The sequence below is a fragment of the Uloborus diversus genome, chromosome 2, assembly GCF_026930045.1.
Source record: "Uloborus diversus isolate 005 chromosome 2, Udiv.v.3.1, whole genome shotgun sequence".
Lineage (NCBI taxonomy): Eukaryota > Metazoa > Arthropoda > Arachnida > Araneae > Uloboridae > Uloborus > Uloborus diversus.
Window position 1 is genome coordinate 17997676 of NC_072732.1, and position 72089 is coordinate 18069764.

Genomic DNA, 72089 nt, shown 5'->3' on the forward strand with positions numbered 1-72089 from the left:
AAACTTTTCCATTTGGAGCAAACAATTGTACATCATTTTTTAAGAAATTGTTCCGAAGGAGCTATTTTGGAGAGATCAGCTTTGATACTTCCTATTCCTATTCAGAGTCACAACTGACTACAACTGTATTTATGTCGAGGACTGCATACTAAGTGCCTTGCCTCCTTTATTTTTATATACCGATAGATGGCAGCACCATCACCGGATCGAACAGTTAATGAGAATTTAGAACTAGTCCAGGAGCTGATAGGAGCCTAACCTAGTACTAGCACCCCCAGAGGTATCATTTCACTTGGAGGACATTGAGACCACGAGCATATTTAACGTCGCCCAGTCCCCTTTATTGACGATGGTGGGTCTTCGACCATCGAGGTTCGAACACAGGACCCTCCGGCCCCGAATCCGACACTCTACCGATCGAGCTACCACGGCCCATCTTTGATACTTATTATCATATTTTATACTTTATCATTTTTAAGGTGAATAATCGACCAAGTACAATATAGAAGCATTCACGAAGAAAACGAATATATTTTAAGAATTGGTACATTATCTCGCGTTTTCTTGTTTAATCTTGGGTGTTTTATGAGCCCAATCTTGGATTTTGTGAAAAATCCCATAAGCAACCCTAGCTTCTGATTAAAAATAGCAGGGAAGGTGAATATCACAACTAGTTTTTTTTTTATAATCTTTTGCACGACAGATAAAACTAGTTTACGTCGTATTTGTATCTCTACTGACGAAGAAAATGTAAGGAAACTGGATTAAATTTGAATGATATTTTACTTTAAAAGCAAAACTAATTGATTCATTAAGGGACCTTCCGTCCCAATATCATAAATTAAAGCCGAAAAAAATTAATCTATTGTCACTTTGAAAGGAAAACTATTCCATTCATTAAGGGACTTTCCGTCCCAATATCATAAATTAAAGCCGAAAAAAATAATCTATCGTCACTTTGAAAGAAAAACTATTTAATTCTTGGGACTTGCCGTCCCAATATCATAAATAAAAGCCGAAAAAAAAATACAGTCGGACCTCCATATATCGAAGTAGCAAATTGCCGGAAAAAAATTCGATGTATAGAAATTTCGATGTATGGAAACAATCTGTTTCTATCACAAAAATCTCCGAAAACATTAAAATTAAAGCTAATTTTCTTGTATGAAACCCAATTTCTAATTTATACGAGCATCGGATTAAATGAAAGTTAAGAATTAAAAAATTAACAGAAATTACACTTTTTCGCCTTCATACATCTTTATTTTTCGGCAATTCAACTTGATCCGCAACATTAGGGTATTTTCGTTTTAACAATGTAATCGAGAGAAAAGTAAAAAACCAATCTACTTAACTTGAATGATTTTTACTGAAGCTAAAAAGACTAAAAATGATAATCAACAAAAGGGATTACTTGAAACTGATTTTACAGTGTTACTGGTTACAACTAAGATTTGAAATGAACTGGACGGAATTAAAGAATTCCAGAATGGAACAACAACCTATCTTCACACCCCTCAACCCCAGATTCCTTGTGAATTTCATAGCAACCTTTAGTGAACATAATTTTCTCCCCTAACCTTCATTTTTCATGAGACAAACAGTCTAAAGTGGGAAAAAAATCTACGAACGTCTCGAGAAAAATTTCGATATATAGAGATTTTTTCGATATATAGAAACAAATTTTCTATGTAATAAACATGGAAATGTGCTTGGATTTCGATATATAGAAAATTTCGATATGTGGAAGTTCGATATATGGAGGTCCGACTGTATATCGTAACTTTGAAAGAAAAAATAATTAATTCATTAAGTGACCTTCCGTCCCAATATCATAAATTAAGGCCGAAAAAAAAATAATATATCATCATCTCAGAGCAAAGGTAAGACATCAAACCCTTAAATTGACAGTAAGATATCTTACTGTTGCTGCGAGGCGACGATACATGATAGTATATTAAAACGATGTATCGATATTACTGCATTTAGGGACAGTTAGATTTTCTAATAAATCTTTTGGCTGCTCTACAGCAAAAATTACCGCATGAAATTGAACGAAATTTGGTACACATATGTGCTCCTATGTGAACTTGTGCCCATTGGTTTTTGGCGCGAATCCTCCAAGGGGGGTGGAGCAATGGGACGTTTGTTGAGTTATGCGTGCTTGATATTCCCCAGGAAGTAACTGACGGAATCAAACAAAATTTGTCCATATGTTGCCCCTAACAGCAGGTACAGGTGCTGATTCAATTTTGGTGTCAATAGCTCAAACGGGGGTTGAGTTATTAGAACGTTTTTCGTCGTCAACTGTGACTGCTGTATCTCAAGAAATAATGAACGGAATCAAACAAAAATTTATCAACAAGTAGCCCTTAGAGGGTATAAAAGCTGATTATATTTTGGTGTCACCAGCTGAAAAGATGGTGATTTGAAGATCAAGAAGGTCCTTAAGTCAAGTTTACGAAAATCTAGCAAAATTATCACGCTATGACTGCCTGAAATTCCAGATAAAAGTAATTTTCAGGCAAATCATAAATCTAATCCCAAAATTGAAATACTGTAAACCAGAAATACTGGAAACCATGCTATGGGTACATCGCGCTTTTCTGAAAACCGTGTAGCTTGACACGTAAGGTCATTACTAGCTGACTGTGAGGTCCTGCTGATGTTTGGCAGATGACCTGTAAACTATGCTTCAGCGAAACAGTTTTCCACTAAGTCAGAGTCCCCCTTTTTGAAAGGTTGCACCCATAGACTAATAATAAGAGTAGACCGAGCTTTCCCAGACTTGCTGATGAAAAAATTGGTTCATGGATACATCATGTGACTGGTGGAAGGCTTGGCGAAAACTTTGGCTGCATGGTTGCTAGATGGCAACATTATCTATAGTTTGGCACTCGACATGTATTTTAAGACGAAATGAATTTTCATTATAATTTTTTTTCCCAGGTGCAGAGATTGAACTGTTATTCTTTTAGTTAAGCATTATTTTGGCATTAGTTTTTGATCACAGTTTTCAGTAACTTTTATTTCATTTAGAACTGCTACGCCAGCGTTGGTGTGAACGTAATGGCATAAACGTTTTGCGTTAACTCAAAAATGTATTAATCGGTATCTTAAATTGAAGTTATCTTACCGTTTGCCGATTCTTTTTGGGCGCTTGCATCTTAAATTGCTCATAGAGTTATTGAAATTGACTAAAGAAAATGCACAATACGATCTAAACGAAAAACTCACTATATTAACAAAATATTTACAACTTAGAATAACAAAATTACAAATCGGACTCCATAAAAGATCATTCTTCCGTTTTCCATCAATTCTATTTATTTTATTTCTCGCGGGCGTTGATCGTCTGCTACGATCAACGCCCGCTGTTGCTAGGATATCCACCAGTCACATGGTTTGGTTTATGAGCAGCAAAAGGGTTGCCATAGCTCGATCTACTCTTATTATTAGTCTATGGTTGCACCAGTTTGGCTTTTTACCCTTCTCTTGGCAAGGTCCACCGCACAAATCGACAATTATTTTTGCGTGACCAGTAATGGCGGATATCATGTACTTGCATTTGAAGTTTATTTCCTTTCACAAAGGAGGTACATCCGATTGTTAATCTGACAGGTGATGTTTCGAGGGGTGGAACCTTGGGTGAGTTTGGATAGAACCATAATCCAAAGCTGAATTTTTAGGATCCATATATTTCTAAAAATTTTCCCCCAAAACCATCATTTGGACAACCCCCGTTCCGATAATCATACCCTCCCTCCTCAGCCCCTTGCACTGAATAAGCATTTATATCAGTTTTAGGTCATTATAATTTCAAGGATAAAAAAGGAGGGGGACATTTGGGACATCGATAATATTCAGTATTAATTAAAAGAAACTTGTAAAGTACTGAATTTTCAGTCTTTCCCTGAAAACAAAAATCGTTGCTATTCGCAGCAGAGATTACTTCGCTATTTATAGATAAGTTCAGACTGCTTGCTGACGTCATTGCCCCCGTCGACATCGCAGCTACTGAACCTTTTGTAAACATGTCTTCATCCCTTTTGCGAAAGTTGAGTCACCGAACGTTGAGTTATAAAATGGTATTGAGTTCAAAAGATGTATTTTAATTCTAAAGACTTTCTATAAGCTTGGTTCCACTAAAAAGTGTGAAATAAAATAAGTATATGATTTTTTGAATGGCTTCTACATTTGAACGAAGCCATTGCCTGTTTGGTGATATTTTGGTAGTTGAAATTGTAACCCTAACTCCAGTCGATTATTAACCCTAAACTCCAGTAGGTAGCGTTCATTGTTGACCATTTTTTCGTTTCTTCAGTCCCCTCAAATGACACAATTTTACCAGTAAAACAGTTAAGTTACCGGATCGAGTTCAGCCTTGTCACAATAACGCCTTTCCCTGCTTGTTAAACATTACCAAAAGATGTTATCAAATTATCATGCCGTGGCGCATGTTTCATTGTTGAAACACGCGCGTTACTCGATCATCAGCTATTATACACCCCAAATTCAAAATAATAGAATATCAGAACTGTTTGAACAAAACTTGTCCCTGAGTCGAGAAAAATGAACGCATGCAAATTAAAAAGACTGTAACTTGTTATTCATGAATGGGTAGAGCAATTTAAACAACTTTTCATGTATTATTTTAACAATTTATGGATCATTAACACATAGGAAAAATAGATAGAATTTTCATATGGGTCAAAAAATTAGAATAATTTATTCATTCAATGTGAATTATAAAAGGTAGCGAAAATATTTGCATATTCGTTACCCTATAGTTTGTCACAAGTATGGAGCTTGGGGCACGGATAGTTTTACGCTCTTTTAAAGTTTTTTTATTGCTCAAAATGGGTCTTCGATGTGACAAATAGTAAAAAAACAAAGTTACATATCGTATCATTTCTTAAAGTTAAAAAAAAAAAAAACTGCCCAACTCAATTCAAATGAAAGTTTTACAATCTATGGTATGTAAGATTTTAAAGGAACATAGAAGGATTGACTATTTAAAAAGTAACCGAAGTGAACGAGGTAGAAAAATTGTAACACCTGGCAGAGATGAACCCAAATTAAAGTAAATTGTCCAAAATAATCGTTGAAAGTGCTTCTTACGTCCATAAGTGTTGGACAGAATGTATAGTTATCTTATCCACGCCAACTACACTAAAACGGTTGTACTGCAGTTTAAATTGCGGATCTGCGAAGTAGAGACTAAAGATAAACATGAAGCAGAAACGTGCACAACTCTCCTGAAGCAAAGAGAAGCTCTAACAGGGGCAACAAGGTTGGAAAAGTATTATATTCAGTGATAAATCTTTTTTTGAAATATCTGAACAAAAAAAAAGGAATTAGGGTTTGACGTTTAAAAAGAAAAGCGTCTGAAAAATCTTGTGTAAGACGTTCTCTCCACTTTGACACATCCTTCTTGGTTTGTGGGTGCATGAGGGCTGCTGGAATTGGGAAATTATACATATCTTAAAATAAAACAATTCACGACTTTTGCTGTTTGTCAATAATATTGCATAATACTTCATCTTAGGCACAGTAGTTTCACATTTAGTGACACATTTTATCTTTCAGCAAGATTATACTCCGTGTCACATCTCTAAAACGACTCATAGATTTTAAACAGAAAGAGGAATTTCACTATTAAACTGGTTAAGCAACCCTACCAATCTCAATACGATCAAGAATTTGTGGTACAGTAAAACTTGTAAAGTTGACCACCTTTGTAAGTTGACCACCTTTGTAAGTTGACCACCTTTGTAAGTTGACCACCTGTCTATGTTGACCGCTTTTGTCAGGAACGGAATTAGTCCTATCTTGTATAATGAAGGAAAACCTCTGTAACTTGACCACCTTTCTATCTTGACCACCTGTCTATCTTGACCACTAATGTACCCCAAATTTGGTTTGGAGCATTGTAAAAAACCCTTTGTAAGTTGACTACTTGGTTTATTTTTTAAAACTTAATTTAGCAAATTATTTTATTTTATTATTATTTTTTATAGCTTTCCAAGAATATTCTTGATACCAGACCAGCATTTTACCAACTAAATAAAACAGCTGCATAACTAAACTTCCTTGCAAGTTTAACCACATTGGAAAACTATTAAGAACCCCTTTATTCTCCAAACTTGTTTTTCTTTTGTTGTTCTATTTGAGATTACCTTTTGTACTCTCTGTTCAATAAAAACATGTGTCAGTAGAAAAGTACAAAGTATTTTTTTTTTTTTTTTGAGTTGCAATATTTTGTGGCAACACTGTAATTGTGCTAGAGTAAAAGTTACTTGCAGGGGATTAAGAAATAGGATATTTTCATTTTCAACTGCCTTTTAGAACTATGAGAGTCCAGCTTGTTGCTCTTTGCGTTATAGTTTTACATAAAATGGCTTCAAAAAGAAAGTTAGTTGAACTTGAGATTGATAAAAAGTATGAGATATTAAAATTTATTGAAAAGAGAGAAATCCAGAGAAAATTAGCTGACACATGGAATTTCCAAAACAAGTGTCTAATAAGTGCGCCAATCTTCAATAAGGAGTTATTTTGTTGAAAAGAAGATCATTATGGTTATAAATGTATTAAATGTATATGAAAAAAAAAATAAGCGAAAATTTGTTACTTTTGATTAGCTATAAACTTTTAGGAACTATTAATATCAAATATTTTTTTTATAAACAATGATTTTTTTTTTTTTTTGATCAATTTACTGAAATTTTAAATTTATATGACACATTATACGTCATTCTGAGAAAATAACCTCCAAAAATATTTTAATAACATTTTAAATTATTGTTTCAAAGTAATGTTAAACAATGAAAGTGAGTTTAACGGAAAGAATAAGTGTCAATTAGTCAAAAAATGAATACATGGTGCAAAAAATGACAAAAAAAAAAAAAAAAAACAAAATCACTACCCCCTTTATAAGTTGACCACCTGTCTTAGTTGACCACCAAAGTACTGCACCGCAAGTGGTCAACTTACACAGATTTTACTGTACCGTCAAATCTAAAGAAAGCCTTTCAAGACCTGGTGCCCGCCAACAAAGTTGAGCTCGATGCCGTATTTAAGAGGGTATGGAAACAGTGTCAGAAACGATTAATGTAAACAGAGGGTAGAATCCGTGTAAGAAAGGGTTAAAGCATTGAATCCAGCAAAAAATGACGCATTTTAATATTTATATTTTTTGTTTTTTTGTTTTTTTTTTTTTTTTTTGAAAGTGTTTTCCCTCCTTTAATTTGAATATTCTAATTTTTTGACTCAATGTAAATCTTCATCACTATAAACTTTTGGATTATTCTGTCTGGGATTATTTTTAATTGAGTATATTTGAAATGAAATGCACACTTTAAAGTCTAAGAAAGGTAGCACGCTCATTTAAATACCTAATTTGCTCTTATATTTGATTAGAATAAACTTTTTTCCAAAAAGTGGGAAGTATTGCATTATTTTGAATTTGAGTAGTACATATGAGGATTAAAAATTTGAGTGAAGAAATAGGTGATCTACATCTTTGATCGAATAAGCTTTAACTACACTGGTTACATTTCTTCTTCTCCCAATTTTTAATTTAAATTTTATTGACTGCTTTACAATTAACTTAAATATAAAGATATTAAGATTAACTGCAATTCCGAGTGTTCAATTAAGAAATTATATGTTTCTTTTACTTCATACATTTTAGTGCAAACCAAGCTTAATAGTCTTTAGAATAAAAAAAAAAAAAAAACATTTTTATTAAAGCTTTTTCGTTTTGAAATTTATTTCAGCTGAAACGTTTTGAAATTTAAAAATGTGTACATTAAGGTGGTTCAAAAAAACTTTTTTTTTAAACCAGAGTCCAAGGCACCCCCTATTGTTTTTAGACTAATAGTATCATGCTGTAAAAGTTTTAGCTTCTTACTCAAATTTTGAGAGGGTGCTCCTCAATTTAACATAGAAAATGTCACAAACTTAGAAACAGTTCATTTCCCCACCTGTTTTATTTATTTATTTATTTATTTATTATTATTTATTTTTTTTGCAAATAATTATTTTATTGCAATATATATGCATATTACCAATGTAAATTTTGCTATGCAGCAGTTTTTTCAGTTCAATGTATTTTTTGAACCCCCCTCTCCATACTTATGAAGTTTGGGGGAGGCGGTTGATCACCCTCTTTCAGTTGAAATAAGAAGCTAAAATTATTCCAGCATATTACTATCAACAAGTCTAAAAATATTGAGGGGTGTCCTGTTATGTAGGAGAAACTTTTTTATTTTACATGTATTTTTGAACCACCCTACTATACCTGTTACATATCCTCATTAAAGAAAAAGAAATGGTATTGACTTTCGTTTTAATATGTGTATTCTTTCGTTTTGTTTTAATATCTTTGTGCATTGCGCACAAAGAGAGAACTTGCGTAATCTACGTAATACATATATAGAGATTTTATGACAAATCTCAAAACAAGGTTCAAGACAAAGTTCTTTTCGCATTCTTTTAACTGAATTCGAGTTTTCTTTCCCCCCCCCCCCCGTTTTGAGTAAAAGATAACTGACTGCGTGCGAAATTTTTCTGATAGAAAGAGAAGCTATGTGGCTTGCTAAATGACGAACTATCATTCTAAGCTTTTCAGAAAATGCATTAATGATACAGTCTGACCGCCATATATCGAAGTAGCAAATTTCCGGAAAAAATTTCGATATACAGAAATTTCGATACATAGAAACGATCTTATTTTATCGTACAAATCTCCTAAATCACTAAAATTAAAGCTAATTTTCGTGTATAAAACCCAATTTCTAATTTATACGAGCAACGGATTAAATGAAAGTTGAAAAATAAAAAATTAACAGAAATTACATTTTTGCGCCGTCATACATCTTCATTTTTCTGCAATTAACTTGATTCGTAACATTAGGGGGGTTTTGTTTTGACAATGTAATCGAGAGAAAAGTAAAAAATCAATCTACTTCACTTGATTGATTTTTACTGAAACTAAAAAACTAGGAATGATAATCAACAGACAAAAGGGATAACTTTAAACTAATTTTACAGTGTTACTGGTTACAACTTAGATTTGAAATAAACTTGAGGGAATTTAAGAACTCCAGAACGGAGCAACGACCTATCTACACAGCCATCAACCCCAGATTCCTTATGAGTTTCGTAGCAACCTTTAGTGAACATAATTTTCTCCCCTAATTTTCATTTTTCATGAGACAAACAGTCTGAAGTGGGGAAAAAATCTACGATTGTCTCGAAAAAAATTTCGATATATAGAGATTTTTTCGATATCTAGAAACAATTTTTCTATGTAATAAACATAGAAATTCGCTGAAATTTCGACATATAGAAAATTTCGATATGTGGAAGTTCGATATATGGAGGTTCGACTGTATTTAAAGTAGTAAAGTGGGGAATAACGGGATGAGATTTTAAGTAGCGGAAAAAGCTTCATGTACATAGAAATCGTTGGATGAGCAAATTTTGCTACATTTAGTTTACCAGTGGAAGAAGGAATCTAACTTCAGCTGACGATGAAAATCGTTGCAGCTCGAATTCAAATCTGATGGTTAACTGAAATTCGAGACAGAGTGATTTTGGGACACATGTATTCGAAATAAACTTGAAAAAGACCTGGAATTTATACTACGGAAAAAAGATGCAGTGGAATTGGAAGCATGCTCCAATGTCTCTCAAGTCTCAGTGTACAAAACGACTGTAGATATAAGAAGGAATGTTTCCATCTTACAACTTCTGCTGTTGATGAATAACACTTTAGGGCTATACACAAATGATCTCACGCATTGAGGGGGGTGGAGGTTTGCAAAATTGTGAGTTTTTGACAAAGGGGAGGAAGGGTAAGAAGAACTGTGACATCACGCATTTTTTATAAGTGAAAAATAGCGGTCGGGTGACAAAGGGGGAGGGGGGGGGGGTGAAATTTGACAGCTTGTAACAAAGAGGAAACGGAGGTAAAAGGGTTTGAAAAAAGTGTGACATCATTTATATAAATGGGCCGTGGTAGCCCGATCGGTAAAGTGTCGGATTCGGGGCCGGAGGGTCCTGAGTTCGAACCTCGATGGTCGAAGACCCACCGTCGTCATTAAAGGGGACTGGGCGAAGTTAAATATGCTCGTGGTCTCAATGTCCTCCAAGTGAAACGATACCTCTGGGGGTGCTAGCATCAGGTAGCTATTAGCGCCTGGACTAGTTCTAAATTCTCATTAACTGTTCGATCCGGTGATGGTGCTGCCATCTATCGGTATATAAAATAATGGAGGCAAGGCACTTAGTGTGCAGTCCTCGCCATAAATACAGTTGTAGTCAGTTGTGACTCTGAATAGGAATAGGAATTTATATAGATAGCCTCTAAGACTTAAATCCAAAACTGGCGGTTTAACTGGAAATCGCGATTTTGAGGAAAATGTATTCGAGATAAGCGTGTATGACATGTTAAATTTATTCTACGAAAAAAATAAATAAACCATAAAGGGACACTGAAAACTTTCAACATGGAGAGGTTTTTGAGTTCGTCAGTTGACAGAAAAACAGGTTCAACTGTAGCACCCGACTTATTACAAAAGTAAGGAATCTTTCACTAGCGAACTCATCTTCACTTCATGGGAAGATGCAGATCCTCAAAGAATCCCAAACTTTCTTTCGTTCCACTTTCATCTTCAGCAGGGAGGGGGGGGGGGGGGCGACAACGTTACACCGTTGTCCTTGGGCATCCCCCCCCCCCCCCCATCCACACCGGATCCGGGCCAATGGGATCTCTCGCCTTCCTTCCCGAAACAGCCATGGAAACCCTATCCCGTGCGTACCTCGGAAGAAAGAAGAACGACAGAAAAGATCTTCCTCCTCCCCGAACTTATTCTCTCTGGGATCTTTGGCTGTGCCGGGTGTCGCTCTTCGTAGTGCCTGAGAAGAGGTTCGCAGTTCCGTCTCTCTCTTTTCCGAAAGTTCCGACTGTCCGAAGATGGAGGCCATCAAGAAGAAGATGCAGGGGATGAAGTTGGAGAAGGACAATGCCGTCGACAGGGCAGAGACCGCCGAGAATCAGTCTCGGGACGCAAACCTGCGTGCCGACAAGGTGAGATTCCATTCTTCCCCCGTCGAAGGCCTAAAAATAAGCACCAGAATGGAGGAAACGGCTAAAAGTTCGTTTGAGGTCGGCTTTTGTGAAACTAAAGTGGAGAGTGATCAAATGTTAGCCCACATCCCCAGCAAATTATCAAAATGTGGAATTTTCTATTGTATGTTTCCTGTGTAGAAATGTATGTGAATTCTGTCAATTTTGATCAAGAAGTCTATGCTAAAAAAAATCAACAGAAGTTTTTAAAAAAAATTAAAATCGTTGAAGTTGCCCTCAGAAACTAAAGTGAAAAGTAATCAAATGTTAGTCCGTGTCCAGCAAAGTATCAAAACCATGATTTTTTTTATTGTATGTTTCTTGTGTAGGAATGAATAAATTTTGCCCATTTTGCTCAAAAATTCTATGCTAAAAAAAGGGGAGGGGGACATATTTGTCAAAATAACTAAAGAAATTAATTTCAGAAATAATCTAAAATATGGCCTCCATGTTGAAATTTAGATGACTTCTATCCATTCGGCGAAAACTATATGCAGAAATGCACTAAAAAAAGGAACGATGTAAAACGGAATCAGGTGCTATTCTATTGTTTGCAAAACTTTCAAAATAAACAAATAAATAAAAGTACAAATTTATAAATATTTAATTCATAAACTCTGAATAAAACTAAATGTATTCTGTTCATTTGACTTGAACCATGGACTTGGTTTCCCATGTCGAAATCTCCATTATCCGGGGATTACTGATGACGTTAGAATTGACTAAATGCAGATCTTTTTAATGAATGTCACTGATATGCGTTCATATTTACAAAATATCAGCAACTCGTCTCAATGCAAAAGAAAAACGATTTTAATCTACCTGTTTAGCATTTACAGCCCATAAATCAGATATCAATGATGACCCTTCTATTTTTGGTCACCATTTTAGCCAACGGTCAATCACATTATTTTTTAACGCAAAATTTGATTTGCATGACACTGACAGCGATAATATTTACAAAATATCAAAATAATTTCAACTTTCTTTTTCACTGACTCTAAAATACCAAACTCACATCAAATGGATGAATTTATGATGGGTCAATCAATTTTGTGCTGGAGAGATACTTTGATTTTCCAGATTGATACTTGAAAGGAATACAGAGAACAGGAAAACTTCACATTGACTTTCAAACACTGAATGAATTTCATTCCTTCAATTCAATTATGCTAGACTTATTGTTCTAGCATAAATATGACTCTTATGATTAATTTTTCATTTTGATTGATATGTTTTAGCATTTCGTCTATTCTGGTGTTTTTTTTTTTTTTTTCTTAAATTTTCTCAGTTGAAGAACTGGCCCATGTCGCGTACTTTGTTTCATAACGTTGCAAAATGATTGCTAACGTTGCGACAACCATTTTAAAACGTCTGTGAAACGTTTAACTGCCTCGTGTGCTACCTGGGTTGAGAACGACAATAAAACACAATGGGAATACGACAGCTGCGTCCTTCATGTTTACAAAGAAATGAACTAAAAAGTCATAGCACATGTTTTGAATTTTTATACATTGTTTAAGTTTCTAGAAAATGATGAACGAATTTCGTGTGAAATACTTAGTACCACGTCAGAATTTTCTGAAACTATGTACGGTCCAGTCAATACCACCTATAGGGAGGAGGTGGTTTTGGTCTATTTCGACTGGCAGCTTTTGATACAGAGCTTTCTTTTTTCCCAAAAGGTAGTTCAAGCACTTCAAAAATTGTAAATTAAAGTAACTGTAAGAAGTGCCTGATTACAGCAAGGACAAATAGGGCAGCTGCCTCTTGCCCCGTCTTGAAAGGGCCCTTAAAAACTCCCCAAACTTAAGTAGAAACTAATTTGCTATGCCCAATAATAGTTTACTGAAACATAATTACATGCCACATTTGGAGAGATGGGAACCTTTGGAGAGGAGGCCCCCGAAAGTAGTTTTGGGCTCCAACTATGGCTTTAGTCGGGTCCTGAATGTTAAATTAGCTCCGTATATGATTCAACTCAACTCAAAAATTCGAACAGCGCATAAGACAATTGGTTGTGCATATAGATACACCAGTTTTAGCATGATTGGACAAGTAATGTGATTAATGAATCAGGCTTTTCTCCGAATTTGTAGGCCTTTGCGCAATTTTTATAGGGCCCCAAAATCTACACTCAAACTTTTTTTACAAAAATTTGTCGAACCAATAAATACGAATTCGCATTTTTTTATTTATTAATTTTTTTGAAAAGATAAGCATTTGGTCTGAAATTAGCAGTTAACTAAAGCAATCCTTTACTTTGGTCTCAGCCTTAACTAAACCACTGTCAATCTTATTAACTCAACTCAAAAACTGTTTGACCCTATCGCCCCTTATTTGACCCTATCGTCAAGGTGTCAAACAAGACCAGCCACTAGCAGCTGGGGGGCGGGTTGCTTATTCCCCCAAGGTTAATGGTGTCCTCCCCCCCCCCCCCAATACCAAGAAGATCCCACAGAACGAGACCGTCTCTCAAAAGAAAGAAAAATTCCTTTAAAATCACCTCCCTAAATATTTTAATGTCATACTCTGCGCCATGACCCCCTGGTGGGCATTTCTGACTAGCGGGTTACATTGTCATTGGTTAGCAAACTACGATTGAAACAAGCATTTTCTAAATATCTTAGAGGTTATCCCTTAACAGCATTTAATACCTTTAATATACAAACTTCTCAATTTAGACTGAAAGTCCATTTCGTCTTTCTTGACCCATTGTTTGACGCAGAAAAGTCGTAACCAATTTTCAGTTTGTTGAATGATCGTTCAACCTCGCCAACTAAGATAAGATTGGAAAGTTGGAATATACAATCTTGTAGCAGTGCCTAAATCAGGGAGCAACTTTTCTAATTTCAAAGAATCTAGTGAATTTAAATATTTTCAAATGTTTCTTTGCCCAGTGTTTGATTTATGAATAAATTCCAGAAAAATATTTTCCTCGCTCTGTTCTTGCATATCTCACATTCGGGATTTATTGCAAGCGAATTATATTTCTTATTTAAATCAGTATCACTTCCTGGTCTTTCCATGAAAAGCCAAATGTATCTGAAAGTTATTTTGTTGTTCGATAACATTTATTAAATCATTCGAAAACACTAGTCTAATAGTTTAAAAAACATTGGTGCTAGATCATTCATCATCAAGAACTGAAAATTTATTAGTCATCTTCCAATTCATTAACAAATCCTTTCAATTTTTTTTTCATCCGCTTTTTACCCCTGTTTAGAAATAATGGTCAACATGTGTGTGTGTGTGTGTGTGTGTGTGTGTGTGTGTGTGTGTGTGTGTGTGTGTGTGTGGCCAGTAACTCTCTCCCCGTTCTCTTCTTCCTTCATCAAGCAACATATTAATGTATACGGTTCAATAGAAAAGAAAAATTTCTCACGTACTGTTTTTAGAATCTTGAAAAATTGTCGGTAATGTTGTTATTAATCGCATTGATAAAATCTGGAGGAAATTTCAAATTTTTTTGTACTTTTTTCTTAGACCTTGCTTTGTTGGCCCCCTAATCTTTCACAGTCACGTGTGCAATGCAGAGAGGCCTGCCGCCCCCCCTCTCCCAATAACAATGTTAATTATTGTCCAGGTAGTTACTTGACATCAGAAGTCTAAAGTTCCATTGTTCGCCTCGACTGTGTTTTAGTCGGGTGAACCTGTCTTCGTTTTTAATGCACTGATGATGGCACTTGTATTTTAGAGTGCCGAAACAGCTGTTTGCTGGATTTTTAACCTTTTTTCATTCTCAAGTTGTACTTTATATACGTTGTCATATTTTATTCACATAGTTGTTGAATGTTTGAGGCTCTGAAAAATGGGAGTCGTGACGTTTGATGTCCTTTGCTATACTCAGGTTTACCACAAATCTCGAACTGTCTCTGGTTGAGCAACCGAAATTGCTTTGTAAACGTTATTAGTCTATTAATTAACCTTTTAGTGTTATGCCTTACGGGCTGACCATAAAGGATGTCGCAATTTTCAGAAATATATTTGACCCCCTCCCCCCTCTACCACAAAGGGTCAGACTTCATCCCGCTCCCTCCCCTCCCCCTGTCACATGCCACATTATATTAAACAAACATATCGAAACAAAAAAAAAAAATATATATTAATTAAAATGTGCGATGTCACTATACCAGCTACCCCCTCCCCCCCCTCCAGTGTCCAGTCACATGTCACATTATATTAAATAAGCATATTGTAACAAAAAATGTTTTGTTTCAACCAAAATGTGTGATGTCACTATACCAGTTACCCCCTCCCCTCCTCCAGTGTCCAGTCACATGTCACATTATATTAAATAAGCATATTGTAACAAAAAATGTTTTGTTTCAACCAAAATGTGTTATGTCACTATTCCACTCCTCTCTTTTTGGGGTGCCACCTAGTCTAACATAAACATTTTTTTACGTACTGATTTAAATCCCTTTCGGGGGGTTTTATGTCATGAGGGCCTCTCGCAATTGCAACACGGGCGACATGATAAATCTGGACTTAAGTATACAACACTACTGGACTTAAGTACACAAGATAAGGTATTTTTATTCAAACATCTACTTAAAAACTGCATGGAGAGGAAACTTATTTACCAAACTTAAAGTATTGAATTTCACAAAAAAAAAATTAAAAAAAATTAATTTGAATTTTGACATCTTGACTTCAAATTATGTTTTTCGCAATCACGAGTGTGTGTATGTAGGCGTGTGTGTTTGTGTGTGGGGGGTATGTGTGTTTGTGTGTGGGGGGTATGTGTGTTTGTGTGTGTGGGTATGTGTGTTAGTGTGTAGGGGTATGTGTATGTGTGTGTAGGCATGTGTGTTTGTGTCTGTGTGCTGGCATAAGTGTGTGGGTAGTTGTGTGTATGAATGTGTGTGGGGGGGATTATGCATGTGTGTGGGGGGGGATATGTGTGTGTAGGCATATGTGTTTGTGTCTGTGTGCAGGCATGAATGTGTGGGTAGTTGCGTGTATGTTTTTTTGTGTGTGTAGGTGTCTGTATGTATGCATTTGTGTAAGTGTTTGTGTGTGTATGTAGGTGTATGTGTGTGTGTGAGTGTGTGTAGAGTTGTGTATGTAGGCGCGTGTGTGTAGGACATGGATGCAACCTGGAGACGGCTTTCGCTATAGGAGCAGCATCGTGAGGAGCCGGTCGACGGTGATGGTGCGGAGGGTGGCGGTGGGAAAATAAAATGATAGCACGCCAAAAACAGTCAAATGAAAGCAATAAGCAATCGTGATTGCTCAAAAAAAAAGAAGAAGAAAAGAAAGAAAGGAGCATGCACTAAAATTTATAGACGAGTATACAAATACAAATACTAAAGTGACGACCAGCAACAGGCTCTGGGCCCAGCTAGACTGGTCCTAGTCAATTTACAATCCCCAGTGAAGATCAATGGCTCTCTTAAAACTATCTACTCCCGTGCTCATTACCACCTCTTCCGGTAAGCTGTTCCAAGGTTCCACTACCCTTCTATAATAATAATAATTTTTCCTAATATCCATGTTAGCCTGAGATTAAAATAGCTTAAAACAATGACCCCTTGTCCTGTTTTCAGTGCTAAACTTCAGCCCCGTAACATCTTTCATTTTAATAAATTTAAACAACTGAATCATGTCCCCTCGGTCTCTTCTTTGCTCAAGACTGTACATTTTTAGCATTCTAATAAAAGCCTGGAATCGTAGTATAAATGAGAAAGTCCGTTTATTAGCCTTGTAGCCCGTATGTATAGGAGTTTCTTAAAAAATTAAATAAATAAATAATTACCAAAATGTTACTTCGGACCACATATATATTTTTTCATTGATAATTTGTTTCATTTTTTCATTGTTTTCAAGTCAACGGCGATGGGAAAGGGGGGGGGGGGGAGAATACACATCAGAGGCACCCACAGTCCCGCAATTCTATTTTTATGCAAACGTACATCAATGTAAACATAGTTTTGTGGCTTTCAACACTTGAATATCTTTGAAATGCCTTACCCTTCCCTCATAGTCGGTAAAAGGCTGAGATATCCATATAGTTTTCATTTAGTCAGGCACTATATAAAATATGGAGTCAAAAAGATACATCCCTTTAGATGTATCTTTTGTAACAGCTTCGCAATCCTCATAAAATGTCCCGAAATTTTCTGAAATATTTTTCCTTTGCAAGGTAGCTTTTTATTTACAGTTACATTTTATCATGCAGGATGATGATTTTAAGTCAGAGACGTGCAACCTTTTTTAATTAAAGATGGAATAAATATCTATAAAAACGCTTCCCAGATAGATTGCACAAAAATTGCTTTTATAAATCGGAAAAATATGCAGGTAGTCAAACCTGTGTAAGTTGACCACTTGCGGTGCACTACTTTGGTGGTCAACTTAAACAGGTGGTCAACTTATAGAGGTTGAATTTTATGATATAGATCTAATTCTGTGTCTGAAAATAGTGGTCAACTTAGACACGTGGTCAACTTATAGAGGTTGAATTTTATGATATAAATCTAATTCTGTGCCTGAAAATAGTGGTCAACTTATAGAGGTTGAATTTTATGATATAGATCTAATTCTGTGCCTGAAAATAGTGGTCAACTTAGACACGTGGTCAACTTATAGAGGTTGAATTTTATGATATAAATCTAATTCTGTGCCTGAAAATAGTGGTCAACTTAGACACGTGGTCAACTTATAGAGGTTGAATTTTATGATATAAATCTAATTCTGTGTCTGAAAATAGTGGTCAACTTAGACACGTGGTCAACTTATAGAGGTTGAATTTTATGATATAAATCTAATTCTGTGCCTGAAAATAATGGTCAACTTAGACACGTGGTCAACTTATAGAGGTTGAATTTTATGATATAAATCTAATTCTGTGCCTGAAAATAGTGGTCAACTTAGACACGTGGTCAACTTATAGAGGTTGAATTTTATGATATAAATCTAATTCTGTGTCTGAAAATAGTGGTCAACTTAGACACGTGGTCAACTTATAGAGGTTGAATTTTATGATATAAATCTAATTCTGTGCCTGAAAATAGTGGTCAACTTAGACACGTGGTCAACTTATAAAGGTTGAATTTTATGATATAAATCTAATTCTGTGCCTGAAAATAATGGTCAACTTAGACACGTGGTCAACTTATAGAGGTTGAATTTTATGATATAAATCTAATTCTGTGCCTGAAAATAGTGGTCAACTTAAACACGTGGTCAACTTATAGAGGTTGAATTTTATGATATAAATCTAATTCTGTGCCTGAAAATAGTGGTTAACTTAGACAGGCGGTCAACTTACAAGGATGGTCAACTTTACAGGTTTTACTTTTACTGTATTCTACCGTTAAAGACCGAAGTTGGAGAATGTTGAATTTCACTGGTGATTTACCAGAAGTACTTTCGCCCGATGTGTTTGGAATGTGAACATTGATGATCCCCAAGGGCCTAATTACCGCACAGGCCGACTAGGCCTGGCCTAGGGCCCCAAATTTCTTAAAATATTATGCAAAGCAATCACAACTATGCGAAAAATATATGTATTTTTAAAATAATAGTTAAAAAATGACTTATTAATTGCAAAAAACTTCCTCAAAGGACAATTTTTATTCATTCTGCCAGTAGCGAATTTATCATGTCACAATTACGAGGAGCCCTGAAGAGAATTCATAAATACACATGATAAATGATTTACATAGTTCTGTGATAGACAAAGAGGCCCCAAAATGCATTCCGACGGGGCCCAAACCTATAGCTCAGCCGCTGCATTCCGCTATAGTGCTTTCAGGGAGCCTCCAAATTATTGTGGGCATAGGGCCTCACTTTTAGTTAGTGGGGCCCTGCACTCAACGGCTAATGTCGGCATTCACCAAAATTTGGATTTTCACAGAAATGTTTATATTGTATAATTTAAGACATCACACATTAGTCATAGATTTTATTTTATCATGAAAAGTTCACACGAAATAAGCGTCAATTACAGGCAGTCCCGAGTAAAAGCTACACTTTCAAAACAATTATTTGTATGTTCCAATGCATGGGGGGGGGGGGGGGTCTTCAACTCACGGATTAAGTATGCAATGCTCTTGATATGTGATTTCATCAAAATAAAAATTTAATTTATTGGTCGGGGGGGGGGGGGGGGGTTATTCGCAAAACTGCTACTGAGTTTTTATCCATTCGTCATGGTTTCATTTTGCGCTATTATTATTAAATTTGCGCTTTGCAATTATTAAATAAAATTCAGTTTCGTATAGTCAGTCAGTGGCGTACCTAGCATGGGTGATACCCGGGGCAGCAATTTGTAGTGTCACCCCTCCCCCTCCCCGTACAAACGCAAAGGAAAAAAAAATATGTAAGCCTGAAAACATGAAATTTATGCAATTCAGAAACTACATTTGTGTTATAACCAAATTTTAAGTCGGCTAATGTACAAAAAAATAGACAAAACAGGGGGCTACGGTGATTTACCCCCCCCCCCCCCCCGGAAAAGTTTCAAATTTGTAGTCTTAAAAATTCATTTTAGCTTCATGTTTTTCGAAAACTTGCAATTCCCACTTGCATTTTCTCCAGGGTTTCATCCCCCCCCTCCCGTAGTGACGCCGCCGGTACGGGTATATTGATCCAAAGCGCTAAAATATTATTAGAATGTTATCAAATTCTTCAGAATTTACAGAAGCTTGAAGTATACAAATCCAACATTGATTTTTAAGTAAATTCCTTCTTGACTTTAAACTTAGTTATGAAATTATCAATTTCAACCAAACGCAAAATGGTGTAGCATTCCAGTTAGAATTAATTTTACTAATGATAGATCTTCGAAAAAATTCTCAAAGCATCCAAATATTGCAAATTTATTGAACGCACTAAGTTTAAAGACACTATTTTTAATTAGAGTGTTTCATCCCTCATTATTCTATCTTTGCCATTAGACTAAAGAGCTATTTTTTTCTTTTTGATTGTAATGAATTTGAAATATAATGTTAAATTTTTCTTGCAAGCAATGGAACATTTGTAATTTGTATACATTTCGTTCTCCCTCGGCGTTTTTCAAGGACAGTTCACCCTGCCTGTCTTTTTCTTTGGTAAATGTGCCTTCCTGCTACAAGTACGGGTATAGCGTTGGAAAACGAAATAAATATAGAATATTAATAGCTGTCTTAAAACAAATACTCAGTACGTAATAACCAATTATATTCTTGATTGTTAGACAAATATTTAGAAAAATTACTGCCTTTCTTTTAATTTAAAACCCCCCCCCCCCATTAATTAAATTTTGAATCAATAGAATCAGCGCTTTATAATGAGCAATCAAGTCCTCCCCCCCCCCCCCCAGCTCATAACATGTAGTATTGTTTACAGTAAATTTGGTGCGTATGTATGTAGTACACACGTATTTCATTTCTGTCTTGGTATCAGAATTTTCATGTATGGGAAAACACATTAATCGCTTCAGTTCTTAAACCATACACTAATTCTAATTTTCCACAAAACTATCGACCTGTAAATTTCTTAAACTCAATTTCTAAAAAATTTCAAAAAACATCTTAAATTGCATTGAAAATCAACTGTTTTACAATAACTTTTTTCCTCATTTTTATTTTGGGTACAGGAATTAACTTTCTGAAAAACAAAGATTCCTAATGGTCATTGACCGTAACTACCAACTATTTCAGAAATGAATCCTTCTGTCGGGAAAAAAATTTGACATCAGGAAAGCTTTTGATAAAGTTTCGCCAAAGGCAGTGGCGTAGCTATGGGGGGGGATAGGGGGGTTAGAACCTCCCCCCATGAGCCCCAAAAATTTGTATATATATATATATATGTATGTGTGTGTGTGTGTGTGTGTGTGTGTGTGTGTGTGTGTGTGTGTGTGTATAAACACGAGGGCATTGTTTTACTTTAAACTTCAGAAAAAATTAACCCCTCCCAAGGATTTTTTCTCGCTACGCCACTGGCCAAAGGGACTAAATAGCACTCTCATAAAGCTTATTTTTCGAGCATATTTAGTTATTTTTTTAAAATGCTTCCTTGCAGATCGAATCAAGTTGAAGTCACTGAACGACTCGTTTTCTGACAAATTCCAAATATGGGCGTGGTTGCCTCAGGGCCCACCCACTCACCTTCGTTATAAAGCTTGACCACGAAAAGAAGGCGGATGACCTTGAAGCGAAACATCATTTGTATCATTTGTAATAGGTAGAATCTGCCAGAAAGCACCGAATAGTAGGAGGCATGGTCTCGCTAATCCTATCTATTCCAAAAAAACAACAAACAACCTATTACAAATGATACAAATGATGTTTTTGCTTCAAGGTCATCCGCCTTCTTTTCGTGGTCAAGCTATACAACATTAAAACATACAGCATGCCAACTCATCTCCTCGTAAATTCGAAAATTTTCGTATAACCTCCCCCACCCTCCCTGAAAAATTTCTCTCTACACCACTGATTGTTCCTCCCCCTCCCCCTCAGAGTTTGGAAACTATGTAATTATGCATTTGTAATTATGTATTTTGTTATTTAGTTGCTTTACATACCCATTTCCCCTCTCTTGGAAAGTTCTGAAACGACATGCATAAGGGGTCATTTTTTTTAATTTAAACATTTTCAAGGTGTATGGACTCTCAAGGTTGTGTGTAATAATAACACACTTTTGCGACAGAAAAAAAAAAAAAAAAAAACACTTTTCTTGCGGAACGTTTGTAGAAAAGGCCGAATTCATCGATTGATTTTTATCCTTGAGTTTTTCTGGAAAGTGGGGCAACTGCCTCCCTCCCCCCCCCCTGGATACGACCATGTCTTAGCATAACACTTGATTCTAAAAACCATTCAAATCATTTCAAAGAATCAAATTTTTGATGCAATTAAAATTTGGGGATATGCCAGCTAAAACACTGATTAAAAAACTCCAAATATTTAGTACTAGTGGTACCCGCACGGCTTTGCCCGTAATAGAAAAAATTAAAAGGTCTTTTGGTTCGCCTGTATATTTACAAATAATGTATGGTGAATTTTCTCGCCAATTGGCTTGTGCCCATGTTACGGTTCCACGTTATGATAATTTCGTAATCTACTCGTCCATTTTATGATATTTTTGTTCTTAAAATTGGAATAGAAATAAAGAACCACATCGAATTTTCGAAAAATCGCTTCGAGGTACACTGCACACCCTCATCCTACAAACTAACTTTGTGCCAAATTTCATGAAAATCGGCCGAACGGTCTAGGCGCTATACGCGTCACAGAGATCCAGACATCCTACAGACATCCTCCGGACGTCCAAACAGAGAGACTTTCAGCTTTATTATTAGTAAAGATTATTGCGAATGTTCCTAAACATATGATAGATGTAGGATACAGCACTTTAAACAGGGACCTTCTCATGGACCCCATTTCTATGCGTTGTCATTTAATTCTACACAATTCTTAACAGAAATACACCCTCGTGAAACCCATTTACCCCAAGAAAAACACCATTCAAATGATTTATAACATAAAAACTCATTCAACACTAAGACTATGATCATACCGTAGTCTACGGGTCTAGTGCAGCTGCAGTTTATCTTGGGGGGGGGGGGGTCATAACATTCCGTACCTATGAACTAGTACCATGTTAGCATGGGAGACAGGGGGGGTCCCACAGCAGGGGAACTGAGTAATCACGGGAGTTTTTGCGACCCCCCAAAAATTTACAGGGCTTAAAATTTATTGATTATTTTTTCTGGCGATTCGGCAAATTTGGAGACAGTTGAGCAATATTGCAATTTTTTCTACAATGCTTAATTTGTCTTTTCTTTAGCTGCAGTTATATAAGGGTCTTTCCAATTATTTTACTCATAAATAAAAAAAAAAATTAAAAATGCCTTGTTCACGGAAATAAAAAAAGAATTTTTTTTTAATGTTTAAAAATTGAGGTCAATATAATATCAAAGTAGTAATTTTGTTAATTGTGCAAACAATCAGCTATTTTAATGATTAGTGGGAATTTCATATTAAGCTCTCTTAATTAAAGTACGGCTTAAATAGTAGTTATCGTTTTAGTTCAAAGGTGTGTAAAAAATAGTATTTAGTAAATTTGAGAATATACTGGCAATTTATTATTGTGGTAGAATACCTATTATTGATGTATTTTCCCTCCATCATTTATTTTCACCTCACAAATAATGACATTGATATGGTCTGTCACGAAGTTGAGGAATTTTCCTTTAATATAGGCCTAATGGATACATTTTTCAGGGAAATGTGTTTTTTCTTCGTTGCTACAATCTGCACATGTAAGCATATGAAAACATGTTCACTTCTTTTTACGTTCTTCTATATCTAATATATAGAAGAAAGTATTGGATTCGTGCAAATTTTCGAATTTCGAATTTTGACGGATTCGAACGTTTTGAGGTGTGTTGAGTCCATTTCGACTATTTTTGGAAAATGTCTGTCTGTCTGTGTGTGTGTATGTATGTGTGTGTGTATGTGTGTGTGTCACGTCTGTGTGTGACCAGTTTTTTGTGGCCGCTCTACAGCAAAAACTACCGCATGAAATCGAACGAAATTTGGTACACATATGTGCCCCTATGTGAACTTGTGCCCATTGGTTTTTGGCGCGAATTCCTCCAAGGGGGGTGGAGCAATGGGACGTTTTTTGAGTTACGCGTGCTTGCTATTCCTCAGGAAGTAACTGGCGGAATCAAACAAAATTTGGTCCATATGTTGCCATTAACAGGAACAGGTGCTGATTCAATTTTGGTGTCAATAACTCAAACGGGGGTTGAGCTATAGAACGTTTTTTGTCGTCAATTGTGACTGCTGTATCTCAAGAAATAATGAACGGAATGAAAGAAAAATTTATCGGCAAGTAGCCCTTAGTGGGTATAAGAGCTGATTTTATTTTGGTGTCAACAGCTAAAAAGGGGGTAGCGCAATCGCCCGTTCTTTTTTTCCATTGTGAGTGCCCTATCTCAAGAAGTAATGCTACGTTCTGGTTGAAATTTGGAATATATGTGAATCCATATGTAAACAGGCTTTGGTTCAATTTTGACGCCAATCGCTCCAAGAGGTGCTGATTTTTTTTTTTTGCGAATAAAAATAGCTTTATTAATGCAACAATAAGAAAGATAAATCGTAATAGATTGTCGTCTGCGTATTTCTCGTGATTTTAATTGTAAGGAAATGATCGGAAATATTATCTCAATGATTTAAAATTTTAACTGTTGCCATCTTATGTTTGTTAACAAATAAAATATTTGTAATTAATTCAAGCAAGGCTTTTAAAATAACTTTCAATTTTCGCTCTTTGCTTTGCTTTTTGCAATAATTCAGACATTGGGATGGTCGTCAAGTTTTCGCATGTGTAATTTTGTTTTTGTTGGGAATATTGCTTCCTCATCAAGCATGGGGAGGGATCAGAAAAAAAAAAGAAAAATATAGAAGAAAGTTTCGTGATGGCCACAACATACTAGTTTTACATTTATTTACATCCCTGAAATTTGAGTTCACGGAGGTGAGAAGTCAGAATAACCACACTAAGTTTTTACAGCAAAATCTATCTCCTTGTTTTTCGACAAAAATCTCACAACTTCAACTATGGCTGAAAAAAAAGCCTTGTATCATGGAAAATAAAATTTGATGTCATTACTGCTACGTGTTAATGAGGAATGGCATTTTAAGTTTAGGTAACGGAGGTGAGCATTTTTGTGTGACATGACTACTTATCCTAAAAACGAACTAAAATACAATTTAAAAAATTAAATGTATTTAAACAATTAGTATTTGAGACACTTGTGAAAGGAATAATAAATAAATATATATACTTTTAATTAAACAAGTTTTTAAGCAATATAAACAATCACACCAGGTGTGTGACATGCCACGGAGGTGAAAATTCACATGTTGTGTACCAAAAATATACTAAAATAAAAATTATTATTAAAAAATTGTTGGCGGGTTTAAAAATAGATGTATTTTTGATGAAATTAAACAGCATTGTTAAATGAATTGTTCCTTTAGAGTTTTTTCTGTAAAAGGCGTGTGACACTTTTGAAGAATGACCCATAATCATGATCGTTTTTTATGGTTCGGCAAATTTCGCAGTTTCGTTCAATAAATTGAGCACTCCTTCTCCCGAAAATTCAAGTTCGGGATGTCCCTGCATATTACAAATGGCAGTGTGCGTTAAAACAGGGGTGCTCACCTAGGGGGGGGGGGAGTCATGGCGTAGACTGCGCCATTGAAATTTTTAGGGAGAGTGTTTTGAGGAGTATTTTTTCCTTTTGGGGGATGTCTCTTGATTTGGGGGGTCTTTGCGATATTTAGGGGTGTGAGCCCTTGCTCTTCAGGGAGGTGGGAACCCCTGGTTAAAACCAGTCGCTCTCAGGAGTAACCCTCTCAAGAGCATAAGTTCTACTTGATTCTTTCCTTTTTTGCTATAAATTTGAATAAAAAATCAAAATATGTCCAAGTTCTAAAACAGGAATTCAAGAAAATAATAAAAGAATACGATAATTTTTTGTGCAGTGCGTCTAATTTTGAACTTTCTGTAGTTTTTCTTTCCCTTTCGATATCCTAGTGACAGAATCAGGCCCGTCATTTACCCCTCCCCCCTCCCCTTCCTATATTTTGAAAATCAATGTATTTACATGTGAGTAGGCGTAGCTTTTGTTTTTGCTTTGGAATAATTTATATTGAGCATATACCCTCCCCCCCCCCTCTACTTGACAAATTCAAAATGACGGGTCAGCACAGAGTACAAAGGAAAGAACAAAGAAGTGATCAATCTATTGTAAACTTCAGTTACTTGCTCTTTTCATCAATTTTGTTTCTTAGCCAAGTCTGCCATTTCGAATTTTTCCTCGCTATGGGGGGGGGGGCATACTCAATGGGACATTGTCTTCGAAAACAACAAATACCACCCCTCTTATTCATTGGTTCCTTGGTTCCTCGACGCCAGGGGGACAACTGAGCCTGTAAGTGGCGGGCCAGTTCCTAACCTTTGTTCCTTGGAATAACAAAACGATCAATATCAACTTTTATCCAAATATAACTTAGAATAAAAATATATCCACGAAGTAGTAACCTCTTTAGTGTAACAAGCCAACAATAACCAATGTGATACGCGCTAGTATGATAGTTTTTACTTAAATCGTATAATCTTAGTCTTTTTTTTTTCCAACAATCAGTATTTTTGTTCAGAACTAAAACAATTAATGTCACTTGTGATACAGAATTGATGATGGATAAGGTTCTCTTAATTAATATTTGCTATCTTCTCTCAACATAGGCAGAGGAAGAAGTGCGTGCCCTGCAGAAAAAGATCCAACAGATTGAGAATGACCTCGACCAAGTACAAGAACAACTGGCTCAAGCGAACATCAAATTGGAAGAAAAGGACAAAGCCCTGGCTACCGTAAGTATCTTGATTTTGAAGGGAAAAACAAAAGTAACTTTTTATCAACATTGTTTCGCAAACAAAATTCAATTGGTTATTAAAATTTACTAATTAGTCAAAGATTAGCATTTTTTGTCTCACTCAAATTGGAATTTGAAAATATTTTTAGTAAATATATAGTTAATATAATAATTTAGAAATATTTGTTGTTTTGTTCTCCACCATTAATCTAACGACGCGGATCCATTTTTGTCTGTTAGAGCAACAAAAACATTAGCAAATTAATTTTTTTCTTTACATTAATTTATTTCTTCTATTCTTAAACCGAAAAGTAAAAGGTGATAATATTTCATTTAATTTATATTTTAATTTAATATTTTATTTCCAAATTAAACAAATAAAAACGAATTAGCTCCACAATTTCGTGAGAAATTTTTATCGTAATAATTAAATTTTAAAAGAATACATGCCTTTTTTTCAAGTGTCCGTTATATTTTTTGATAAAAAAATATAGTTTTTGAAATTTTGATTGAAAACCTCCCTCTCTTTTTACACACATTTTCATTTTTCTCTTTCATTTGTCTGAGAACAATCTTTCTTTGAAACTCGTTTTTTTATTGTGTTTCGTGTTTTGACAATTTCCCAGAAATGGAATCTCGCGTAGACTTCAAACAAAGAATCTATTTGCGTTACGATTTGCTTACCGAAAGCCTCTTCAGACGGAAGAGAAAAAGAAAACATCCTCCAAGTTACCGAAATAGCTCCCATCCCTTATTTGGAGACGAGCTCCTCTCACACTCAGCTGCGCCCTCTTTGCGTGTTCTTCGGAACTTCTCAAAATATTTTCGCCTCATTGGTACACCAGCTGCGAGCAATATTTCTTCGCCACTCTTTGGCAACACCAATAAGTGTTGTTATCATAGATGTCAGATGATGCAAACAAATTAGAATGAGATGTAGTTTAATTTTCCAATTAGAGTTACGTAAAATGCTTGCTGCGATAGATTCGAACTTCAAAAGATGTCGGAAGAAATGTTGTCTTTTGAGCTTGGAATGTCTCGCGTGATGACAGCTCTTGCCCTTTTCTCTTGATGGACATGAACTTGGATATGTAAGACCTCTGGTCGCGACATCGCCCACAACTCGTCAAGTTCTACAATTTTTTTCGAAAATGAGGGATCCAGAGCACCCTCGCAATCGCAGTAGAAGCCGCCATTCTGAAATACCAGATCGAACAGCCGATGGAGCCGAAGACAATCAAATGACGACCGAAAATTTTAATGATCCAGAGAATGAAGAGTTGGCGAGACTGAGGTGCTCGAGTGTGCAGACAGAAGTCATTGTTGAAAGAAATAGAAGGAATAGGCAGCGAAGCGCTGGTTATCCTGGTTTAGCTTTCGGGGCATCCATATTTTCTTCAGGAACGATGATGAAATTCAATTTAATATCTAATGAGCTCCACAACATCATGAACGTGCAGCTCAAAAGGGTAAATATCTACAAAACTGAGGAAAAAAAAACATTTTGTGCATTAATTACGCACAAAACACTAATACTTTGCATTTTAAAACCTAAAAATTAGATTTTAAGCTTTCATATATATTCTGTTGAATGAACAATATTTACACTTACTGAACATTATTTTTGCTTCTTAATGCTTTTTATACAGCACTTCTAAATATTTTAATACATTTAAACGTAACTTTCAAAGCTTAATACTAAGTCTATGTTTTTTTTTATTATTATTATTAAACTTACTATAGTAAGAATTTTAAAAAACATTTTTAATATTTTCTGTTCAGTTCAAACCTTTTACTTGGCGCTTTAAAAAATTGTGGGGAAAACATAATTATATTCAGTCAGATTATTTTAAAGTCGAATTAAAGGGCAAAACATGGGTCACCAGTGGCCTGCAGACCCAACAATTTTGCTCATAGCCCTTTTTTGAAGTTGTGGCTTCTTTTTTTTTTACTCCAAGTGCTAAATGATACATGTTTTAATATTCAAGATAATAATCCTGAATGCATTAGTTAATGTAATTTTTATAAATTAATTAACTAAGACAGCATCTTGATTTTGGTAAAAAAATATTTTACACATTTCCAAATGCCTTTTAAATGGTAAAAAATATGCACTTATAGACACATTGATTTATTTTTTGAGATGGTGATTAAAAGATAATTTTTATTATTTTTTTTTTCATTTAATCATCCCGTAATCAGTGGCACAGCTAATTTTGCCCTTTTAGACAGAATGAGCTTCGGAAATTGCTTTAGTATTTTTTAAAAAATTCTGTTATTTAGACGTTGTTGGGGGACACATTTGTGATGGAGAGGTGTTAGGGAAAAAAATAAATAAATAAAATCATAGAGTAAGAAAGTTTTAATGTTATTAGTTCATTAAAACATAGTTTACACTTTTAGTTAAATATTCAGTGCTTTTCTCACTTAAAATGTACTTACGAGATTTTTATACTTTTCCTATTGTAGGCTGAGGGTGAAGTTGCTGGTCTCAACAGGCGTATCCAGCTGATTGAAGAAGATTTGGAACGTTCTGAAGAAAGATTGAAGATTGCCACTGCCAAATTAGAAGAAGCCTCCCAAAGTGCTGATGAAAGTGAACGGTAAGCATATAAAAATGACAGTGAAACCTATGATGGCTCATAGCTAAGTGAAAAAAAAAGCTATTTTATAGGATGTCTATAGAATGAAGTTTTGACAAGAATATAATACTTTAAAATTGTATAGTATAACATATTAATTATTGTGCAGTGTTAATCTAACATGAAATAGAAGATGAAAAAAAGGACTTTTTCAGTTTCAAGTTCCAAATTTGTAGTTGACCTGGTTTTCCTGATAAAAAATATGTTGTCCCGATGTTTAACTTTTTGTCCTGATATTCCTGATTTTTTTTCTAATCATTTTCAGGGCTCCCAACAGGTTTTCAGTTTGTCCCAAGGGAAAAAAGGGAACTTATCTTAGCTTTTAAATTTTAAGCCCAATTTTAGCATATTAATAGACTGAAAAATTGTTTTTATATTAAAATTACTTTTGCTTAAAACAATTAACTGCTGAATAAATTTTATCCAATTCATTGACTGATTTTTTTTTTCATTGAAATTGCTTTTGCTTACAACAAGAAACTACATTGAATGAATTTCTTACATCTAACCAATAGTTTAGAATTCTAGCTGTTGTGTCCCCATTTGATTCAAAAGTTTCAAACTATCATGGTATAGGTATGAACAACTTCTTCTTCTTTTTTTTCTTTTTTAATTTTTGATTAAAAAAATATAGATACGGTCAGAAAAGGTTACTGGGAAAAATTGAAATTAAACTTATTTAAAGGAAAAAGGGAGCATATTTTGAGAAAATGAACTTGAAACAAAAAAAGAGAGTTTTTCAATTTACATTGTTCTTTTTTATGCCAATGTTTCTTTGACCAAAAAAAAAAAAAAAAAAAAAAACCTGCACCCGTAATTTTACAACAATGATTACAACTTCTGAAGAATAACATTTCATTCTGGTACATGGAAGTAATATACAGCCCAATATTATACATTAATGTATCAGTACATATGTTTTTAAGGATATTTGTCCTGATATTTTTGTAATATTGTCTCCTGTTTTTTTTTTCCAAAGCAACTATGGGGGAAAAAAATTAATATGTTGTTCACATCCACAATAGTTCAAATTTTTAATTAAATGTGTGCACTGAAACTGGGCATTATTGTTAGGTCTAATAATTTCATGAATATTTTCTTGTTTAGGCAAAAATAAATTATCAGTTGATTAATTACTGAAAATTGGCTAAATATTAATTACTACCAAATAAACAGCGTATCCAGGGCCACCAAGAGCCAAGGCTGGCTCTTTGTTAGTTTGGTCGCGGGCCCCCTCTCCCTTAAAACGTTTTATACTATTCTGATACAGACCAGGGTTAACAGACAAACTTCTATTTTAAGAGACTTCTATTTTAAAGTTAAAATAGAGACTTCTATTTTAAAGTTAAAATAGAAGTCTCTTTTCAGTCCCCCCTCTTTTTTTTTTTTTTTTCAAATTTAGGTCTTCTTTCTCCCTTGGGATTATTTAACTTATTTTCATCAAAACTTATCTCCACTTTGTATAGTAAAAAAATTTTGTGCCATATAATATGCATATATATTGCACACACAAATAAAAATGTATCTAGAACTTTAAAGTAATATACTAAACTGCGAAAGAAAAAAAAATCCCACTCCAATTCTCAAAAAATTCACCTAAAATTTTGGTCAGGGTGGGTAATCCCACCTTATTCTTTCCTTAGAGTGAACTTTCAGGAGTATAGAAAAATTTTGTTATTGACAGACAATTCAAGTTCTTATTTTTCCTTGTAATATTATTATAGAGCAATTTTATGGTAACAGATATATCGACTGTTACACAAAACACCCCACAAAGTTCTTAATATGTCAGATCCTTGTTTCATCCCCTTGCACTTTATGTAGAACATGGATTCTCTCGAGATGTCTATCTAACATATTTGTAGTGTTGGTGGGGTGTTTTGTGCGACAATTGGTACTTTAGCTGCTGTAGAGTTGCCCTATACAGTCGGACCTCGATATAAGGTCACCCCTCGGGATTTCACGAAACTGACCTTATAAGCAGGTTGACTTTATAACCGATTCATATATATATTCATTGATAAATAAACATGTAATTCATTAATTCTTTTCAAAATTCAATACATTCAAAACTATCAACTTATTATAGTTAAATTAATTTGAACTAATTTAAATTTTTGGAATCAATAAGAAATTTTGAAATGATTTTTTAAAAACTTTCATTTAGAGTAAAGCTGCATTCAAATATCCCCAAGCAAACAACTGATGTGCGACTTACCTTTCTTAAAATTGTCATTAATACATTACTAATGTGTTTTTTCTTTAATTTAAGCACAATTTCTAATTTAAGCACAAGGTTTCTAATTATTTTCTGAAAATTTCTTCAGCTTCTCATGACTGGTAAATGCAATATGTACACGCTAAGTGCCCGCATTACTGCTTCATATTTTAGTATCACTGTGGTAATGCTCACTTGGTACTGCATTCTGTGCACTACATGCTACTTTAATAGGAAAAATGGCTTTTCACTTTTTAAGGATCGTATATCGCAGTGAATTCTTGGAAGTGAATCTGTTAGGCACTGAAATCATTCAAAGAAATCTGACAAAAGTGACCTTATAAGCGATTAATGTATTATGACACCTGACCATATATCCGATAATACACGACATAGAATTCCTATTCAGTGAGCCGTAACCTTAAGAAAAGTGACCTTATAAGCGGATGACCCTATATCGAGGTCTGACTGTATTAAGTTCATGCTACAGTAGAAGACCATTATATCGCACACCTTAGGACCAGAGTTTTTGCATTACACAGGTTTTTGCGTTATAATAGGTCATTTCACAAATTTTGAAACTAACATTCAGAATATATTTTTATATTACCACTTCAGAATGAGTTTTATCTGCAATGAGTATTAAAGCACCAATATTACAATTAGTTATTCACAAATAAATATGTTTCACAATCAAAAGAAAGTGCATTCTCCTGCACTTCTGCTAGCTTCATGGCTTGCATAACAGCTGCATTTTCAAGAGCTATGAGTACAAATTTTAAATTTAAAAGCTTTGAATTAAGGTGGAAAGATGAAAAACTTACAAAATTTAATTTGCCTAACCATTTTTATATTTGCAAAGCAGGGTTGGGTTTTGGACTGTCCAAAACTGGTTTAGGACAGGACAGGTGGTTTTTACTGTCCCAAACTGTCTAAAACTGTCCAAAAGTGTCCGAAACTGTCCAAAACTATGCTACAGGTGTTATCTAATCAATTCGTATTTACTGCAATATTTGTAATGCATAATTATAGATAATAATGAGGTTTAATTAATGAATATTTGGTAATATTTTTCTCCAAAATGTTAATTAAAAATATTTTACTTAAAAAAATTGCCAATAACTACTACATAAAAACTTTCTTATGTAACAGTTGGTAGAGTCATGAAAGGAAATTCACAACACAACCAAGACAACTAATTTCAGTTCCATTTATAACTCAAAGGAATATTACAAAATGTGCAATATTTAGGAGCCAAAGAAAAAAAAAATTTAAAATGGTTTTTCAAATAAGTTTTACACGATGGTTTAACGAAAATTATTTTTTAAATCATAGATGAAAGAACAAGAAATTGATGATGAAACACTTACGTTATAACACTAGTGCTATTTTTTTTGTTCATATTTTTAATATAATACATTCTGTAACTATAAAAAAAATTGTAATTTATTGCATTTAAGTCAGTTATAGCACCATATTTTGAACACTTTCTTTTGCATACATGCATAAATGTTCAAAAATTTGGTTTGTGGAAAAAAAAAAAAAAACTCCTGCATGCAAATTGAAATTTTTATTGTAGAATTTAATTTCTATGTAACTAGATTAAAATCAGCTACATAAATGAGTTATATATATATATATATATATGTTTTTGATATTTTCTCACAAAATCTCAAAAAGTAGTTTTGGACACAATGGTTTTGAACAGGATGATAAAAACCCTGCTTTTATTTGCCCACCTGCATAAACATAGGGAAATTTGGTTACTAATATAAAAAAGCTAAATAAAATCATGCATACAAATTGAAATTTTAATCAAGAATTCAACTTCTATATAACTAGTTTTAAATCAGCTGCATAAATAAGTTGAATGTTCTCATTGAATAAATGTTCTATCTAAAACATTACTTTGATACATTTTATTCTGTTTTTGATGTTTTCTAACAGAATACAATTTTTCTAAAATATAGTTTTGGACACTTTTGGACAGTTTTGGGCACAAGGGTTTTGGACAGGACGGTAAAAACCAGGGTTTTTACCGTGGTTTTTACCATAGTGTCCAAAACCTTGCCAACCCTGTTGCAAAGCAAAACAGAGGGATGTTTTAAGCTTCCAAAACCTATTGTTTACTTCTGAAAAGTTGTGCGGTTTATAGAGAATTGTTTTATATAGGTCGGCGTTATAACGGTCTTCTACTGTATTCAACTTCATTTAATTTTTTTTAAAGTGAAAAAATGCTGATGGGTGTATTTTCCTCCATTTCAGTATGCGCAAGATGCTTGAGCACAGGAGCATCACTGATGAGGAGCGTATGGATGCCCTTGAAGATCAGTTGAAGGAGGCAAGGCTGATGGCTGAGGAAGCTGACCGCAAATATGATGAGGTGACTGAGCATTCATATTGAGCATGGCCCCTTTTTCTCTCACACTAACTGCTTCGTGGAATGAATCCTATGTGTTGCATGTACACGCTGAAGACAGGGCTCCAGCGACATTCAGAAAGTGGTTTTGATGAAGAACCATTGTGAACAGCGGTAGATGAGATATTGAGTCGGCAAAAGAGAACTGTGATGAAGAAAACGGTCAAATATGCTGTTAATTTGAACAAAATTTGGTTCAATTTTCGTTGTTTCGAATGCATAGTTTGCATCCAAAATGCATTTGAAGAAATCGTGTGGTGGAAAAATATTCTAAGAACAAATTTACAAACTCTAAATAGTACAGAATTTCAGATGAACAATTTATGTACTCTTTAGTACCCTGAATGTTAGGAAGATAGCATTGTTATGAAGTTACTCCGAAAGCCTTCTATATTTTTTCAAACATTGGAGTTTTTGTGCCTTAAAGCTACTAGTTTTTCTCCAAAACTTAAGCTGTTACATAATTGTTTCTTTTTGTTTTGCATGCTAATTTTTGAAATTTTTGTTAGCAGTATATAGTTTTCTATTTTTTTCGTAGTTTAGTTAGTTAAAGTTGAAATTTCTACAAAAGTGCCTTATAAATATCACCTGAATATTGTTTTATTGTTTGCTTTTATTTAATTTAAAAAAAAAATACTTTGATTTAAGTCTTTGAAATTTTTTAAAGTCTTGTTATGTGAAAAAAAGGTTTGTGTTATCCTTTACTAAAACCAACTTTAGCTATTACACATTTCAATGTTTGTGTTAAATACAATTTCATTCTATATTTGCATGAATTGCTCTTCGTTTTAAATCCTTTATAGTATATATCAAATATAGTGTGTCTTTTGTGCATGTTATCAAACAATAATAAGTTAAAGCTCATGTAGTTAGGAATTTAAAGTTGTTGAATTTATGAAAATATATTTTATATTTTTAAATTATATACACACAATAATGATGAATTGCATGAAGTTGAATGCTTATATTTATAGTTGCTTTGTGTTGTGTGTGAAGTGTGAATTTTATTTAGAAAATTACTACTTATTTATTGACTTTTTGAAAAAAATTATGTACAAGTATTTGCATTTTTAAAAATTTGTGACTCAGCATAAAATAGATTGTTGACTTAATTTTGTTGCAATAAAAGTTATGTGAAATCAAAACTTTCTCTAATTAATTTGGTGGATTAATAATTACATTTATGCTTTCACCAAACATTGGGAAATATTTTTAAAACTATGAAATGTTAAAACTCTACTAAAAGTATTTTATCAGGCCAATTAACAATGATATATCAGAACTTCTCCAATAATTTTTATTAGTTTTGTATTGGTATTGATATTATATTTCACATTAAAAGACAAACTATGCAACTAGTTAATAAAGTTAAGTTAAAGTACCTTTCAGTTTCATGTAGATGATATTATAAGTTCATTAAACCAGCTGCAGATTAGTCTGTAAGGTAATTTATTGAATTTATTGAAGAAATCTCTCCATGTATAGGATTTTATTAGGGTAAATAGTTCATGTTTACCTGAGTTATAAATGGGCAAACATTTTTGTCAATAGTTAACCCCATTCTAAAGTTTTTCTTTTTCCATTGCTTTTTAAGAAATTTTCAAATCAAATTATAAAAAAAAAAAAAAAGATGTGTTTTCTAACACTTACTATTTAAATCAAAAAAGAAGTTATTTTGCTAAGCATATTAACCGCACTGAAACAAATCTGTTTGAATAAATTATAAAATTATGTTGACTTACTTTTTTTTTCTGCACACTAATTTCAAGTTTGGAAGAAACCGGGAACATGGAGGATGTCATAGAATTTCATCATGGATTTTTTTTTTCTATATCTAACAGAGATCAATCATCTTACAATATATAGTACCTTTTCTGTCAGATAGTCGCGATCGGTTTTTGCTTTTTTTTTTTCTAATTTACATCTGCATAACGTTTGCTGTCAATGTTGTTAACAGAGATGAGATTTTTCTGGCTTTTGCCAGAATTCCGGCTTTCTCTGTTAGTTTTTAAAATATTTACTTGTTTTTTGCTATTTTCAAGCCTTGTAACGCTCCTATGTTTCTTAAAAAGCTGAAAACATTCTGATTTTCCTTAATTTTCGGTCTCCGTTTTTTTATTCTTTCTATTTTTCCCCTTTAAATCTTTATTCTCCATGATATCTGCCGAAGACTTATGTTAGGAAAACATGTCAACGACATCAAACGTGTGCTTTGCCGAAAACGGCATGCCTTTGAGATTTCAATCTTTTTGCATCCTGCAAATATGTCAATCATTTTTAATGTTAGAAGTTTTTTACTATATGCTACCATAAATCTACTTATTTTATTAATTACTTCAATAGTATTTTTATTTCTTAAATTTATTTTTGAAAAAATGCAAAAGACATTCAAAAAACGCGGTCAGACTCCCACAATCTCGGATTTTTATGAAACTTGGCATGGTTACTTTTCGTATGTATTTAAGAAAGTATACAAAATATTTCTGGTGAATCTCAAATGGTTTAGGCTTTACAGCCTGTTAAAATGTTTCGGATTTCACGTTTTTAATTACAATATGTGTCGTATTAATTGCTGATTTTATGATTTTTTTTTTTTTTTTTTTTGGATTTCCTCCTTTTTGCTCTCTGACCATTCTCATCCCTGTGTTAAACAGAGAAATCTTATAAATGAGAAGAGCATAGAAAACTCATACATTGGCACTAAAAATAAAAATATATTAACATGAACAAGTTAAATCAAGAGTTTTTTGCTGCCAATATTTTCCTGATCGCTATATTAATTGATTATAAATTTTCATTCATTTATTTCATGTTTGGTTAATACTCGTTTCCGTTTTCAATTCTATGTTAATTTGCCTATAAATTACTTTTTCACACACAAAAAAGAAATTAATAAAATAAAATAAGAAAAAATAATTTGGCAAAATTGATCACATTTTCTTTTGTATATGAAACATTTTAAAATTATATTTACACATCGAATTTTAAATTCGGTATTATGAATATTAAGTTGGGTTATTTATTTTAAATGTTATTTCAATTACAGCCAATGCCAGATGACACATCTCACAATTTGAGTTTCTTACATATGGCCATTTGTGAGATGGCCCACAATATCTTAATTACGTAATTTCATTTCAAAACAACAACCCTGTGGCAGCAATGCTTGATACTGTTGATCCCCTTATTCTCTCATTTATTTCTAGTTTCAATTGCAAAAGAGGATATTGTTGCGGATCGTAAAACCTGACTGACACTTGCACAAATCTGAGATTCCGGAACTTTCTCCCACATAGCTTGTTTGAATATTTTCAATATGATATTTTACTCAGAAATGATATTATCGAAAATATGCTTTATAAAACATTTCTGCCTCATTAAAATTTGAAAACACAAAATTTAATCAATCATTCATCCCTTAATCAAAACCAACATTTTAAGATCTTATTTCTGAAATGTTAGTTGTTGGTTTCCATTTAAGATTCTATATAATGTTATCATAGAGAATATATTCAAAATTTGTTGTTGACTTAAATTAAAATAAACAAAATCAAAACACAATTTGAATATTAAGTTATTTATCGTGCATAAGAATTTCTGGGGCATATTCATCCAATAATAATTTTTTAATCTAAGGATTTCCACTCAGAAGGACAGTGGCGTAGCTAGACCCGACTTTCGGGGGGGGGGGGGTTACTTCTTATATATATATATATATATATATATATATATATATATATATATATATATATATATATATATATATATATATATATATATATACTAATATATGTATATATACATATATATACATATATATACATATATATATATATATATACATATATATACATATATATATATATATATATATATACTAATATATGTATATATATATATATATATATATATATATATATATATATATGTATATATATATATATATATGTATATATATGTATATATATGTATATATATATATATATATATATATATATAATATGTATATATATGTATATATATGTATATTAATATATATATATATATATATATATATATATATAATATGTATATATATATATATATATATATATATATATATATGTATGTATTTTGAGACTAACTTTTCGGGGGGGGTTTTGTCCCCAAACCCCCCCCCCCCCCCTTAGCTACGCCCCTGCAGAAGGAGTTTTCAATATGTTGTGACATTTGTGCTATGTCTGTAGGGCCGAAGTTGTGTAGTTTTGCTGTCTCATACTGATGGTTGTAATGTGTTCTCAGGTCGCACGTAAGATGGCAATGGTTGAAGCTGATCTGGAACGTGCTGAAGAGCGTGCTGAGACTGGTGAGAGGTAGGAACAGAAATTCATATAAGTTGAGTTCTAGTTGTTTCTGTGAGAAATTTTATTCTGGTCGCATGCAACTGATGAGGTGGCACTGAAATTGATAGCTCTTCAGGGGCCAGGGTTGGCAAAAACCCGGGTTTTTTTTTTAAAAAGCCCATGGACCCAGGGTTTTTTGGGTTTTTTTAAATAAAACCCAAAAAAACCCAACTAAAGTTGGGTTTTTTAAAAGAAATGTGGGTTTTTTTTTGTCTTTTTTTAGGGAAAATGTGGGGTACTTGTAGCATATTGTAGCACATAAGTGTATGGACAAAGCGCAAAAATTATCTTCGGGTAAAAAGCTGGAAAACTAGTTAAAATTCAGAGTTTTATGGAGAAAAGTATAAAAGACGAAAAAACCCAAGAATGTTTAAGTTTCAGATTTTTTAATTTTCATTATTACCAATAGTTAAGGCAAAGTTACTTCTCGGGTGATAAAATCTATTGTTCGTTTTTAATTACTAATTTTTTTATTTTTTTTGCATTTTACTTTATAGTATTTCATTTTTTTTTATGCAAAACTACTGTAGAACCTCAAAATTAGCTTAAATCCCTTTTTACTGAATTCCAGCTTAATCAAGACATTTCTTTGAATTTTATGTTGCCTGTTTTTCTATTTCTGTGTACAGGGTAAGAAATATTAAACTTTTTTGTAAAATAATGAAAATACTGTACCTGTTCTGTTTTCTGTCGACCGTTTGAAAAATCTGTTTATTTCTAAAAAATTTACCTTGTGTTTATTCAAGATTTGTGACGTGTTGGTTAGCAGAAAATAATTTACATGAAAGCCTTTTAACTAGATTAGTTTCCTCTGTACAATCTACCAATATTGAGAAAATCAGACGTGACAGGACTTGGTCAAGATAATTTGAGTTATTTATTGACCAGAAGAAAAAGTTAAATACATTTATTTAAAATCTTTGAAGTATATTTTTAATGCCGTTAAGAGTTAAGAAATACTATTAAAGCTCAAAATTCATTTTTTATGTTCATTGTCTGTGGTGAAGAACAAATAAAAAAGAAGTTTAAATTGTAAAAGTATTTAAATTAATTAATTTTTTTTTAAACTTCTCACAAAATTTAAAAAAACCCAAAAGTGGGCTAAATAATGGGTTTTTTTAAATGGGTTTTTTCAAAAAAACCCATTGGGTCCAACCCAATTGGGTTCAATTCGGCCACCCCTGTCAGGGGCGTAACCAGATTTTGGTATCAAGAAGGGTTTTTCCAAGCACATTTCTCCCAAAAGCTAAATTATCAGTTGAATTTAATTTCATTCATATATAGTGTATTGATTTTTGTTACCATCAGTTATTTAAAGCTAGTGAAAATGGCCTTAGTATTTGACCCCTTAACGATCGAATAATTTTCAAGAAAACGGTCATAAAAAGGTCTATTTCTTTTTTATTTAAGAAAATTATATAAAAATAAGTGTATGTACAACATGTGCATCCAATTTTTCATTTTCAATATTTTTTAGATTGAAATTTTAAAAAAAATTAAAATTTTATGAAAAGTCAACAAGCAAGCCCTAGCAAGCAGCGAAAATTTAAGAAATACATCTTTTAAACATTAAAAAAGTCTTCTATTAATCTTTTGTGTGATATAAGTAAAGATAAATAAATTTTTCTTGTGTGGTAAATTTCAAAGCTTGAAATACAGAGGCCAGCGTCACAATCTGGTAAGTAGTACCAAAATTCTTTCCTGCATCTCTGCAATTACATTTAAAATCCGCAATTACGTTTAAAATTGACTGATTCTGCCATCTAGTGTATAAAAAGAGAAATAAAATGTATTCCGGTCCAAAGAAATGAATTGATTTTAATCGTTTCGTCGCGTTAATATTGCACACCGAGCACGGCAATATCACGGGCGCGAGAAATGAAGATCGGCAAATTCACGGGAGCAAGAGGGAAGGGGTTAATGAGGGGGGGGGGAAATGTGTACACTACATAACTTCCTTGAACCCCTATTAAAACAATTGATCTCTTATCGATAACTCAAAAGAATAGATGTGCTTACTCATGTACGAAACATTGGAAGTAAAGCTTCTTAATTTATATATCTTTTGCTTTAATAAAGATATGTTAAATATAGATATTTGTCCCCTTGAAATTCAAAGAATTTTGATGCTTTTGTTTGCATCAGATTTTTACAAACTGGAAAATGCTGTATTGTTTTGTAAGAAATGATGTTTGCAATAACTGCAAAAACTAAAATAAATACTACAGATACAAAGAGTTTGTACACTTTTTCAATGATAAAATTTCATTTTTTTTATGAAGTTGAAAAAAAAATAATAAATTAAATATTAATAATAGTTTCTTCTGGGGATTTGAACCCTAATAAACCACCCTTTGAATACGTTCTTGATAGCAATACTGAACTACAAATTACTAAGATTTTAATTATAAGCACTCTCATATAAAGACATAGAATCAGGGTTGGCAAGTTTCTGCCGAGGCGGTTAAAACCACTGGTAGAAACCGGTTAAAACCGGCATGGCAAAAACCACTTTCTGCCACTTTGCGGCAGAAACTGGCAAAAACTCGCAAAATGGAAAATTAATTCTTGATATACAACAGAAAATGCATGGAAAAAATAATTAATTGTTAACCAAAGTACTGTAATTTTGTTGCAAAATGCACAAATGAGAAGTTTTAGAATATTCTTAAAACAGAAGAGCTAGCAGACAATGCATTTAGGAACAAGCAATGTTCGTGAAACTTTCATCTGTTGTATAACTGGTCCACCATGTAGTAACTGGTTGTGGTAAAAATTTGATTGGAAAAATAAGTTTTGAGAAATGGGGCCAATTTGTTTTGCAAAGCTGTGACATTAGGTACAAAATTTAGGCAAGTAAAATTCTGTCACTTTCTTCTCGAAGCACATGACATGATAATTTCAATCACAAACAATTTAGAAGAAGCATATAAGTGAGCAAATTACAATCAGTAATGCCTGTTTAATTCTGTATGTCACTCCTCTTTCCTAAGCACCCTTTGTATGATTTTGTATCCTTTGTTAAATTAATCCAAATACTATGAGCCTCTGCAATTGGAAAGTTCCTTTTCTGTACTAAATCAAGGGCACTAGCATAGGATTTTATCTTTTTAAATAATGAAATGATGTTTAATTTTTTAGTTTACATAAACAAATAACATTTACTAATTACTTGAATTATTAAAGACATTTTTAAGTTTTTGCCAGTTTATGCCGGTTTTTACTGGTTACAACCAGTTTCTGCCACTGGCACGGCAAAAACTAGTTTCTGCCGGCAGAAAGCCAACCCTGCATAGAATCTATTTAATTTTGTCTTTTGGTATACAACACAAGCTTTGAGGGGTATACAGAAAAGTAGACTTTTGACTTTTTAAATACAGCATTTATTTATATATTTATTTTTAAATGCAGCATGTTACATTGTTCATCAACTGATTATCTTTTTGATCAATTTTCCTCATTTGAGGCCCCTAGTTTCAAAACCGGACACTTGTAGAAAACCAAATTTTACAGGAGACGTAAAAGTCCGGTTTTGAAACTAAGGCAGACCTTCCCGCCCCATTTCAAGGGGGAAAGAAGCGGTTTTTGAACCTAATATTGAGCAGGCAAATAGGCCTTATGATTCTCTACAAGATTAACAAAAAAAAAAAATCGAATTTTTTGCAAGTATCCGGTTTTGAAACTAGGGGCCTCATTTGCTGTAAACTATTTTTCTGTTCTTTTCTTTCTAAATAAGTAATATATTTTCGTTTTAAACAGTAATTTTACACTCAATAAATATTGATTCATTAGTTAAGATAAAAAATACCCTATGCAGCAAATCACAATGATTAATAACAGATTATTAGAAAATTGATTCAAAAATTTATAAATGTATCTCTCAAAAATCTTTAGAAATTGTTGAAAAAATTACTTCAAAAATGTATACATCAATGCAAGGATTCAAAAATACTTATTAGCTGGGAATTCAGGGGTGCAACCTGGGGGGGGGGGGGGGTCATGGGGCAGACTGCGTCATTGAGATTTTTAGAGGGGTTGTTTTGAGGGGTATTTTTTTCATTTGGGAGGGGGGGGGGCTCTTGCTTGGGGCCGGGTCTTCGCGAAATTTAGGGGGGTGCCCTTGCTCTCAGGGGGGGCACCCCTAGGGAATTAACTGTTTGTAAAAAAAATTTCTAAGAACTTTTATTTTCTAATGACTCCCAGTACATTTTTGGAAAGTTGCTAAGAAACTCATACCTATATTTCTGTAAAAATCTTTCTTGTGTGAATAGTTTTAAGAAAATTTACTTAAAACTGTTTTGCAATATATATAAATACAAATACAAATACAAAAGTGACGACCAGCAACAGGCTCTGGGCCCAGCTAGACTGGTCCTAGTCAATTTACAATCCCCAATGAAGATCAATGGCCCTCTTAAAACTGTCTACTCCTTTGCTCATTACCACCTCTTCCGGTAAGCTGTTCCAAGGTTCCACTACCCTGCTAAAATAATAATTTTTCCTAATATCCATGTTAGCCTGAGATTTAAATAGCTTAAAACAATGACCCCTTGTCCTGTTTTCAGTGCTAAACTTTAGCCCTGTAACATCTTTCGTTTTAATAAATTTAAACAGCTGAATCATGTCCCCTCGGTCTCTTCTTTGCTCAAGACTGTACAGTTTTAGCCTTCTAAGCCTGGAATCATAATCTAAGTGGGAAAGTCCACTTATTAGCCTTGTAGCCCGCCTTTGAACCCTTTCCAATACATTAATGTCTTTCTTAAGATAAGGAGACCAAAACTGAACAGCATACTCCAAATGGGGTCTTACCAAACTTCTATATAAGGGCAGAAGAACTTCTTTAGATTTATTTGAAATAGATCTATTGATAAACCCAAGCATCTTATTGGCTTTGTTGCTAGCAATGCTGCACTGTTGGCTAAACTTTAAATCCTGACTTATTAGGACCCCCAGATCAGTAACTTTGTCTGCCTGACTAATGACTGAACCTTACAAATAATAACTTGTACACTTATTTCCATGCCCTAAATGTAGCACTTGACATTTCCCAACATTAACAGCCATACCCCATTTATCAGCCCACTCCGTAATATGATCTAGATCCTCTTGCAGCTGATTTGCTTGTTCTTCATTTTCTACAGTCCCCATAACTTTGACATCATCAGCAAAACAATTCATGTTCCCAGAAATATTTTTGTGAATATCGTTCATAAAGACAATGAACAAAACAGGCCCTAACACTGATCCTTGAGGAACCCCGCTTAAAACCTCACTCCAATTAGAGTAATTTCCCCTTACAACTACCCTTTGTTTCCTTCCGGTCAGCTAATTTTTTACCCAAATGAAAGTTTTCCCTCCTATTCCTATATCAGCTAATTTGCTAAGTAGAGCAACATGCGGTACCTTATCGAAAGCTTTTTGAAAATCAATGTAAACAACATCTACAGGCTTCTTATTGTCCAAAGCCATGGTAACTTTGTCATAGAAATGTAATAAATTAGTTGCACAAGATTTACCTTTCCTGAAACCGTACTGAAAACTAGTCAATAGATTATTAGTCTCTAGAAAATTTACTATCTTAACTTTCATCAATGTTTCAAAAATTTTGCAAACCACCGAAGTTAAACTCACAGGTCTATAATTTCCCGCACTCCCTTTAGACCCTTTCTTGAAGAGCGGTGTGATGTTAGCCAGCTTCCAGTCCTCTGGCACTGTCCCCGAATTATAAGAAGCATTGAAAATGTTTGCGATTACATCTGCTAATTCCTCTGCACATTCAACTAAAATTTTCGGATAAATATTATCTGGCCCCGGAGCCTTAGTCTCTTTAATTTTTTTCAAATGAAGTAAAACGTCATCCCTGGAAAATACAAAGTCCTCAAGCTGTACTATAGCTTGTGTCATGTTGGTGTCAACTGTTGAGATACAGTTATCGTTAAAAACACTCGAAAAAAAGTTATTAAGAACATTAGCAATATCACTATCGTCCTGAATTAAAATTCCGTGCTCATCAACCAGTGGCCCAATATGACTATTTCGAACTTTCCCCGAATTAGCGTATGCAAAAAACCTCCTGAATATATATTTATATATCTGTTTATAATATCTGAAAAACATTAATTTTTTTAACTAGTGTTGGGGTTGCGAGGAAAGGTTGTTCCCCGAAATATTTGGTTTATTTATATGTTCTAAAAGAAACTTTAAAAAAATAAAAACACAATTTAAATTAGTTTGAAACCACATTTTAAAGATAATTTGTCTATTTTTTAAATTAAAGGTGACATAAGTAAATCTAAATTAAGCCTTTTTGGGTTAACGAAAATTCGTCAACTATGTTATTTTCCCAGTAAAAACGTGTCCCCCTCATTTATCACATCGAAGAGCGTAAAACCATCCGGGAACCAAGTTCCATACTTGTGACAAACTATAAGGTAACAGTATTCAGTAAGTTACAATGGGGGTATATATATTATGCCGGGCTGATGAGTGCTAATAAGCACGAAACTGCAGTCCTCGGCTGGAAATGACTGAGCTGGCGGTGTATTTCATGTACTTTTGAATACTGTTTTTTCCTAAAAGTACTTATTCTAACTCTTTTATTTTTGAACAAAATTTAAGATATAAATGTATTTCTTTTTCTTCTCTAGCAAAATTGTAGAGCTTGAGGAAGAGTTGCGAGTTGTGGGTAACAACTTGAAGTCCCTTGAAGTCAGTGAAGAGAAGGTAACAACAAGGCAGCCATTTCATTTTGTCATTTTTCTCATATGGTCAGCAGCGAAACGTTTTGCCATTTTTATGCAAACGACTACTGTTTATTTGCATGGTTTTTGATCGAAAATACATTTTGGAGGAATGATGCAGTCCTCAACTTTTTTGAGTTCATGTTTTTGCTTTTTTTTCCTGCATGGCAGATGGCGAGCTTTTGTGCTTTTATTTTTTAGAAAACATTTTTGCACCCCTCAATTTTTGGGAAGAGGGATAACTTTTTAGGAGTAATATTTTTTTAATTGCAAGAGAGATACTTACACTTTACTACCACATATATTGAAGATCTTGATAAATTTGAATTGCGATAAGTTTTCCAACAGTTTTGAATTGCTTCCAAAACAGAGGTGATTAATCGTTATTTTTGTTTTGTGTTTTTGGACTCAATTCTTAACTTTAACTATTTGCTTTGTTTTTGTGATTTCTTAAAATCGAAAGTGGTTTTGCAACTTTTCAACATTTCAGATGGTTTTTTAGTTATAACTCTGGCATAACTAATGGATAATTTGGTTTTCCACGTATTTTTTTGTCTACTCATTTATTATGTTTCACTTTACACTGCAGATAGCCAAACTGTGTCGTGTTATATACCATATTTTAATTTTGAAAGTGTAATATTCTATTATTCCAAAAAATAACATTTATAAAATATTAAACACAGGACAGTTGCAAAGTATTTGCAAGTAGTTGCAAGTTCATTTCATAATTGTTTAATATGATGTTAAATTCAAAAACACATGAAAAATATTCGAAAAGTAAACGAAAAAAAAATTGAAACATAATAAAGTTTTAATGATAAACCTAAAGCATAAACCAAAATAGCCTATTAATAATGTTTTAATTCTTTATGTCACAAATCTAATGCTTTAGTCTGGAAATCTAACACAATTTTCAGTTTCACTTACTGTTTTTAAAAAATAAGATAATTACTTCATTTTGCAGTTGTAATTATTATTAAAAACTATTTCTATATTTTCAGGGGAAAAAAATTAAAAAAGAATTCTTGTAAAGATTGCTTTACCTTTTTGTATAAAGTATAATAAATAAATCCCTTCCTCACAATATTTTATCCAATTCAGATAGAAATATTCTTGATCTATATTTGCAAATATTTTCAAATAATAATAATCCATAAAAATCAAGTGCGAGTAGATCCAAATCATCTGAATGTTGATTTCTTTAAAGATTTCACTCTAATCAATTTCTTTTTCTTAAATTGTGTGATTTTGTGCTTTGTTTTGTGATTTCAATTGAATGAGTGTTTCCTAAGCCTTCTTCAATATTCTACAAAAATTTTGGGGGTTAAATTTACAACATTTGCTTTAAGCAAAATTAAAAAATTGCCTCCCGTTTGTGCAAATTCAAAAAATCTTTTCACCTACTGCTAGCATGCTTTCTCCTTTAGATTTCTATGCTTTAACCAAGCATGCATTTTCCCTTCAACTTTAAGTTTTTTACTTTTTCTTTGTTTTTGAACTAACAGTTCTTTGTAGTTATTTTTAAAAATTAAATTAGAGTTCTTGTTTAGAATTATCAGATGTTTCAATTGCAATTTGTAATAAACTATGTCTGATTATGATATATTTTACAAATACCAAAGTGGCGACAGTTAGTAGGCTCTGGTCCCAGCTAAATAAGCTTGCCCTAGTGAATTTATCAATCCCCAATGCAGATCAAGAACACTCTTAAAACTGTTTGTTCCATTGCAAGTAACAGTTGCTTCAGATAAACTATTACCAATGCTCTAACCCTATTGAAGTATTTTTTTTCTGATTTAAAGACTAGCTAGCGAAGTAAAAAGCTTAAAACAATGACTCTTAGATATTATTTTAGCACAAAATATTTTATTTTTGTGGTCGCAATATTAATAATATTTTTTTGGAAATATTAATTCTGAATTCTCAGTTTTATTTCAATTTTACTGCAAATTTCAGTGTGATTCAAAATTACACAAATTTCAGTGTAATTCATGTTACATAAGTTTTTAGCAAAACTAAATTAATTAATGAAATAAATTAATAAATAACTTATTTTAGAGACAGAAAATATAATTAGAGTATGATCATTTCTTTAAACCTAATGTATTTTGATGAAGAATACGACCTTTACTTTAAGAGTGAAAATCAAAAGGAGACAATAATACTATAATCTTGACAGTGGCAGATTTACTAGGAGGGGGGGGGCGACCGCCCCCTCTGTGACTGTTATTTTCTAAAACCAATAATATAGAGTTGAAGGAATTACTAGCAGTAGCTACTAATTTCAATCAAGTACACTGCACAAATTTGCTTTAAATCAAGTTTAGACAGTTACTGTAGTCGAGGATTGACAGCGTTACCCACTTTTTAATTTGAACCTAAGCTCGCCCCTCCCCCCTTTTTTTTAACTTTAATAATTTTTATATTTCTATATGTGGCTTCCAACCCGTTTCTGCCATGGACTACACTATACTAGTATGATAATACTAATATATTGCAATGACTTAGAACAGTGGTTTCCAACCCTTGAGGTGATAGCCCCCGAAGGGGAGATTTGACACTTCAAGGGGGAGATAAGTTCATGAGGGGCGATTAGTATTTAAAAGACTAATATATTGCAATGACTTAGAACAGTGGTTTCCAACCCTTGAGGTGATAGCCCTCAAAGGGGAGATTTGACACTTCAAGGGGGAGATAAGTTCATGAGGGGCGATTAGTATTTAAAAGACAGGATAAGAGGGGGGATTGACTCCCTGCCTCCCCCCCATGTGATGGGTTTGGGGGGGAGGAATGGCTTTTACAAATGCAAATACAAATACAAAAGTGACGACCAGCAACAGGCTCTGGGCCCAGCTTGACTGGTTCTAGTCAATTTACAATCCCCAGTGAAGATCAATGGCCCTCTTAAAACTGTCTACTCCCTTGCTCATTACCACCTCTTCCGGTAAGCTGTTCCAAGGTTCCACTACCCTGCTAAAATAATAATTTTTCCTAATATCCATGTTAGTCTGAGATTTAAATAGCTTAAAACAATGGCCCCTTGTCCTGTTTTCAGTGCTAAACCTTAGCCCCGTAACATCTTTCATTTTAATTAATTTAAACAGCTGAATCATGTCCCCTCGGTCTCTTCTTTCCGGTTTTACGGTTTTCAACCACCACCCCCTTGAATAGACTAAATCCGCTCCTGAATCTTGAGCTTTGAAGCATCTGGTCATTCTATACTTTTAGCTTTGTAGTCAGTTCCTAGTAGTTTTATTATCCTTTTAATATCGTATCAAGGCTTATGGCAGCTTGCAGCAGTGCTTTTTTTTCTTCCATACTCAGCCCTGATCATGATTGCTGCTGCTGTCCATACCCTTTTCTTCTATGCCAGGCTTATCTGTTGTGACTATTTTGTTTTGGAAACCTGTGCTGTTACTTTTTGATGAATTATTTTGTATGTTCTTTTAAGTTTTGTGCATTATATTTTGTCTACAAATGAATCTTTTCAAGGGGAAAATTCATTGGAGGATTACACGAATGAATGATTTTCGTATAAGATGTCAAAGTCCAGAAACAAATAAATAATAATTTTGAGGATTTTGATTGATTCTTAATGCAGATATATTTCAGGTTACAAAAATTAATCTAATTTTTGCCTGAATGATGTAGTAAAAAAAAAGAAGCATTCTTCAAAAAAAAATATATATATAAAAAAATTATCATTTATCATTTTCAATGAGAAATAAATATTAAAGTTCATTAAATGTTTAAATCATCATAACTAAACGATGTAATTCAGGATCATAAATGTAAGTGTTCTTATGAAAACTTTTGATGAATGGGTATTTATGAAATGGTATTACATAATATATTGTGAAATTATTACATTCATAAATGAAAATATACTGAATTTAAAACAAAAGAAGAAAAACACTTTTAAATATCATTGATTTTCATTTTTCCAAAAAATTAAATCCAATGTAAATCTGAAAAAAGTCATAAAACAAATATCTAAAATAGAATATGACAGGCAGAATTACAGTAACGATCTAAACCGTTCTAAAATCTGAAAGTGTTGATTTATGTGTTGGTAAGAGAAGACATTTACCATTATAAATATTTTCAGATAATTTTTTGAACTTTTTTTCTTTTAAGTTGTTAGAGTGTTAAATGTTTAAAAGAGTAGTGAAATTATTAGGGATATTTTTCAATCATTGAAAATAAATTATATTCATTATGGATTTACAAACTAACAATGTTCATGAGTTAGAGGAGAAAAAATTGCTAGTCCTATAAGCTTTTTTTTACCTATCCAGGCATCAAAGAGTACTTCGTTTTGGGACAATTTTTGTCCATTGACATTTTATGTCCAACATTTTTGATGTTTTTATTAACTGAATGTGAACGAAAATGTAATTTATTTTAATATTTTCTTTTGGAAAAACAGTAAAGTTAAAGACAAATTTAGCTATGGATTAGAAGACAAAATAAGAATAAGAAAAGTTGTATTGTAGAAAAATAGTTGAGAAGTGGTGACAAAATGTAAAAAGTATTTTTAAAAAATGCATCCTCTTTTCCCACACTCATTTTTTGTAAAGTCTTCTTCCTAGTGTAGTCCCTTTTTCAGAAAAAAGCCAACTTTTAGTAAAGATGCTTTTTTTTCTCTGCAATTAAAAATCATCATAAATTAATAAATACGAATACTTAAACCGATTTTAACTGTTTTGAATTCATATAATTGAGTAAAAATACAAAATTGATTTATGCTTGTTTCTGATCATAATGTGGGGGAAAATCGAACTGTTAGGTGTTGAAAAAAAATTTAATAGCTCTAAACAACAATTGTTTTCAAAGAAAACTTAATTTAGGTTACTTAAAATTTGAACATTATATTTCTTAATATGAAGTATAGTGTTTAAATTTTAAGTTCTTTCTATTACCAGGGTGGAAATGCTTTTATTAAAATATGCAGCGTTAATACTTGAACTTTTGACCTGAGTTTTATAGAGGAGTGAGCATTTAATTTACAATGAACAGTCATGAGATTTTGCAAACTAAGCACTTCAAAAACTTTCAGTAATAATAAGCTATTGAATCAGATTGAGGCGCTGTTCGTTGGTTATTATCAGAGATTAGAGTTTTCTTCAAGGCGTAAAAATACTCGTTGAAATTTTTAGAGGAGTGAAATATACGAAAACAGTAACAATTATAATAGTGATCCATTGCATAAAAAAGCTAACTTTTTAAGAATGAGGTGGAAGAAAAAATGTGTAGTACTTTTAATTTTTAACCTATGGAATGTTTGATATTTTGAGTTTTAAAAAATTAAAAAACCGTCAAATGCAATATTTTAGAAGTTAAAATTGCTTTTTACCCCAACATTTTTCTCGATTCTAAATTTTTATACGAGATACAATTTGCAAAAATACGATTGAATTTATTTTGAGTTATTGGATTTTCAAAGCATGAAATACACATATAGGGTAGGGGGGGAAAGTTAAAATATATTTCTGGTTATGATAACAACAGATATTGTTGTCATTCAAGTTTTTGACGTTTTTAGTTTTGTAATATTTTTGCTCATCCAGCACAGCCATTAGTGTATTTTTGTTTTGTTTTGTTTCGAAATAAGCCTGGCATACGTCTCAGTTTTTTTCCTGTTCCAGTTAGATATTCCCATGTTAACTAATAATGCTTTCTTTTGCACACTCTCTCTGTTTCTGACCCTAGTACCTACAAAGGGAGGAGGCTTATGAATCTCAAATTCGCACTATGACTGAGAGGTTGAAGCAGGTAAGATGTGTTTCTTTCTTTTTGTGCTTTCTCCTCGTTTAATGTGCTTTTGCTTTTGCCACACACAGGCTTTGCAGAAGGAGGAGACCTACGAAATGACCATTAGGCAAATGACTCAGAGGCTCCAAGAGGTAGGCTTGTGGCATGCATTCCAGTCCGATTGGGACTGTTCACTCACATTGATCAGTGCTGCAGTTTATGCTCTTTTTTATTTTTTAATTAAGGTTGACACACTACATAGAAAGCACAGAAAATTCTTCCGAAAATGCAAGGACACATCAGGAAACTTTATAAAAAAATTCTTCCGAAAATGCAAGGACATATCAGGAAACTTAACAATATTTTTACGAAACTCCGTGATGGTACGTCTGCGTCAAAACGCACCATCCCGCTCTAAAAGTATTATTTTCTGACTCAATTGCATCTTTCTGTGCTAAAAAAATGAAAAAAAAAATGCGCCGGAAGTTTTATTTTGCTCCAAAAATGCGATTGTCGAAAGTTTGCGGTTGGAAGACAACTTTTTCATTTTCACTTTATATTTCAAATCATATCGTATCAGAATAAATTAAAAAATGATTTTTTAATGTAATGGAAACCAATCTTTAAATTAATTATACACGTGCTTCGTCGAAGGTGCAATGCCGTGTTTGAGATTTCAATCCTTTTGCATCCTGCAAATATATCAATTACGTTGAGATTTGGAAGGCATTTTATTCTATGCTACTTTACATTAACCCGTTGTATTTTTTATTTTAATACTTTATTGATTTTTTAAACTCAAATTTTAAGTATTAAAACTTGAAAAACTTAGGGATTTCAAATTGCATTAAAATACTGAGGAACACCTGTAATAAGTAAAGTTTTTAACAAAACTTTGAAACTCAAGATATTTTTAGTGGGCTAAAGGCCACAGAGAAAACTGCTAGTTTTGAAACTTTTAATCCAATGAGAAAATTGCTGAAAATTCTAAAACATAGCAAAATTTACTAATTTTGGAAAGTTATTATTTTTTTCCACTTAAGCCTAAATTTAAAATTCAATTTCTCTCAAAATCTGAAAAGAAACAAACCTGAAAATCAATGCTGTTAACTAATGAATTTATTAATCAAAATGTTATACATGGTTAGGAGCTTTTCCATAATATTGATAGTTATTAGTGGGGGGTTTTAATTCGCTTAAAAATATTTAAAAAGAAAAGTGTTTAGTAAAAGCAGAAATTTTAAATTCTTCTCATAAAACTTCTTTTGAATTGTCTGTTAACAAGATTTTTATTCTTAGATTTAAAGTTTATCCAATTAGAGTAAATAAATAATTTAATTCAAATAAATTTTCTATTAATTCTTATATTTATACTGCAGCACTGACATGATGTATTAAATATCAGGTGAAAAAAATAAGATTTTCAAGATAAAATACACTTAAAACAATATAATGTCGTATTATAATGCATTATGTATATTATTTAGAATGTTACCTTGAAATATTTTTTTCTGAATTCCATAATTTTAACTAATTAATTGCAATTTTATAAAATATATTAATGAGTTTCTTTCAATTTCCTGTTAAAATGCTCAACAACTGCATAGGATTTTTCCCATTGATAATGTCTGCTAGTTTGTACATAATTTTATATTTTAAAATTTATCTCCAAACGTACTTGACATATTAAACAAATTTTATCTGGAATGTCCAGGAATACTATGTTTGGTACATTTGTTATTATATTTATTATTATTATTATTATTATTATTATTGAGAATTGTATTTAATCAGTTAGCTTAAAATGTCATAATTTTTGCACAAAGATTAGTTTGCTTAGATTAGTTTGATACTAATCTAAGATTAGTATCAAAGATTAGTTTGCTTAGATTAGTTTGATACTAATCTAAGCAAAAGTAAATACTACTTTCTTATTTTCTCACTAGTGCAAGCTTTCAGCATATTGATTGCCAGAGATATGCATACATACATGATTTATGTTAATACTTGTATTTCAAATTATTTTGCGGTACTACAGACTGAAAAAAATGTGGAAGAATTTCAAAAAAAAAAAGACTTTTTACATAGGAAAAGCAAATAAATAAATTGATTCATATTTTTGTTTGATTCTGTAATTAGGATACTACCTAGGTAAAAAGAAAGTAAATATATTAAAAAATAAAAATATATTCTAAATATTGTAAAGATCATTAAAAAACAAGTATCACCGCTTTGTCAAATTATTGTTAGAACTTGCTTTGCGCTTTAAAAAATGTATTTAAATGAGTAATAATGCTTAGGGGTTTTGTTTTCTTTTCATTCTTTAATTCCTATTTCTTTTTCACGCAGTATAACTTTATTTTGCCGATATAGTAGTATAAGATTAACTTCTTTATTGCAGTCTCTGGATACAGTAATCAGCGCCAGATCTTCGATTTTTTTTTTTTTGAGCAGCAAAAAGTTTAAACTGCCGTTGTTATTTGTTTTTCTTCAAGTTTTTAGATCGATTTTGAACGAAATAAAAATAGAAATAGGGTGAATTTGCTACCCCCAAAAGTCTTGCTCCCCTTTAGGTCCGGCACTGTTAGTAATGAGCTGTGAGGTATTTGCCTGTGTTCTACCTCGATCCGGCTAAATGGATGGTAACTTTGCTTATATAATGAGGATGGAATTTGCTTAATTAATTAAGAAATAAATTACTCTGTTGGCAAAATTAATTCATTGCTTCTTCAGGAATTCAACCTTTAATTTTGCCTCTCTCCCGTTTTCGTTTTCACTATATAAATTTACTCATATACTGTTAAAAATTCAGGAACCTTTTATGGTAAATCTTTCTGTAAAATAGACTGTTTACAGCACAGAAAAAGTTTACAGTAAATTGTACAGAAAAAAAAATTCAACTCCGATTGATGCCTCACATAACTTACAGTACGAAGCAGCGATGTGTCCCAACTGGTATGGTGGTCCGTAAAGCCTCCCGTCAATACGAAGGTCTCGAGATCGAACCTGTTGCTTGCATGTTGCGTTTTTTAACTCACGTTTATTCCACCGTAAAATTTTACCGTAAAATAGAATTTTATGGAACAAGTTACTGGCAACATGGATGCCTGTAACTTTTACCGTAAAATTTCAGGATTTCTGTTAACAGTGTGGTAACAGGCATAAATTTGAAGGAAATTGCAAAGGCATTCAATAATCTTAAACATATTGCGATGTCTGCACTTGATACAATGAGGGAAGTGTAATTAATAGCCTGTCGTCCAGAATTGAGTGAGGTTGTACTGCATTTTTTTAAATACTTTCAAAGTCGGCAACATTTATTTAGCCTTCAGCTTAGATTCATAGCCTTTTGGTTTCATGAAATGTATGTCTGGCAATCGACATGCCGAAAGCTTGTTCCTCTTTCTACCTTGCTAACTCTAGAGTTGACTCCCATAGGCTGAAGCCAGAGCTGAGTTCGCTGAAAGATCTGTCCAGAAATTACAGAAGGAGGTTGACAGACTTGAAGGTAAGTCGCTTTCCAAAATGGGAAGAGTAAAAGTTTTCGATAAGAATAAAACAAGGGTACACTGGCACTTGGTGACTTCTTTACATTCTACTTTGGCCGCATTTCTAGAGCTTGAATACAAATAAAAATACAAAAGTGACGACCAGCAACAGGCTCTGGGCCCAGCTAGATTGATTCTAGTCAATTTACAATCCCCAGTGAAGATCAATGGCTCTCTTAAAACTATCTACTCCCTTGCTCATTACCACCTCTTCCGGTAAGCTGTTCCAAGGTTCCGCTACCCTGCTGAAATAATAATTTTTCCTAACATCCGTGTTAGCCTGAGATTTAAATAGCTTAAAACAATGACCCCTTGTCCTGTTTTCAGTGCTAAACCTTAGCCCCGTAACATCTTTCATTTTAATAAATTTAAACAACTGACTCATGTCCCCTCGGTCTCTTCTTTGCTCAAGACTGTACATTTTTAGCCTTCTAAGCCTGGAATCATAGTCTAAATGAGAAAGTCCATTTATTAGCCTTGTAGCCCGCATTAAACCCAATCCAATACATTAATATTTTTTTATACGTTACCTTGTGCTGGTTTAAGAAACTACTGAAAGGGGTGAAACGTTCCGTTCCACCTTTGTGGTAAAATGTAGCCTTCAGGCAGTTTGTTGTGTAGTGTAATTTTTAAAGAATAGGAGGGAAAAACTTCATAAACACGATGAAAAAAAATCTGTCATTCTCTAAACTCAAAAGTAGGTTATAAGTTACGGCATTTGTTTGTTTTACCTCTTTCGAGCTGCCATTAGCCAGAGACTCCAGCGCCTCTGAGAGTTTATTGGAGTTGAGAATATCGTTTATATACCTTCCGTGTACTCCTTGTGCTTTAATAATTGTACATTTTAAAAGAACTTTTCATGTATTTTGAAGACTCGGCGTATTTATTATGCTGGTTATTTTACATTTCCATAGAAATTGTAATTTTGTTTAAGAACTGTATTTGGAGGATTGTTTTACATTTTGTTGAAATCAGGGCTGTGGGCTCTGACGTAAAATTCCAGACTCTTGGAACTTTGGAGCCTACGACTCGCGATTCCTTTACTCTAAAATCAGTCCGACTCCGCAATCCCGACTTGAATCAATTTTAATGGCTTGATCCTCTAAAAATCCCTTAAAAAGACAACACAATGTGCATGGGTGTGCATAAAGGGAGGTTCGATCCCCTTCTAGACATTAGTACTGCCAATACATTAACAAATTTTGAGGAAAAATATCAAACGATTTTAACATAAGCCATTGGCGACTAAATAATGAAAATATCGACTAAAAATATTAGTATAATTCACCACCTGGTTGCCACTCTCCCGAATCCCTTATGCAATATCGGTTGAACTTAAATCCAATAATCAATTACATTTACTTATACTTAAACGGATAGTTTTTACTTTTTAGTAGTCGTTTAAATGCTAATTTGAACTGCAGTAGTTTTTTTTTTTTTTTTTTTTTTTTTGTTACTTTTAGGTTATTTTATTATTATTCAGTTACTTTTTCTGGTTTACAAAAAAAAAAAAAAGTACCAAGTAGAAAACGGGTGTGGTGACTAATAAGTTTTCTTCTAATCACACTCGATTTTTTCACACCTGGAACAAAGTTTTCATAACTGTTTCTCTTGATTATAGGTGCGTGAGAGAGTTTAAAGTTCTGATGCTCACAGCAATTGAAACGAACGTTTATTCCTTTCTAAAATTTAAAAGCATGTTTAAAAAAATATATATTTAACTCAGAGACTCCAACTACTATGGTTTCTCCGTAATTTTTACGCACTTCCTGCCATACCACAGACTGTGCTAATAATAATCCATTCCACAGAAAATTCCGATTTTGAACCTTTCCCGGAATAATGAATTTCATTAAGAAAAAACCGCTACAAAATCAATTTAAATTTATATACAGTGAAATACCGTTATAACGAACTGCAAGTTACTGTAGCATTTGTTCATTGCAACAGGAATTTCGTTGTAATGGAATTCAAGCAATGAAATGGGTTTTAAATCGGAACTGAAAATTATTTCGTTGAAACGGATATTTAGAGTTGCATTGGTGTTCGTTGTAATGCAACTAAACATTATTTTTCAACTGATAACATATATTATCAACTAAATAACAATAATTTTCCGAATAATTCGTGATTTCACAGTATATAAATGTTTTTAGCTACTGGATTTAAATGAAATTTAGAAAAGCGATTTTGTTCAACGGCGTTAAATTTATAGAAATATGTGATTAGCAAAACCCTGACGATTCTTTTTTAAATCACTGAAAATGTCCCTGATCACTATTGAAATACACTGTACTCCCGATTATCCGTGTGCGGATTATCCGTGCATCCGAAAATTTAAATAAAAAAAATTTAGTTTAATTAAAGCTAAAAATTATGCCAAATTTTATTATACAGGGTGTTCCGTTTTAACCTACAAGACCTTTATTTTCGCAACCGTTAGTCCTAGATGTATACTTCCAATTGCAAAAATATTCAAACTCAGATGCAGAGTTAAGATATTGAAAGTTTGAAGCAAAAATAAATATGAGTCAAAAAATACAAAATTTAACTTTTTATACGAGCCCTAGGTCCCCTAACTAATATTTAGAGAAATAATCTCCATTGAAAACTATTACTGACACAAAAAACTTGACATTTGTGCGACCTCAAGGAGATATTCCAGTTCAAAGTTCTAAGGGACTATATAGAAGATGAGATTGGAACTTATTGCCCTTTCAGAAGAGTGACAGGTCGTCAAAGTAAGAAATACAAGGAATTTATATTTTTCATTGCTATTCAAAAATAAATGCGAATGTTATACTGTGATACGCAAAAACACACAACAAAACCTCAAACAATTTGGAAAATCAGTCTATGAACACATGTAATTTTTAACATTTGTTAACCGCTATATTTTCCCCCAAAAGGTGTTATTGGCGGCGAGTGAAAATTGGTGTAAGTCACAAAACGCTGCGCTTCCTATCTCGGTGAATATTGGTCGTACTAATTTCAAACTTTTTGTGTTGGAATTATTTTTCAATGGAGATTATTTCCCTAAATATTAGGGGACCTGGGGCTCGTGTAAAAAGTGAAATTTTGTATTTTTGACTCATTTTTATTTTTACTTCAAACTTTAAGAAAACATTGTCACTTCAAACTCTGCACCTGATTTTGAACATTTTCGCAATTGGAAGTATATGTCTAGGACTAACGGTTGCGAAAATAAAGGTCTTGCAGGTTAAAACGGAACACCCTGTATATTTCATTACTAGCACTAATGTATTACTTTTTGTATCAGTAGCGTATTGTAATTAAACCCGAAGTATTTTATGTACCATCGTGTACTTTACTTTTAGTCTCCAAATACACACTTTTCTGTGTGCTTGGTGATTTTTGGATTATCCGTGTCTTTCGATTACCCGTACATTGATTAACACGGATAATCGAGAGTACAGTGTGTGGGAAACCCATAAATTCACCAGATCAGTTCATGCAAAAGGAGAAAATCCCAATTGCGCAACTATGGAAACCCCAATTGCGCAACCACTTGAACTCCCACAAGGCTTTCTGATAATCAGCACTGGCAGTCAGAGGACGATTGTCACTGGAAGAGTGAACGTGTAAATATGTGTATTAAACAGCAATCTACTAAAACCGAGTTATATAGTGAACTAGCATTCCCGTACCCGGCATTGCTCGGGTAATGGAATTAACAGGGGTTAACAGTGCTTGGTGCACCTAGTTTCGAAAATCCCCTATAATAATTACTTATTACCTATAACTTTTTCTAATTTGGGGAGGATCCCGGGGCCCCTGGACTCCTTACATATATGCCTTTGTCCTTAACCGATCTTTAACTGTTATTAAAGATCCTTTTAAAGTATTGATTATCTTTGCAAACATAGGCCATCCACATTTTATTGATAAACCTATGTTTAAGCAAGAACTTATTTGTATACAACATTTTTAGTTTTTTTTTTCTGGTGCTTAAATTATTAAGCTGCTTGATGAACTGACTTTGGAGCAAGCTACATAACATTGGCCGCGTGAAAAAAAAGTCTTCTCTTAAATCGGGCCCTGCTACTTTTAATGTCTGTCCTTGTGACTTATTAATGGTTATTGCAAAGCAAACTTTAACAGGAAACTGCACGCTTCTAAATTCAAAAGTATAGTCCGCCTGTGATGATGTTCTTAAAAACTTCGTTTCTAGTTTTGAAAAAATGAAAGCAAAAGACAGAAGCATTATGATTTGACTTGAGAAAAGCCTCGAAGAACCACGTGAGAAACAAAAACAATATCAAATTTATAGTTCGCTATCGACCAAAAGTTGAGATGAAGTACTGAATAATGATTTGAATGGAGGAAAGCCTTCGAAAATAAGGGATTTGAATTCAATGACAGGTTTTAATTTCGAAGAAATTAAGAGGTTTTAATTAATTTCTCCCGAACTAATTGAGATTTCGAAAAATCCTTTCTTAGTGGTTACTTTCGTAATCACGCGGACATGCCTGCCAAATTTCAAGTCTGAAGCTTCAGCGGTTTCGGCTGTGCGTTGATATATATATATATATATACATATATATATATATATGTTATTTCAGGACATTGATTTTTATATATTAAGATATACTACCTCTGACATCACTACAAGTGTATATAATGAGATATTAGAGTCAGAGCCCGACTAACTGAAAGTGAGGCCCATGACCCACAATGCTTTGGAGGCCTCCATCTCTATTCTATCAGATTAAGTCAACGTAAAATAATGATTGACATTTATTTAAAAGAAGATTTTTTATCATTTTTACAAAAATACATATTAGTTCTTTATGCTATGCATAAATTTTCGAAAAATTCGGGGCCCCTTAGAAAGATGGGGCCCCAGGCCCAGGCCTAGTTGGCCTGTGCGTTAATCAGGCCCTGGTTAGGGTCTCTTGATACTTCAGAGTAAAAAACTTGTGTGTTTTGAATGAAAATTGACGTTCTGTGTGCTCTTGTCTTCCAGATGAACTGGTCCAAGAGAAGGAGAAATACAAAGCCATCTCCGACGAGTTGGACCAAACCTTTGCAGAGCTTACCGGCTACTAAAGATCGACCCGATTCGCATCCGCTTTTGTGCCTGGGTATATCTGTCTATCTCTACAAATTCCATTTTGTATGTTTCTCACTATTTCTTCTGCTCGGGTAGCAACATCTCCCACCCGCTTCTTCAACGAACATCATTCACTCGTCGATGTAAAGAGCGGCCAGGCATAAAGTACCGAGGAACTGAATTGTAGACAGTATTTCACATCATCTAACACAATATAAACAATTGATCTGTGTACCTAATATTTAAAAAAAGTTTGTAAATTGTTATCAAAATCTGAACACTATTTTGAGGTGAATTAAAAGAACTTTTATTCACTACTACTCTTGTCTTTCTTGAGTTTCCATGATAAAACAGCGTTTTAGGTATAGAAAAAAAACACTAACGAAAATTGATTTTGACGTAGAATATGTACAAGAAACGATTGTTCGATTTGGTTTTTTCCAAAGGCATTATTGATAAGTTCAAAAAAAAAATCCTTTCGAATTTTCAAAAATAATTTGAATTCTGAAATTTTGAATTCAAATTATGTTTTTCGCAATCACGAGTTGCGACAGGACCCTATTTATTGGTTACTACCCCATTCGCTTGTTTCTAGAAACGGTTCCTGTCCCTGCTCTTGAGCGGTTACGTGTGTATAGTTGTTCATGTGTAGGCTTGTGTGTGTGCGTAGACCTGTGTGTATGTACGTTTGCGTGTGTGTATGTGTGTAAAGGCGCGTGTGTGTAGGACATGGACGCCACCGACCAGGAGCAGCGGCTACCGTCAGGAGTCGCGCCTGCAGAGGACGGTGGGTTGAAAAAGGAACCGGACATTAAGGACGGTCAAATGAAAACAATTAGCAGTCGTGATTGCTCAAAAAAAAAAAAAAAAAACTTGTAATTATGTGAATGAAGTAGTTTGTCTAGACCCAAAACTTTTGACAGTAATATTTAATCATTTTTAAGGGAATATTGAATGAATCGTAACAAACGTTTACTCCCACTCTGCTGCGTGGCGTAGTGTTTAGGCGTTGGCCTCGTATACCCTTAATCGTGGGTTCTGAATCCAAGTTACAAGTGGTCAGTCAGTGGATTTTCGAGATGCTGAAAATCTCCCTGAAGTCGAATGAATAATCATGAAACGTGTAAAAATTCCTTGGGTGCCTATTTGGCTCGGGCTCTCACGGCTAAATTAAACTCCCAGTGTAATTTCACACCGTGAGATCCGAGGTGCCTCTATCTGGTGGGAAACTGGGCGTTGAAATTCTCTGTGCCATAGGCGGCTCGGTCTTAATGGTGGCACCTCAAAGATTGAATGCTATCTATATCGGGGGTTTGTCCCCAGGTCCGTCATTTAGGGAAATCAGGAAGTAGCTATTGACCCTACCCCCCTCGGCTATGAGAAATTAATGTATTTACATACAAGTGAGTATGGTTTTGTTATTTTTTCGGTATGATTTGCATCGAGTATACCCTTTAACCTTCCTCCCTCCAGGAAATATTCGAAATGACTTGCCTGATTGCACTAAGTCTATAAAAGGATCCAGTGAGTGTCTTAGGGGCCATTCATTTATTACGTAAGGGTCCCGAGGGGGAGAGGGGTTGGAAAAATCTCTACATACCCTTACTTTAATGGACGGAGGGTCAAACCCATTATTACGTAATATTTCCCAAGTCGACATTTAAAAATTAGAAATCTCGTAGTCAATTGTTTTGGCAGGAAATATATTTCATTTGCGTCTGGAAGGTGTAAAATGAACGTATTAGGATGAGCTGTTTTTTACCTGTTTTACAAAGAATAAATAGTTTAAAATATAATAAAAAGAATCGCACTATGTATGGCATGTTTTATTTTAGTCCAGATGATCTGAATTGATCTCGTTTTAACTGTGCTAATTTATTTCCTTTGAAAATAATTAAAAACTAGTCGCCTATTATTTTATTTATGTTATTGGTTTGTAGATTGTTTAACTGATTTATGTTTAAGTTTATTTAAAAATTTTCTAATAACTATTGATAAATGATTCTCCAAAGACTAGATATTTATGTAATAATATAATGGTAAGATGTAGTTGGCAGCAATAAAGTAATATAACTTATCTTTTGAAAAATAAAAATTTTTGATTTATGTCAAACTCGGAGTTTTAGTGTCACTGATTCTTTTGTAACAATATTTAATTATTTCTAAAAATGAAATCTAACGTAAGAATGGGGGGAGGGGTCGGAAAAATCTTACGTACCCTTACATGGGTGGAGTGAGGTCAAAAATTGCCAAAATCATTCTTACGTAATTAATGAATGGCCCCTTACGCAACCCCACTCCTGCAGCTACTGCTAAAGATACCCCTAGTTAAAAGAGGCTTCTTGTGTCGTATGTTTAAGATAGTTATGTAACTTCAACGTCAATTGCTTTTACTTCTACCAGAGTAGCTAGCTTTTTTTTTTTTTTTTTTTTTTTTTTTCTGTTTAACATTGAAATCTTCTTCAGGAAGCTTCTTATTACCACAAATGATGATTGCAGTGACTTTGACACGACAGTGGGTCGGAAAATCTAATTTCATAAACTAGACAAAAGAACATTTTTCGTGAACATTATTTTTCAATTGAGCATCAGAATACATTAATGAACATTTAAAAATAAAGAACAAGTAAAAATGTTCAGTATTTTAAACATTATAAGCACTGAATAAAATATTAATAATTTTTTGCTAAATAGGAACAGGCAGAGCCGTGTCCAAGGGGAGTGTTTTAGGGGTTAAACCCCTCCCATTGGAGAAAAATAGTAAGTCAAATGAAGAAAATGTATGTTTGACTTTTATAAATTTTTATGTGAAAGTTCGTGTGCAACGCTTCTTTAAAGTTCTTGCTGAAATTTTTCTGCAATTTGCGACTGTCAGAGCTTTACCAACTGGAATAATATTTTTAAGAAACTGTGGTGGAAGAACCGCTCAATGATTTGTCAATACAAAGTCTTAACTGCGTTAATATTTCTAAAGGAGGTTATGATGAATTTGGCATATATGTTGCAACTATGAAAATCCATTGATGATTCAGTTTGGAAATATAATTTGCATCTGCAATAAGCTCTTTTTTGTTTAGTTTATTAAGAATATGTAGACATTTATTAATGCTCATTGCAATATACCACACTGTCAATAGAGTTGATTAAATAGAAGCAAAAGGTTTTTTTAAGAAACAATCAAGATTCGATTAAAAAGTAACTGTGAAATGAAGGTATACTGCAGTCACTAGTGCAGCAAGAATTATCCTTCAGACGTGGGGAGGGATTACAACAGTCTTTAAAAGTGTAGAAATGCCATTTTGGGATTGGCAATTCAGGGTAAAACTAAAGTTTGTGAGAGATTCCACTCCCCCCCCCCCCACCCCTCGGGTAAGGACGAATTAGCTTTAAAACCCCTCCCTTTATGAAAACCTGGACACGGGCTTGGGAACAGGCCCTGTATAACGTATTGGTGCCAACTGGGCCCAGGGGCCTCAAGGTTTAGGGCTTCCATTTCTTTGCAAAGTTACATTATAAGTAATAGAATTTGCAGTTACTAGGCTTTAAATATGGAATTACTAAAAACGAAATATTTGGTTTAATGTTTATTGGTTCTTTTTCTTTAAACTTTCAATTATTTGTGGTTTGAATTAAAAATTCAGTATGTTTGAATAACAAAATTTCGTATAGTATTGCATCACTAGCGCAGCCAGAATTAATCTGGGGGATTTTAAAATACTACTAACTACAAACTACTGTAAAAACTACTGCATTATAGGATTGACAATAATGTTAAAACCAAAATCTCTGGAGGGTGTTCTACCCCCCACCCTTCCCTTCCCTCCTTGCCACGCCACTGTATTACATCAATATTATATTGCAGTTTGTAGTTGAAGAAAAAAATTGGAGCACTTTTAGTTGTATTCATACCAATAATAGTAACAATTTTCAATTTTATCAATTGAAAAGAAAGCTACTTTAGAGGTTTCTACTTGAAATTAGTAGAGGTAGGAATACAAATAAAGAGCATATTGAAGAAACAAAGATAGGTATTAATTTAAATGGACGTTTGTAGGTTCATATGATGCGTGCTAAAATTTAAAAAAAAACTTCTATATGTATTGTGACTTGTGAGAATGTTGTTATGTTGCATAGGAAGAAGAGGAGAGGGCCCACGGTCAGGGCGGATCCAGAAATTTTTTTAACGGGGGGGGGGGGGGGTCAGGTTTCAATGACCAGCGTTATACCTCCCTCGTTAAAAAAAAGTATCAGCTAAGCAGAGTTGCCCATGCCCATAAAACGTTAAGCTCATTAGAGATTATTGTTCTTTTGAAAATGAACTAAAAACTCAAAATAGCAACAGCTCAGTAAACGAACTCAGTCAATTCTTTCGAGTTATGATGCGGATGCAGTGAGAAGAAATACCTTACAAAACCAAGAGATAAAGAAAACAACTTGATTTCATGTACTATATCGAATCAAAAAAAAAAAAAGTATTAATTTGAATTTTTGGCATCTTGAATTCGAATTATGTTTTTCGCAATCACGAGCGTGTGTGTGTATGAATGCGCGTATGTGTTTGTGTAGGCGCATGTGTGTGTGTTTGTGTAGGTGCGTGTGTGTGTATGTATGCATATGTGTGCGTGTTGTGCATGCAGTGCTGTGTGTGTGTACGCGCGCGTGTGTGTGTAGGCGTTCGTGTGTGTGTGTATATATATATATATACACATGTGTGTTTGTGTCTGTGTGCAGGCATGAGTGTGTGTATGTGTGTGAGTGTGTATGTCTGTGCGCAGGCATGAGTGTGTGTGTAGGATATGGACGCAACCTAGAGACGGTTTTCGCAAGAGGAGCAGCACCGTGAGGTCAGTCGACGCGACGGTGGTACTTGGCAGAGGATGCTGGTGGGAAAATAAAACGATAGCCCATCAAAACGGTCAAGTGAGAAAAATAAGCAATCGTGATTGCTCAAAAAAAAAGGGGGGGAGTTCTGTAATAATTAGAATAAAATTCTTATCATAGTGGGCTAGCTGACCCTTTGACCCACCCCCAAATTCGCTCTAGACCCACGGCCTGGATAATAAAATAATGGCCATGAAACTGTCGAAAACTGAAAAAAATGAAGGGGGCCATTTCCAAAAAGTGGGAGGTTTAGAAGGAGAAACGGTGGTTATCTTTGGATTCAGTGGGTCATTTTACATAAGAATCAATAAGAATGATGTCTTGACCTGGTTCTTTTTAGGGCAATTCAAAAATTTTGAGAATTATCGCCTACAGGGAAAATTCAAACTCTTTTATCTAAAAAAAACCAACAAAACTAAAAAATAATTTCTAGTACTGAAAAATTGAGGAATTTTTAGTTTTTGTTTCAAAGAATAGATAAATACTAATAAAAAACGGAATGCATTTTCTTGCAGAATTAACATAAAGGAAAAGTAGAGATTGATTGATTGAATCATAAAGCGTATTCAAAAGCTGAATTCAAAAACATTAATAAGCGAAAGTAAGTTCGAGTGACAGCGTAGAAATCCTGTAATCTATTTCAATGATTATTGAGGAGTAGAATCTTCTTCTTCTTTACTAATAATAAAGCTGAAAGTCTCTCTGTCCGGAGGATGTCTGGATGTCTGGATGTCTGTAGGATATCTGTAGGATGTCTGTGACGCGCATAGCGCCTAAACCGTTCGGCCGATTTTCATGAAATTTGGCACAAAGTTAGTATGTAGCATAGGGGTGTGCACCTCGAAGCGATTTTTCGAAAATTCGATGTGGTTCTTTTTTTATTCCAATTTTAAGAAAAAAAGTATCATAAATTACGAAATTATCGTAACGTGGAACCGTAACATGGGCACAAGCCAATTGGCGAGATACGAAATTATCATAACGTGGAACCGTAATGTCGGTACAAGCCAATTGGCGAGAAATTTCACCATACATTATTTGTAAATATACAGGCGAACCAAAAGACCTTTAATTTTTCTATTACGGGCGAAGCCGTGCGGGTGCCACTAGTTACTAATAATAAAGCTGAAAGTCTCTCTGTCCGGAGGATGTCTGGATGTCTGTAGGATGTTTGTGACGCGCATAGCGCCTAGACCGTTCGGCCGATTTTCATGAAATTTGGCACAAAGTTAGTATGTAGCATGGGGGTGTGCACCTCGAAGTGATTTTTCAAAAATTCGATGTGGTTCTTTTTCTATTCCAATTTTAAGAAAAAAAAAATATCATAAGGTGGACGAGTAAATTGCGAAATTATCATAACGTGGAACCGTAACATGGGCACAAGCCAATTGGCGAGATACGAAATTATCATAACGTGGAACCATAAGATGGGTACAAGCCAACTGGCGAGAAAATTCACCATACATTATTTGTAAATATACAGGCGAACCAAAAGACCTTTTGATTTTTCTATTACGGGAATGCCGTGTGGGTATTACTAGTATTACCTAAAATCGAAGCGGAATTTATTATCTTCCGTTAAAAATGGCTTGAGATATTTTTTTATGAATAGAGAAATAAGCAGCATTGTCAATGAAATTCATGTAATTTCGTACTAAAAATTTAAAATATGTCGGTTCTACATCGAAAATGCGATTTTTTTTTTAATAGACAGGGGCATCCTGAACTTTAAGTTTTTTTTTTTGGTGGGGGGGGGGGGGGGAATCTCTGTTTACGAAATGGAAATCTGAATAGAAATGGAATGCTCTATTTACCAATGATAAAACACGGGTGTGCACACAAAATGTGCATCCAATGAGAAAAAAGGGTATTAGGAATTTAAAAACTTCAATTTCGCAGTACTGTCTCCAAATTTGCTGAATCTTCTAACAAAATTCGTCGAACAAGGAATTTTCGATGACGTCACATTGACTTCCGTAACCTCCTGTCTGCAGATATTACTTAATGTGGAGGGTTAGAGAGTAGTCTAGAAAACTACTTCCAAGTTAGCTACCCTATATGACCAAAAGTATTGGGACACTTTCAAAAATTCATATTTTTACGGATTTCTCGAGAAATAAAAGATAAATTGCTCTGTAAATGTTTTCACGTTAAAGGTATACTCCAGCCGCCATTTTCCAATAAAAATTAAGTCTACTTTTCATTAGAGGACGAACAACAAATTGAAGAGAAAAAAAATTTTTTTAAATAATTTTTCATCGTAAATATCTGGGAATAAGCTATAAATTTCAGACATAAGTTGAAAACCTATCCAGAATTTATTTTTATATTTTCGTGAAAGTATCTCTTATACCCACGGAGATATAAGCATTTCTTTCAAAAATGCAAATTTGTTTTAAAGGTTTTCGGCTCATTGATATGAGCAGAGTTTTCAGTCAAACGTTACTAAACTTTCAGAACATTTGACAGCATACTAAAGAAACATAATAATAAAATTTGAAGTCAAAATATTGAAAATTCAATGAACTATGAACGTTTAAAGCAATTAAATTTTCACTGCGCATGCGCGAAAGATAGCAATTTATAACCTTCATAATCGGAAGCCCAGATGTATCCTACATCTCCTTAAAGAATTCCACCTTGATATCTTTAAAATCGAAAAAGTTATCAGCGATCTAATGAGCCGAATTTTAATAATTCTTGGCTAGACGACGAATCGTGCGGGATCGGTAGCAAATAATTCGTTCTTATTTGAATCACTCTGCATCGATAGCCAGAAAGTGTTGCCAGTTTGCGAACGACCCCTTGCCATTCGTCGCCTATCCAAGAATTATAGAAATTCGGCTCATTAGATCGCTGACAACTCTTTTAATTTTAAAGATATTGGGGTGGAATTTTTTATGAGTTGTAGGATATATCTGAGGTTTGGATTATAAACGTTATAAATTGACATCTTTCGCGCATGCGCAATGAAAAATTGATTGCTTTAAGCGTTCATATTTCATTGAATTTTCAATATTTTAACTTATTATTATGTTTGTCTAATATGCTGTCAATTATTCTGAAAGTTTAGTAACGTTTGAAGAAAAACTCTGCGCGATATGAGTCGAAAACCTTAAAAAAAATTGGAATTTTTGAAAGAAATGCTTATATTTCCGTGGGTATATGAGATACTTTCACGAAAATATAAAAATAAAATTTCGATAGTTTTTAAACTTATTTCTGAAATTTATAGCTTATTCCCTGCTATTTACAGTGAAAAATTATCAAAAACCTTTTTTTTTGTTTCCTCAATTTGGTGCTGGTCCCCTAAATGAATAGCAGACTTAATTGTAATTGGAAAATGACAGCTAGAGTATACTTTTTATGTGGAAAAAATATAGAGCAATTAGTCTTTTATTTCTCGAAAAATCCGTAAAAATTTGAATTTTTGAAAGTGTCCCAATACTTTTGGTCATATATTGTATATAGATTATACTAACTTATTAAAAACCTTGCCTTGAGCATATCCAACAAGCTTCTAATTTTCTCACAATTGAGTTGCCTTCAAATAGTTTCTGAGACTATATTCGGGACAGAATCATAGAGAAAATTGCCTAATGGGGTTGTTTCCTTCAGTCAAAAGTAGTACTTTTTGTCACTGAAATTGATAGAATATGCAGAGAAAAAATAAATAAATAAATAAATAAATAAATAAATAAATAAAAATAAAAATAAATAAATAAATAAAAAAATAAATAAAAAATAATAATAACATGGACTCAGAAAATACTTTCATTTTCCCAACAATTACTTTTTTAAAATGTCCGATTCTTCAAACAAGGCGTGGTCTTGAATGACGTCACAAATGATGCACTATGGCGCATCTTTCTACCGCATTTCCACGTTATGATAATCAAGAAGCGAATTACAATAGCGCTCTACGCTTGCTATCAAGCATATCGTTGCCAATACACGTGAGTAAAGATGCGAATTAAATATTTTGGACCGTGAATGGCAACACTGAATGGCATTTCATCATTTGTGATGTCAGCGGCAGAAGCGTTAAACGATGAAAGGGCACCGATTTAAGTAATTTTTTTTTAAATATTAAACTTAAATAAATTATTTAAAAAATGGTCAGATTCTATGTTTTTAAGCATGCTCTTTCAGAAAAAAATACTTTTAAAATTTTGGAAACGACCTCATTATTTTCATGAAATAACTGACTTCCGTACTAACCACGAACAATAACCACCATACAAAATTTACGAAGCGAGTATCTTACTAATATTATATATGCGAAAGTTTGTCTGTATGGATGTATGGATGGATGTTTGTTACTCTTTCACGCAAAAACTACTGAACGAATTTTGATGAAACTTTACAATAATATAGCTTATGCATCAGAATAACACATAGGGTAGTTTTCGTCCCGTTATGGGGGGCAAAACCCCCTTAGGGGGGCAATAAAACACAGATTTTGTATAAATTCTCTAATATTGGGATGAAAAAATACTTGCACATATTTACATTATATGTCCATCGAAAGCTCTGATTTTTCTGCTGAAGATGGCACCTGTTCGAAATTTCTAAGTACAATAAAAAACGAGTAATGAGCTTTTTAGATCCATGTTCGAAGGCTTTCCTCAACTCAATACAGTATTTAGTGTATCATCTCAACTCCCTGTCGATAGCGACAATTGTTGTATTGTTGACTTTCTTTGCTTTTCGTGATTGTTCAAGGCTTTTCTCAAGTCAAATCTTGAAGTAAGATTTTTGCACAAGATTGGCAAATAATACATGATTAGGCTGATGATTTTCCATTTAAACGGAACTTTAATGTAATTAAGGGTTTTTATTATTATTTATGCTGATTGAACACTTACTCATTATCCAAACAACCAGCAGATCGCCAAAATTTTTGCAGAAATATTTCCGTAGCTGATGCATGTGGCAGTTTTTTCAACGTTGCTGTTTTTGAAGCCGAAGACTACGTCATAATGTTTCTCAGCTTTCACCATGTAAACAAAATATCGCCAATCAAAGAATTTTCAAAAGACTTTTTTTACTGTGTTAAATAATCCAGCATCTAAATTAGGCAAATCCATAAACAGCACAAAAACTTCCATTAATTTTCCTTTCTGCAAAATTTCAAACAATCACCAAATTTTATTACTTATTTTGGTAACATTTCGGATGAAACTGTTTAGCGCCATTTTATGGTGACCAAAAATATCTCAGCATCTGGCGACGATATCTCTGTAACGAAAATTAATATCATATCGTTTTATAAAAGTAAGGAAAGAATGGGGGAGGATCATCGAAGGTACCCCGAAACGACTTTCGCAAATTCGGTAAAATCGCACCAAGAGCCCACAATGATTGAAATTTCCCGAAATAACTAAAGCAAGTATAAGGGGATTACGAGCGCAGCTACTTTTTTTTAATCACTTCGTACTTCATTAGCCATACAGAGAAGGTTTTAGACTCCATGTTAAAAAAAAGTATCAATAGATTAATCTTTTTAAACATGAGAAGATTAATTTCATGTTTTTTTTAATTTGTGTATGCTTAAATATAGTGCTTTCGTTTCTAAATCAATACTACTTTGTTCTTTATACTTATTGCTATTTTAGTTTTATGGGTAAGGAAGAAACTCGATTTTAAATCACGTCAAAAAGATGTGTTTTAAATTCTTTCACTTAAAACAGAAAACAAAAGCAAGTAACGATTTTTTCTAATAATTATTACTGACCCAGGCAACGCCGGGTATTTTTGCTAGTTACTAATAATAAAGCTCAAAGTCTCTCTGTCTGGATGTCTGTGACGCGCATAGCGCCTAGACCGTTCGGCCGATATTCATGAAATTTGGCACAAAGTTATTTTGTAGCATGGGGGTGTGCACCTCGAAGCGATTTTTCGAAAATTCGATGTGGTTCCTTTTCTATTCCAATTTTAAGAACAAAAATATTATAAAATGGACGAGTAATTTACGAAATTATCATAACGTGGAACCGTAACATGGGTACAAGCCAATTGGCGAGAAAATTCACCATACATTTGTAAATATACAGGCAAACCAAAAGACCTTTTAATTTTTCTATTACGGTCGAAGCCGTGCGGATACCACTAGTTACTAATAATAAAGCTGTAAGTCTGCCTCTGGATCTCTGTCTCTCTGGATTTCTGGATGTCTGTTGCGCCTAGCACCTAGACTGTTCGGCCGATTTTCATGAAATTTGGCACAAAATTAGTTCGTTGCATATAGTAGTGAGCACCTCGAAGCGATTTTTTGAAAATTAAATTTTGTTCCTTTTCTATTCCAATTTTAAGAACATTTTACCGAGCAAATTATCATAACATGGAGGAGCAAATTACCCATAACGTGGACGAGCAAATTATCATAACGTGGACGAGCAAATTACCGTAACGTGGTAGAGCAAATGAACATAGCATATTGAGGAGAAATTCATCATCCATTAGTTGTAAATATCCAGGCGAACCAAATGACCTTTTAATTTTCTACTACGGGCAAAGCCGTGCGGATACCGCTAGTAATAAATGTAGGAAATATCTTCATTTTCAAGAAGCACATGTTTAATATCACTGGCATAAAGAAATGGTAGTTATGTTTGATTGTGTTTTAAGAATCTCAAAGTTTAAGGCACTCAAGATTGAGAGAGTTACTTAATAATTAACTTTATCATTTCAAAATTTAATTGTTTGCAGCGTTTAAAAAGTAGAAGCGAAAATTCTTTTCAAATACTAAATATGTTATAAAATTTCTCTTTCTCTTTTCCAATCTTCAAGTTTCAAAAGAGTATTTTTTTTTTTTGGTGATTTATAAAAAATTGAATTTTGTTTAAAAACAATTTTATTTTTAATATTCCCCCGTTACAATTAAATTCCTGGGTAAATCTTCATTTTTTTTTTCTTTTGCTAGTTCAACTTTAGGAGGGATTTCTTAAAAACTCATTAAAATATTTTGGTTCCCCCTTTTTTATGAACGTACATACTGTAAAAAAGTACTTGAATTTAATGTAGGTTCCTCTTCCTGTTGAAAAAAAAAAATCAAAGAAACAAAAAAAAAACGACTTTTATATTCTTTTTATATTACCGTAATTGTTTTTTTTTTTACACTAGTCTTTTATTTTTAACTTCAAAGTTCGATTTAAATTTAATCATTGTTCGTTTGAAAATTATTTAGAAATCCGGTAGAAAATCGATGTTAACATGCGAGAAAATTGGCTCGTTTAATTGCGGACGAACTTCTTGTTATTTATTTAACCCCTATTGAAAAAAAAAAGTGTCTCTTCGAAGTTCATTTTCAACTTTCATTTGAAGTTTGTTTTTCAAAGGTTTACGAAATATCAAACAGCTAAGCAGGCAAATAGCTATTTTTTTTATTTTAGAAGAATAGATGTCGTGAACGAACTGGTCACGCAGCTGTGTTCTCAAAAGGATAGAATCGCTTTTTCCTAGTTATCTCTGACGACTGTCAATGGAGCCCAAAAATCAACGATTAAGATAAATGAGACACTTAAAGCATCTCCGTGCTAACAGAGTCAAATAAATTAATAACGTTTCTCTTTCTCTCTCTTCTTTTTTTATTTCTCTTTGTTGTTGACGTTATGAAAGAATCTCATGACTTGACAGACATTGATGTAGAAAATTTAAGTACGGAAGAACTCGTTTTGGATTTTACAATGCTATGAGCAGAGGAGATTTAAAAACCCTTAAGGGGGTCCGAGACACAAAATTTGTCTTTTTTTTTATCATTTAAAAAACTTCTCCGTCTTTTTCTGCTTAAAAGGACGTTTGAATCTTGTTTCTATCTTAATTAAGACGAACGATATAATTATTTTTGTTGCATGCATTTAACTAATATTATACATTTAACTTTAAAACTTCAAACGCGTTTTTCTCCATGATGCA

General features: G+C 33.4%; 1 protein-coding gene across 4 annotated transcripts; it reads left to right on the forward strand.

Moving 5' to 3' along the window:
- Positions 1-10846: 10846 nt before the first annotated feature.
- On the forward strand, positions 10847-59605 carry LOC129217759 (tropomyosin). 4 transcript variants are annotated; one of them, XM_054852100.1, is made up of 9 exons: positions 10847-11095; positions 26384-26509; positions 28981-29114; positions 33637-33754; positions 38072-38142; positions 44820-44895; positions 50628-50690; positions 54108-54177; positions 59205-59605. In XM_054852100.1, exons 1-9 carry the CDS (start codon positions 10982-10984, stop codon positions 59285-59287), a joined length of 855 nt encoding a protein of 284 aa, XP_054708075.1. In that variant the 5' UTR covers positions 10847-10981; the 3' UTR covers positions 59288-59605. The 4 variants fall into 4 exon arrangements, with proteins under 4 accessions (XP_054708075.1, XP_054708074.1, XP_054708073.1 ...); XM_054852099.1 differs by lacking the exon at positions 50628-50690 and adding an exon at positions 50759-50821; XM_054852098.1 differs by lacking the exons at positions 10847-11095; positions 26384-26509 and adding an exon at positions 27422-27980.
- Positions 59606-72089: the final 12484 nt, after the last annotated feature.

Coding starts and splice junctions, on each gene's coding strand:
- LOC129217759 (XM_054852098.1), top strand. CDS start 27,663: ATGAGGGATCCAGAGCACCCTCGCAATCGCAGTAGAAGCCGCCATTCT. Junction 27,981..28,980: donor TGAACGTGCAGCTCAAAAGG/GTAAATATCTAC, acceptor TTCCTATTGTAG/GCTGAGGGTGAAGTTGCTGG. Junction 38,143..44,819: donor CGTGCTGAGACTGGTGAGAG/GTAGGAACAGAA, acceptor TTTCTTCTCTAG/CAAAATTGTAGAGCTTGAGG.